We start from the raw sequence: 72089 nt of genomic DNA, 5'->3' as shown, positions 1-72089 counted from the left end.
GGATCGGTGTGAATGGTTGTCTGTGTGTTAGCCCTGCCACGGGCTGGCGACCTGTCCAGGGTGGACCCCGCCTCTCGCCCTATGACAGCTGTGATAGGCTCCAGCCCCCCACGACCCTGAAAAGGAAAAGCGGAAGCAAATGGATGGATGGAGATGTTTTTCTTTTTTCTAATTCTCCATGTAACTTTGCAGTTTCCACCGCTGTAACAAAACAAATTTCCCGCGCGTGGGACTAATGAAGGTTATCTTATCTTATCTTATGTAATTTGACATATTTTGTTGTTTTGTGTGTGTGTTTGTCTGTGTGAAGCTTTGATGTGTATCTGAAAAACACAATTTTGAAAACACTGGAAAAAGACCTCAAGACATTTTTTCCTTTACTTTCTATGCAAACAAAAATTCCCACCAAGGCTTTTTAGTGTGAAATTTAGTGCGTATAGAAAATACCTGTGGCAGGTTGTCACCACTATAGTGGTGAACATGGCCTTACCACTACATCAGGTGAGTTTTTCACTGTGCACAGTAACACAAAACTCATTTAACAACACAAACTATTTTTAAAAAATGCATTTTAAAATGATGTAGGCAGATCAAGGCAATGTTATAGATTCAGTAAGAACTGAAGTTTATCGTAATCCTTCAAATATGCAGGGCGTCACACTAACACAGTTGCTTATGTCCAGCATAGCTCTGTTATTATCAATTGGATTCAAAGCGCGACCAGTTTAATGTCTTAAACTAAACTGGCATTGAAGTTTCAGTGAACTAAAGTGGTCAATAAAGAGATGCTGAAGAGCATGTTCATGCAAACATCGTCGGGTCTGCCGTGGTAAGTTTAATATGGGACTTCTGCTCAAATCAGGGCGTCATGAAGTCACTTTCATCTACGCAGGACTGTAAGCTGTCGTCTGTGAGGTGTGAGTTGTGTTTGTTTGTAACACAGTTCATGGTGGAGAATAGCTGCTCACATACGTATGTGGATCTGAAGATCGACAGGACTCCAAATGCATATTTCTTCATGTTTATGTGTCGGGGATGGCATTCAATGTTTCAAACAAGGTTCTCAGTATCACTCCATTTGTGATTCTGAACAAGAGTGGCCTTCTGATGGGCAACATCTTCAAGATCCTCTGTCAAGCATTTGAATTTGGACACCCTCATATCTTTGTCAGCTATGTCAGCCAGCTCCAGCTCCAGATCAGGTTGACTTATACCTGAAAATCCAGTCACATTTAACAGGGATGGATCGATGGTCAGGGCAGTGACGGGGAAGGATAATGTGGGTTTTTCCTCTCTGAACTCGTGGAATTATTTCCCAAATAATTATGGTGTTTGCAGACTGCAAATGCTCTGAATTTATCACCTTGTGAGCTTGTTTGAACTCCCTTAAAGAGGGGAAGTGAAACAGTGTGCCTCTCTGTGAATCTCTGGCTAAAACTGTCAGTTTGCACTCAAACGCTAACACCTCCTCCAGCATGTGTAACGCTGTGCCTCCTCTCCCCTGCAGAGTTGTATTCAGCTTCTTCAGGTTCGCTGTAATGTCCACGAAGTGCAGCTTTTTCAGCCACTCTGGCTGTTCCAGCTCAGAAAAGGTGAGCCCTTTGCTGCTCATGAAAGTTTTCACCTCTCCCAGACATGCAGCAAAGCGTTTCAGCACCTCTCCTCTGGACACTCTGTTATACAGCAGGAGATCAGGGTAAATGATCTCCACCTCATCCAGTATTGAACAGAACTGACTGGGATTTAAACCTTTTGCCATTATTTTATTGATGATCTGAATAACAACATTTATGACCTCTGTGCATTCTGGAGGAAAGGTTTGCGCACACAATGCCTCTTGGTGCAGGATGCAGTGAAACGTCAGCAGCTTTCTATCCAGTGACTTCTGCAGCCAGGCCACAAAGCCCCTGTGCCCTCCAGTCATACTTGGTGCCCCATCAGTAGCTACTGACACTAGGTGGCTTGTTTTTATTTCTTTGACTCTTAAACAATCATCACAGCCTCACAGATGTCCTCCCCCGTGTCTGGCATTTTAGTGCTATCAGCTCAATCATTTCTTGCTGTGGTCAGCAGAGTTCACATATTGCTAAAACAGCGCTATTTGTTCACTGTCACTTTTGTCTTTGGACTCATCACAGGCAATTGAGTACGCTGCAGCTGAACTGACGTCTTTAATTTGCTGTCTTGTGATATTTTCTGCCATTTTGATGGTTCTGTCTTTGATAGTCTTCGCAGAGAGAGGCATCGCTCTGATTTTCTGCACGGAGATTGTGCACTCTGGTTTTTAAAGTCAGCGAATAGGTGTTCTGAAATCTTAATGAATGATTCCTTCATATATTCTCTGTCCGTCAACGGCTTCCCACGCCTGACTATTTCCTGAGCGGCCACAAAACTTGCATATGCAGACTTCATCCACTTCTTGAATTGATGTTTCCACAGATCAGCCTTCCAAATCACTTCCAAAAAGGCTTTTTTCCTCTCTTCTCCCTCTGGATATTTTTCAGCAAAGGCTGTGTTTTTATTTCGACATTTGACCTTTTATTGTTAGCCAGTATCTCTCCACAATTTAGGCATACTGGTAGGCCACTCTCGTCAGAAGTAAATGCAAATGAATCTGCCCAGGCATCATTAAATGTTCTATTTTCTTCTGATATTTTTCTTTTCTTACATTTCTCCATACTTGGCCTACCCGAGGTTGAAAGTCTCGATAAATGCATGGCGTTTTGGCGGGTACACCGGCTTCCAAGTTATGCGATGCTTATTTTGAGCAACAAAAATAATAAAATATAATTTTATTATATTTATTATATAACTTAATACTTATCATTAAATACTTATCAATTTAATGATAAGTATTAAATGGAAGTGTATTGTCCCAAGCCACGCGGAGCCGCAGTATAAGGATGAAAGAGCCACATGCGACCCCTGGTCTATACAGACAATAATCCCCTCACATATGCGATGAGTACTGCAAAGCTGAATGCAGTAGGCCACCGCTGGGTAGGTGAGCTGGCAGATTTCAGGTTTGATGTCAAATACAGGCCGGGGAAGGTGAACATTGATGCAGACTCATTCTCTCGGAATCGCGCACTGCTGGCACGGTCTCTGCGCACAAAAACAAAATCTAACCTGAATTGAAATTAAAATCAAAACTTTAACAATTCTGTTTTGCAGTGTTAGTCAGTAAGTGACTGGCTGCTCCCGTATGGGATTAGAACGATGCCGCCTTATCCCATAGTCCAGCCAATAATGCGATTCACATTCGTATATATGCTGCTAATCAACGTCGTCGACAGGCTATGACAGCGTCCTTATGTGCACCGGTGTTTTAGCTAGCAAAGTGGCGTGGCTGATGTGAAGTGAAGCCACGTTAATGACAACGTGTACAACCACTGGAGATGTGAGCAGGACAGACGGAACAATTGATGGAAAAAGTGTGGACTTTATACCAGTTTTTAAATTGTGTTGATAGGCCACGAAAACCAGAGTTATGATAAAAATATCTGCAATGTTCGGTTTTCTTCCTGAATACTAGCGTTGTTTATATTTACTGCGGGAAGAAACGGTAGAAACGGCGTTTTATAAGGAAAACACTCGAAAGCACTCTCCGCCTGTGAGCAAAACCAAAACCAAAAAACCCCTTTCCTATTGGTCGAAAAATGTACCATGTCGACCAATCAAATAATGATATGGAGCAGGCACGTATAGTGCATCTGCAGGTAAATGAACATCAAATCTCTCAGACTAAAATCTGTATTATACTTTTAGTCTTAAAAACATATGTTGTATATTTATCACCCTTATGATAAAACCCATGTCAGCCATTGGTTTATGGACTTTGTATTTTGAAGCCTCAACATTTGCTTTATTGCTATTGCTATGTGGGTATTTGTTAGCCTTTTGGGACCATATTAGGTGGAGGGATCAGAATCTGGAGTTGTGCAAACTTCTGTTTCATTTAGCGTGTATCCATAAGATTTGTACAGCAGATCCAAGTTGTGCCTTGAAAACAGGAACGTTGTCTGCATAGAGGAGAACTTTAATAGCAGGCTTGTACAAAGTGAGGCTTTGTGCTCACATTTGCTGCAAACACTCATTTTAATTCTGTTACCCTGTTTTGATGCAGAATTCACTTGAAATCAGGCAAGAACTGGACTTGTTTTTCATAATGTGTTCTTGTGAATTGATTGTGTATCACATACATTTGATTTGACTTTCTGCGAGGCAACAGTCGTCCGCTGGCCAAAAAAGTTTTCCAAATACCTTCACGTTATCAAGCCTGGATTTAGAAAAGAATAGCAAAAAAATCTGCACCTCCTGCTTCACATGCAATTTGTGTTCGTGTGTTCAGAGGCGGCGGTGAGAGGGGAAACCTCGGCTCACCCAGCTGGAGAGACTGACCAGGAAGATTCGAACATTAACTCTGCTCTTCCAGGGCACCCTGCAGACTCGGCTGCTGGCATTGGTGAGGGAGTGCGGCCGCCGCTGTGATGACGCCAAACTGGAGTCCATCATAGGTCGACTGCAGGTATGCGAGTCAGACCTTCTGAGGATGGTTTCACTTTTCTCTCTTCTTTATAATTGACCCTTGTTTTCTCTCTCTCAGCTCCTTGTCTAAGAGTGGGAGGGATTTGAAGCACAAAGGGAGGAGCTTGTCGTTTGGTTGGCTGATATGGATGTCCACCTGAGTGCGGTTGACCAGCTGACAGGAAACACATGTGAAAAACTGAAACAACTGCAGGTGTGGGCTTGTTTTGATATGACATATATTTGATATGATACATACGTCAGAGACATTGTCCTAAACTGGACTAACAAAGAACCATGAGTCCAACATGAAACTTACCTTACATAACGTAAGGCTGAAGTTCATTGATAATTTTAATCAAAAACTTGTTGAAATATTTTTACAGATTATGCAAACATCTGCTGATGAAAATGTGTTGATTTATTCGTCTGTTATGAAGCAATTGCTATTTCTAATGTGTCTTTATCACTTTCTGATGTTTTATTAATTAAATAATACATGTATTAATTGTTGTGTTATCTATAGATATAGTATTCATATATATATTTATTTAAAGTATAGTAAAAATGTTTAATTATTACTGTTTAAATGACTAATATGTAACATGTATTAGTAGTGATGTGGTGCTGAGGGTTAAAATGCCTTTTTGTCTTTTGGTATATTATGAAATGACAATAAACCATTAATATATGTCTATGCTGTGCTCGTATTTATTTTATCCTACCTAAATTCAATTTATGATACATTTTATTTTGAAAGATTTAAAATGGTTCTTTAAAATGTTTTTTTTAAAGAACCATTTGAAGGAGCTTTTAAAAATGGTTCTCTAAAGAACCATTTTAAAAAAGGTTCTTTGAAAAACCATTAAAGGTTCTTCAATGAACGACTGAAAGAAATGGTTCTTCAAAGAACCATTGTTTGAAAGGTTCTTTGTGGCACCAAAAAAGGTTCTTCTATGGCATCAGTCTAAAGAACCCCTTTTGGTTTCAGTTGGCACCTTTATTTTTCTGAGTGTATATATATATAAATAATTCCCCACTCGCCCCTGTGGGCGGTTAATCCTTCAAGCTCGGGTCCTCTACCAGAGGCCTGGGAGCTTGAGGGTCCTGCGCAGTATCTTCGCTGTTCCTAGGACTGCGATCTTCTGGACAGAGATCTCCGATGTTGTTCCCGGGATCTGCTGGAGCCACTCGCCTACCTTGGGAGTCACCGCACCTAGTGCTCCGATTACCACGGGGACCACCGTCACCTTCACCCTCCACATCTTCTCGAGCTCTTCTCTGAGCCCTTGGTATTTCTCCAGCTTTTCGTGTTCCTTCTTCCTGATGTTGCTTCCTGACCGCTACCATTTTGTCTGTCTGTATCTGGAAGTCCCACAGGATCTTAGCTCGGTCATTCTCCATCACCCTTGGGGGCATCTCCCATTTTGACCTCGGGACTACCAGGTTATACTCGGCACAGATGTTCCTGTACACTATGCCGGCCACTTGGTTATGGCGTTCCATGTATGCCTTGCCTGCTAGCATCTTGCACCCTGCTGTTATGTGCTGGATTGTCTCAGGGGCATCTTTACACAGCCTGGGGTCTTGCGTGGTGTGATAGACCCCAGCCTCTATGGATCTTGTGCTCAGTGCTTGTTCCTGTGCTGCCATGATTAGTGCCTCCGTGCTGTCTTTCAGACCAGCTTTGTCCAGCCACTGGTAGGATTTCTGGATATCAGCCACCTCCGCTATCTGCCGGTGGTACATACCGTGCAGGGGCCTGTCCTTCCATGATGGTTCCTCGCCTTCCTCCTCTTTCTTGGGTTTCTGCTGCCTGAGGTATTCATATTATTATTGTGCAATCTACTGTATAATATAAAGCGCCTTGACGCGACTTTTGTTGTGATTTGGCGCTATATAAATAAAATTGAATTGAATTGAATTGAATTGAACTGAGCACGCTGTCAGTTGGGGCCATCTTCGTGATGTATTTGTGGATGTTCCTTGTCTCATCCTGGACTGTGGTGCTGACACTCACCAGTCCCCGGCCTCCTTCCTTCCACTTAGCGTACAGCCTCAGGATGCTGGACTTGGGGTGAAACCCTCCATGCATGGTAAGGGGCTTTCTTGTCTTTATGTCAGTGGCTTCTATCTCCTCCTTTGGCCAGCCTATTACCCCAGCAGGGTACCTGATCACGGGCAGGGCGTATGTATATATGTATATGTGTGTATATAAAAAACACCCAGCACGCCCCTGCGGGCGGTTTATCCTTCAAGCTCGGGTCCTCTACCAGAGGCCTGGGAGCTTGAGGGTCCTGCGCAGTATCTTCGCTGTTCCTAGGACTGCGATCTTCTGGACAGAGATCTCCGATGTTGTTCCCGGGATCTGCTGGAGCCACTCGCCTAGCTTGGGAGTCACCGCACCTAGTGCTCCGATTACCACGGGGACCACCGTTACCTTCACCCTCCACATCCTCTCGAGCTCTTCTCTGAGCCCTTGGTATTTCTCCAGCTTCTCGTGTTCCTTCTTCCTGATATTGCTGTCATTCGGAACCGCTACATCGATCACTACAGCCGTCTTCTTCTGTTTGTCTACCACCACTATGTCCGGTTGGTTAGCCACCACCATTTTGTCCGTCTGTATCTGGAAGTCCCACAGGATCTTAGCTCGGTCATTCTCCATCACCCTTGGGGGCATCTCCCATTTTGACCTCGGGACTTCCAGGTTATACTCGGCACAGATGTTCCTGTACACTATGCCGGCCACTTGGTTATGGCGTTCCATGTATGCCTTGCCTGCTAGCATCTTGCACCCTGCTGTTATGTGCTGGATTGTCTCTGGGGCATCTTTACACACCCTGCACCTGGGGTCTTGCCTGGTGTGATAGACCCCAGCCTCTATGGATCTTGTACTCAGAGCTTGTTCTTGTGCTGCCATGATTAGTGCCTCTGTGCTGTCTTTCAGTCCAGCTTTGTCCAGCCACTGGTAGGATTTCTGGATATCAGCCACCTCCTCTATCTGCCGGTGGTACATACCGTGCAGGGGCCTGTCCTTCCATGATGGTTCCTCGTCTCCCTCCTCTTTCTTGGGTTTCTGCTGCCTGAGGTATTCACTGAGCACTCGGTCAGTTGGGGCCAGCAGCCTATCACTGGAGGGAAAACAGGTTAGTGTTGTCAGGGTGGCCTGTATGGGGTGGGAGCTGTTATCTGACAGAGATAACTACCTCCACTGGGTCAAGAGGGCATCCAAGAACAGAGCTAGTTTTCTTGATCAACCTGTTCAGTTTCTTCCTATCCCCAGCAGACCACACCATAAAACATGGACAATACCACCACAGAGTCCTAGAAGGTCTTCAGGAGCTCTCCCTGCTCCCTTCCAAAAGACTTCTCTGTTGCAAATACAACCGTCTCTATCCTTTTGTGTAGATGGACTCTCTGTTGTTACTCCAGATCAGTTTATTGGTTAGATCACTTATATGAGTCAGCTATCTTAATGCCCATTCTCTGGATGTTCACTGGTGTAGGTGGAGTCCACTACCTGCTCGCTGGTTTTCGGAGTGTTGATCTGGAAGTGGTTCTGCTGGCACCAGTTGACAAAGTCCTCAGTCAGTTCTCTGTATTCCCTGTTGTCCTGTTGTCAGTAAAGTACACCGTGAGGAGATGCTCTCATTGCCCAGTCATTATTTTAAAATAGAGATAGCCTACATAGTTCATACATATGCAAGACTATTATGAGCCAATTAGGAGAAAGCATTAAATGAGCTGTGGGCCACTGCTGGCACTGTCATCACATTGGAGGGTCACTTTAGTGTTTAAGTAGTATAAAAACAAACGAGAAAAACCCACAAATATTTCAGAAAATGTACGGTTTTGTTTGTTTGCCACTGAATAGTGTTGGAATAAAGTGTGAAAATTATGAAGGATTAAAATATTCCAAGAGCTCAAATTACTTCACCAAAACATGTTTCAATCATATTTTATCAACACAAATTGCACAGGTTTATTGAATATGAATAACTTGTGTTAATTCAACTCAGTTGTTTAAGCTCCTGCCAAAGTAAAACATCTGTGTGCATTTAGTGTAATAAACTATTAAACCAGAATTACATATTAGGATTTAGCCAAGTGTTAGGATGTAATACAGAGTAGTATTTCTAGTAGGCTTGTTTTGATATGCCTGTTTTCATTTTATTTTCTAAATTTTAAAGAAGGCTTTAGAAAGGTCAAAATAAATCTTCTGTGAGGGCGTATCAGCTATTCTAACAGAATTCATTTTACCAATGCAAGGGTGCATTAGTACCTTGTAATACAACATATCTATTTCATAAAGGGCGAACACAAATTTCCAAAGAGACTTCCTGACAGCTGCCATTTTAAGTATAACCTCTGGTATGGGCACATTCAGTTTGCAGCAGCGGTGGCACCAAGATGGCAGCTTGAACGGTCGTGTTTTTTCAGGAGCTCCGAAAGACCGCAAAATTTGCTAAGGAACTTTATTCTCTTTCCACTCGAATTACAACTATGGATGCCCAAAAGGTTATTAAGAATGCAAAGCTGCAATTTGTGCCGTCAAACCCCAATGTTAAGACGTCTTCGCATGCTAAAGTCAGTGACCATGGCTATGCTAGCACTGAAGCTGCCAACGTGAGCCTAAACAAGCGAGAACGGGGAGCAGACTCTGCGCCGCCAACTCCATCAAAACAACCGCCGGAGGAGAAAAGAACAAAATCTTCAGAGAAGGAAGATGATATCTCCAATAAAACTATTTTTGAAGCCATTCTGGGACTTGAGAAGAAATTTGAAGTACAACTGGAAGATATCAAGGAACAAAACAGACAAAGTGCAGCTATGGTTGCCAGCTTGGCTAAGGCTGTGGAGTTTAATGCTGCAGAGATAGTTGATTGCAAACTGAAAGTTGTTAAACTGGCAAATGCGAATGAACAGCTGCTTAAAGAAAACGAAGACTTGAAAAGAAGAGTGAGAGAACAAGAGCGCTACCGAATGAGGTGGTGCTTAAAGCTGAAAGGGGTGAAGGAAGACAAAGACGAAAACATTAGAGTGAAGGTTTTGCAAACGCTTCAGAAGATTGCCCCTGACTTGAACTTAGAAGAGGCCGTTGATATTGTTCATCGCTTAGGGAAACGAGTTGATGGCAGAAACAGAAACATCATTATTTTATTCACACAAAGGCGAATCAAAGAAGAATTGTGGAGGCGCACCAAAGATTCTTCAATCTGCAAACAAGAAGGCATCAGCTTTGCAGAGATGTTGCCGCAGGAGGACATACAAGATCGACAGCGCCTATGGCCTCTGGTGGAGGAGGCAAGACGTGCGGGTAAACGAGCTTACTTTCGTGGTCCACATGCCTTCATTGATGGACGCAAAGTTGAAGAAACACAGGAGAACTAAAAATGACAAAAACTGAAATAGTGGAAACTTGTTCGCGGTCTGAGGAGCTCAGCATTTAGTACTTTTTTTTCTTTTTCGTTTTTTTCACGTGGTGAGTGATATTCTGTCTATAGTTCATGTTGAATGTTAACATTTGTTTTGGTTCTTTAAATGTTAGGGGTTTAAGAGAATCTGTTAAAAGAAAAGCCTTATTTTTGTACTGCAAAGGTAAAAAATCAAACTGTATTTTTCTACAAGAGACTCATTCATCTGATAGTGATGTATCTTTTTGGTCAAACCAATGGGGTAGCAAAATTCTGTTTAGCCATGGCTCAACGAGGTCGGGGGGTGTAGCAATTTTATTCAATAACTTTCCTGGGGATCTTGTAATACAACGGACTGACTTGAATGGTCATTGGTTGATTGCTGTAATGAGAGTTGAAAGTTTGTTTTTCATTTTAGTCAACGTTTATGGATATAATAATGAAAGTCAGAATAAAAATATGTTAGAAGATATAACTTTAAATATTTTTGAACTTAAAGATCGATACCCTACGGAATATATTTTAATGGGTGGTGATTGGAATATGACTCCTGATGAATGGACTGATAGATGGCCCTCAAGGACAGGTAGACCACAAAAAAATAACCTAATTATAGATTTTTTGATAAACAACAATTTGACAGATATTTGGAGAGTAAGAAATCCAGGAATTAAAAGCTTTTCCTGGTTTAAACCAAATGGAGCTTGTAAATCTAGAATAGACTATTGGCTAGGAAGTGACAACATTCTTAACCACACTGTAAAAGTTGTGATGTCAAATGCACCTCTTTCTGATCATTGCTTTATTGAACTATGCTTAGAATCGGAAATTAGACAATCAAATAAAAGAACTTATTGGAAGTTCAATGCCAAACTTTTACAAAATGAAGATTACTGCAACATAGTCAAAAAAATTATAAAAGATATTATGGCTGACCATTTAATTGTAGGATATATCAGTAAATGGGAATTCATTAAATTCAAAATTAGAGAATTTAGTATTCAATTCAGTAAAAACATAAGTCGAAAGCAAAGAGAATATGAATGTAAATTATTCCAAGAAATTACTTATTGCTGTAGTAAAGATGATCTAAATAGTCAAGAAAGGAGTAAACTTATGGAGTTGCAAACTAAATTAGATCAGCTCTACCTAAATAAAGCAGAAGGAGCTTTTGTGCGTTCACGCGCCAAGTGGATTGAGGAGGGGGAAAGAAATTCCTCATATTTTTTTAATTTAGAAAAGAACAGACAGAAAAGAAATTTTATATCTTCCCTGTTAATTGATGGCATTGAATGTGACGACCCTAAAATTTTGGAGAATGAAACTTATACATTCTATTCCAATTTATACTCCTCACAGTTCTCCCAAGCAGATTGTGATGTCTTTTTTGATCAAATAGATAATCTGATCCCTAAAATTGATGAATCGTTTAAGGAATTTTGTGAATCTGACTTTAGAATTGAAGAGTTAGATGCATCTGTTAAGAAAATGGCGCTTAATAAATCCCCTGGTCCAGATGGGCTTACAGTTAATTTCTTCCAATTTCTTTGGGAAGACTTAAGGGAAATTTTATTCAAAGCTATACTGGCCAGTATTGAAAAGGGAGAATTGATGTCTAGCATGAAACAAGGATTAATTACATTAATTCCTAAACCAAACAAAGATAAACGACAATTGGATAACTTAAGGCCCATAACTTTATTAAATACAGATTATAAAATTTTCTCTAGCTCAATTGCGACAAGGCTCAAACAAGGGGTTTCAAGTATAATTAGTGAGACACAATCAGGGTTTTTGAAAGACAGGAACATTCATAATAATATCAGATTGGCTTTAGACTTACTGGACTACAATGATCTAATTAGTGATGACAGTTTTATTCTTTTCTTGGACTTTTATAAAGCTTTCGATTCAGTAGAACATCCTTTTATTTTAGAAACACTAACTCGATTTGGATTTGGGGATAAATTTAGGAAGATAATAGATATACTGTATAATGATATAAATAGCTCTGTGTCGTTAGGCTATGGCACTGGTAAAAGATTTAGCGTCAAAAGAGGAATTAGGCAAGGGTGTGGAAGCTCTCCGCTGTTATTCATAATGGTTGTGGAGATGCTCGCAATTTTAATTAAAAACAGCAGCGTTGCCGGAATTGAGATTATGGATAATTTTTTAATAATTAGTCAACTTGCGGATGACACTACTCTTTTCTTAAAAAATGAACATCAGATTCCCCTGGTAAAACAAATAATCACTACATTCTCAAAAGCTTCAGGCTTAAAGTTAAATTTAAATAAATGTGAACTATTGGCGTTAAAGGAGTGTCATTCACAATTACTGTACGATATAAAGGTGAAGAAGGAGGTAAAATATTTGGGCATCACAATTTCAAAAGATCACAAAGTCTTAGAAAAAGTAAATATTTCAGATAATGTTGACAAATGTAAGACAATCTTAAATAAGTGGTTACAAAGAGACATCACAATTTTTGGAAGAATATTATTAACCAAAATGGATAGTTTATCTAGATTTATATAGCCAGCTTACTCTTTATCAATATCAAATAAAGTTATTAAAACAATTAATAGCTTGAATTTTAATTTTATTTGGAGGAATAAGTGCCATTATATATCTAAAGATGATTTGGTTAAACCATACATTGAAGGTGGTGGAAACGCAATTGACTTCGATATAATGAATGGTGTTTTGAAACTTAAATGGTTAAAATCCTTCCTAAATAATCCACACTCCATTTGGTTTTTTATACCAAGTAAGGTCTTTAACACATTGGGGGGTATCGATTTTCTCCTAAAGTGTGACTTTGAAATTACTAAGCTACCTGTTAAACTCTCTGAATTCCATAAACAGGTCCTTCTTTATTGGAAAATGTTATTTAAACATAATTTCACTCCACATAATAGCCCAATTTGGAACAATAGATATATACTAATGAACAGAAAATCTATTTTTATTCAAGATTGGTTATCAAAAGGTGTTTGGGCAATTGCCCATTTTGTAGATGAGGAAGGACATGTTCTAGAACATCAAGATTTTTGCCAAAAGTTTAATATCCAATGTTCTAAAAGTAAATTTAATCGGGTTATAAAATCCATTCCATTGTCACTTAAAAACATAGTTGTAAATGATATAATATATTCTGACATATCCCCCAAGTTAAGGCATTTATATATAGATGATATTCGATTTTGTGATGTTAAATGCAATAATAAGTTTCTAAGATCTTCATTAAGGAGTCTTTATTCTCCAAATTTACTTAGACGTAATTACATATTAAAAGATTTCCAAAGGGAAGAAATTGAAAAAATAAGAACTGATTATATCACCTTCCCTATCCCTCCTAAAGGGAAAGAAGTCCAATTTAAAATTTTGAATAAAATTTACCTGACAAATAGACTCCTTGGTGATAGATTCAAAATAGAAACTGGTAATTGTGTATTTTGTGAAACAGAAGAGGAGGATTTGGACCATCTATTCTTTTTGTGCAATTTTATACAAATATTTTGGTTGGATTTTCATACCTGGCTTTTTTCCAGTGGGATTCAAATTACCCCACTTACCTTAAATATGATCATGTTTGGAGTGTTTTTGAAAGAAAAGAAAGCTAATTATGGTGTTAATGTGTTATTAATCTTGTGCAAGCAATTTATACATAAATGTCGTTTTTTTAAGACCAAACTAACACTAGCTTACTGGAAAAACGACTTAAACCTGTTGGTTAAATCTTTGACTTTAGTTAAAAAGAAAAAGGCTGCTTTTTTTGTCTCCTTTGTGGAAGATTTTGATTTAGTGAGTTAATAATCTGTTAAATTATGTGACCCCATCTTTATATATATATTTTTTCCTATGTATGAAAGTTGTTAATATGTAAGGAATGTTTATTCTCTGAATGTATAATATATGGTGCATTTTATTTGTATGTTATCTTTACTAATAATAAAAAAAAACACACTATGACCAAATCAGACAATGCAACACAACACGCAGGTCGCCTCAATGAATTGATTCAGCTTGTAGCAGTGACTTGTTAACTTCTCATTTGTCAAGCATATCTCCCATGAATGATATGAAATCATTTAGAGACATAACATTGACATCACAAAGCAGAAGCTGCAATCAGTTTTTAGGAAAGTGAGTTTAATAGGAGTAGGTAAAATAATGCAGTAATTTCTTAGTTTTATAATCCCTTTATAAATCATGTTGGCTACAGCCTATTTAGCAGTGCAAAAGGAGCATCGGACAAACAAACAAACAAATAAATAAACAGTCAACAACAACAAAAAAGTTAGTACCCAGGGATAAAAATGTTGTGTATTAAAGGGAAACCTAAAGGACACATGTGATGCCTGAACAGTGGTGGCTTTAAGTGATGTATCAACTCAAACATGCATCCATGGTCTGTGTTACATAAGTACGATGATCGGTGGTGACGGTTGGCGCCGCTTTGGAAGCAGAAACTGTTGGTTTGAAAGCCTTCAGTGTCTCCTTGTGGCGGGACTCTTATACTGCACTGTAAGATGTCGAGCAGTGTCAGCCGTATGCTAGAAAGTGATACATTAAAATTCCTGGGGTCACCATGAAGAGCTTACTTCCTTTCTTGCTCAGTGTGTAAAATGTGGTACTTAATGGATTGAAAAGAAAAATGATGGCACCCTTGTAGTTCACACAAGTGGTGATGATTCAGGGTTTTAATTTGTAAGGTTTGAATTTTGAGCCATCATAAATTTTAAAAGAGGAAAGTATACTATTTAACATATGTTAAGTCAAAGCTAATATAGCTGCTCATATATAGCTACTTATAATTTGAAGAGCTGCCTACACCAATGAGTAGACTTCCCAGAATGGAAACAGCACTCTTTGTGTGGTTTGAGAAAACAGTCAACTTGTTAAGAACTATGACTGAGAAGGATGTGCCTGTGTACAGCAGCAGGCTGCCTTCCTAGAATTTGGATATCCCCCGTGCGCTCGTCTCTGCATTATGTGCATTACCTCTCTTGGAAAATTAAAACCACAGCAGCTTTTTATAGTTTTTTTCATTCACTATCAGCTTACACCAAAAGTCTACTCTGAAGAAGATTATTCAAAACATGCAACACAGAATAAAACAAGTTTAAATTAAAATTAAAGAAATCAAAATCTTGTGGACGTATGCCTTTTACATGTTGGCAAAATATTTAGGATGAGATGGAGATATAACACTCATGCACCCTGAAAATTATGAAGGTCTAAATATGTATCAAAGGGGCTCACTGAACATCAGTGGCTTTCTATGGGGCAAACGTACTTAAACCAGCCACTGTGACCATTGCGGCAGAGCAGAATGAATGATACTGATGGGGACTAAGAGGGTTTGTAGTTAAATTCCTGCTCTTACAGGATCAGTGAGTGTCTGTTATTAAAGTACTTTTCAAGCACTTTAATAAACAAGCAAGCAATTCCACCTCTGGCATTATTGCGTAAAGTTGACAGCGCGTCAGGCAGGCTCAACGACTGTGGAAGTCGCTACACTCCTCTTCTTTTCTCTTTTTTTTTAAACTTTAAAAACGGGTTGTGTATGAGACTTTAAATCAACAAAATATAAAATATACATTTTAAATTGTTATTGATCCCTTTACCCCAAGTCCTAAAGTGTATATTTATTTGTGAAACTCTTAAATATTTATTGTTCGTTTACTTGCACTGCTGTAACTGGAGCCTCGTCGTCTCGTCTCTCTATATACTGGACTGTATGTAGCGGAGATGACAATAAAGTTTACTTTGACTTCAGCAGCGAGCAGACGCACCGGGGGCTCTCACGCTCACTTTTCGCGTATAGAATTTTGAAAAAACATCGGTGCAAATTATAAGTCTGTATCATAATGTCTGGTGTTTTCGTGTTGTTGGTTTGTTTTTATTTAGTTTTATTTTGCGAGTTGGTTATTAGATGCTGCTCCAGCCAGCCAGAGAATCCCCCGCCGCCCCGCCCTCTCCTCCCTGTGCCGCAAGCAGCAGGCGCACCTCGCAAACTGAGGGCGCCGTTACTCCCAGCTAATGGGCGATAGAAAACCGATCGGTGCCTATGCCATTCCCAATATGCGCTGGCATGATGTCGGGGCAGCATGAGTACAAGCATGTTTTGGGTTTTTTTTGCCGATGCCCGTGATGCCGCCCCCCACCACGATGCCGCCCCGGGCAACCGCCCGTGTCGCCCGTATCTAAAACCGCTACTGTTTATGTCATACAGCCTTGTCTCATGTATGCACTCAGCTTGAAGTCCTGGAACGAGACAGCTTGATATCGTATATGCATACAGATTGATGTCATATAGGCATACAGTATGATGTCATATAGGCATACAGTATGATGTCATATTTCACCACAAGCTCAGCATCAAACAGTGAATCTGAGAGCAACATATCAGCTGCAGAGGAATCCAGAGAGAGTCCAGAAAATAAATACACATTTTATATGTCAGAGCAACCCAGAGTTACCTCACCTGAAAGGGAAACTGAACAAGAACAAATTTCCTCTGTTCATTATCTCTCCTGTTTTACAGGATTGTAATCTGTGGTCACGCCCACTACAGCAAGGCCTGTAACATGAACAAATAAATACCACCAACAAGTGTCCCTAGGGGACTGGCGAGACTTTTAAGGCAAGTGATTACTTGCCAGGTTACCACATAGAATACCTAAGCTATTAACTAGCATCAATAAGTCAGTCACTAATATTCCTTGGCAGGTGATTAGCATCCCCTGGCCTAGTTACTGTCTAGTAACTAGTAACTATTTAACACCAATTCATATTATTTGTTAGATTCACTTTTCTTCTTACTTTAGTCAAAAGTCTGTTGACCTAAATATGTTCAAAGTTGCATCATCTTGATATTTACACCAGTGTTGTACAACTCTGAGTGCATTCTGCAACTGATGGGAGGGAAAGGACTCCTTAGCACGACCATTAGAAAAGCCCCTACAGCACACAAGTAGTTTGGTGTTTAAGTGGCTCAGAGGATCAAGGACAGGAGCAGTGACAAAAGTTATCCTCTCATCACGGTGAATTGTGTGCGCCTTATACAACAGGACAGCAGGAGAGAGCTGGACCATTTTTGGTGCCTAGGTATTTTGTGCAGGCGAAGCAATGAAAAACTCACAACTGCATTTCTTAGTCTGACAGGACAGGATGATCACCCTGAGGCGCTTAAGAGAAGAAATCCAGACCCTTTAACGTTCAAGGAAATTGTGACACATTAGTACAAACAAATAATCGTTAATAAATCAATATCAGTGACTTAAAATCACAGGAGATGCAGGATGAGTTATCCAGATTCATTTAATAATTAACCAACAAATTTAGATTGTCCAGTTAATGTTGCTACTAATTCCCTGATTGATACATTTCTTTACATTTGCCCATTTTTTTGTTGATTCAGAAATAATTCATTGATCAAATTAAACTCCAATTCCTGCAAACTTTGGCAAAGCTGAGCATGTTCGGTCTGTTGTGTATACAGTTGTGGCTCTAAATACAAACTGAAGTGGCAAAGTGCACAAAAGCAAACTTTGTACCACTGACAAAACATTAGACCACAACTGTATTCATAACTCAGGCTGACTCAGGCTCTGTTAGAGCTTCTGCTCTGTGACCCTGTTTTGCTTGGCATCAATAAGTCATTTGAGCCAGGGATGATTCTGAAGTTCCTCTAGGGTGAGGCGGTCTTCATGGTTCTGACAGTAACAACCCAACAGAAAACACTTGAAGTCTGTTCAGAAACACAACAGAGGGGTTTGAGTTTATCACGTTGGTGTTTATATAAGTCTGCATGTGCATTAGTGATACAGATAAAGACAGATAACACCGAAAACAGAATTTTCAAGCCTTGTAATGCGACAGGTTAAAGAATTAACATTCAGCTTACCCTCTGAAATGTCAGAGTGCATCTCAGATGTGTTGTTGTCATCAGGGATGATGTGACGTACCAGCCAATCCATCACCGCACCCAGCTGCAAAACTGTGACGCAATCTGCTGTGGTGGCATTAAAGTCCTGCCAGTTTACAGCGGCTGATTTGGTCCCTAAAATCCAGAGAGTAATTATTCACGGTAAGGAATTCATGTGGACACTAAGCGTGTGGGCAGGCAAGGACATTTAAACAGTGAGGCTGACGACCTACCATTTCTTCGTGTGTCTGCTTCTGCTCTAAAAGGGACTCCAATGCCAAAATCGATGAATTTGACACATAGAAATGCTGGATGATCAGGCGATGTGTCAAACACAATATTGTCTGGCTTAATGTCTCGATGGAAGACACCCTTGGATTGCATTTCAGCGGCTGCATGTACCAGCTGTCTCATTATGACCCGACAGACAAATGAAAAATACGTTCAAATAATCAGATTTACATTATCCATTAAAGATTGCCACTAGAAGAATTGTAAAGTGCACACATAAGAAGCCATACTGGGAAATTGTCTTCTCTGCGTTTTCCAAAGAAGACAGTCCCACAGCCTCCTTCACCCAGCTTATCCTGCTCTTCGTATTTTTCTTCAAAGTCCTCTACAGAGAGACAAAACTAACACAGGGGTTGTGATTAGTTGTATGTAGGAAAGCTGACTTTGCCTCAATGTACACATTCATACAGTCTTTGTTAGAAGCTTCCTAGTGATTAGCAGATGGATAGCAGCTAAACTCTGAGAGCTTGGGAAAGAGGCTCTATCACTGCAGGTGTGGTGTGAACTTACCTATGTACTTCTTACCTTTAGTGTGACTTTTGTATGTGCTGTGTGTATCTGACTCGTAGACGGAGCAGCTGGCCTCCTCCTGTGAGCTTGATGTCTTGCTCTTTTTACTGCGTGGTTGTTTTGTTCCATCGCTGCTTGACTTTCCTTTGCTGCTCTTCTTTCTGAAAGCAGCTGCAAAAACCAAAACCAATTAGACCTCTGAACTCCACACAGGCCTACAGATGATCAATAACTGTAAAACAAAAAATCTCTGAATGTCTCACTTACACTTCTCCAAGACAAGATGGCTGAGGCCTGGGGTTGGACTTTTGCTGTCCTTGCTTCTTTTGGAAGCTTTTTCCAGTCTTTCTGTGGCACAATCTTTGCGTTTGGAGCTCTTGATTCGCCCATCTGACGTCCTGTCCTCTATCCTGAGGAACCAGGGATCAGTGTGGCGGTCTGCAGTTTGTACAAAGATCACTTGGTTACTACTGAATCAAAACACCTGAAGTAAAAGCCCCAAATTATGATGAATTTAACAGGTAAAGGAGACTTTACTCACCTAGATATTTACGCACACCCACAGCACGTGGTGTGGTAAAAGTCGGCCAAGATTTTGACCACATGTCAGAAACTGGTTCAAAATTGTACTAAACTCACTTGAACTCTGACTTTGTTTGCACTTAGAACTATCACAAGACATTAAAACAAAACATCGGGCATTGATGACATCACAGCAATCTAACATTCTAATCTATGCAAACCGTCTCCAAGGCTACATAATATCAAATGAAATCATAGCAAAGGAGTAAAAAGCAGGATCAGTCTTAGGGTGTATGTTACATGTTTGCCAGTTTGGATGAGTGAGTGCAATACTTCATCGGCCTGTGTTGTAGCAACCTGTTGAACCTGCTGAGAAACTTTTCTTTGTCCACTCTGCCCCAAACTTCACATGCTCCATAAAGGTCGAGGCCTAGAGACCTCTGCATAGTTATTGCAATTAGCATTAGGTTATCAGTATCATCTGATATACAGTGGCTTGCAAAAGTATTCGGCCCCCTTGAACTTTTCCACATTTTGTCACATTACAGCCACAAACATGAATCAGTTTTATTGGAATTCCACGTGAAAGACCAATACAAAGTGGTGTACACTTGAGAAGTGGAACGAAAATCATACATGATACCAAACATTTTTTACAAATAAATAACTGCAAAGTGGGGACACCTGGCTGGAGATGCTCACTCAAGGACAACACCATACCATCCAAATGGCAACCCATTTCCAGCTGAGCCATTTAATTGGATATTTCTTCAAATGCTAAGGACACTGGAGGAGAAGGCAAAGAGCAGCTGGAAAGAGCATCTGCCTCAGATAGTACATGCATACAACTGCACCAGGCATGAGGCAACAGGCTTTTCACCCCACTACCTCTTGTATGGTCGACACCCCCGTCTCCTAGTAGACTTAATTTTTGGCCTGTTAGCCAGAGATGGGACTGAAAGACCTCAGAGCTATGCCAGATTTGCGTCTCTACTGTGATGTCAAATATCAATACCAGAATGTGTGTCGATGTATGTGCATTCATTTGTGCATGCGTGGAGATCTGAGGTTGGCTGGTAGGATGGACCTCTGTGCATAATCACAAGTGTGTGCAAACATTTCCATGATTGGATTTCTTGGAATTTGGTTTCTTTGGGGGATTTTTTCAAGTTTTTGTAATGTGACAGGTTAAAGAATTAACATTCAGCTTACCCTCTGAAATGTCAGAGTGCATCTCAGATGTGTTGTTGTCATCAGGGATGATGTGACGTACCAGCCAATCCATCACCGCACCCAGCTGCAAAACTGTGACGCAATCTGCTGTGGTGGCATTAAAGTCCTGCCAGTTTACAGCGGCTGATTTGGTCCCTAAAATCCAGAGAGTAATTATTCATGGTAAGGAATTCATGTGGACACTAAGCGTGTGGGCAGGCAAGGACATTTAAACAGTGAGGCTGACGACCTACCATTTCTTCGTGTGACTGCTTCTGCTCTAAAAGGGACTCCAATGCCAAAATCGATGAATTTGACACATAGAAATGCTGGATGATCAGGCGATGTGTCAAACACAATATTGTCTGGCTTAATGTCTCGATGGAAGACACCCTTGGATTGCATTTCAGCGGCTGCATGTACCAGCTGTCTCATTATGACCTGACAGACAAATGAAAAATACGTTCAAATAATCAGATTTACATTATCCATTAAAGATTGCCACTAGAAGAATTGTAAAGTGCACACATAAGAAGCCATACTGGGAAATTGTCTTCTCTGCGTTTTCCAAAGAAGACAGTCCCAAAGCCTCCTTCACCCAGCTTATCCTGCTCTTCGTATTTTTCTTCAAAGTCCTCTACAGAGAGACAAAACAAACACAGGGGTTGTGATTAGTTGTATGTAGGAAAGCTGACTTTGCCTCAATGTACACATTCATACAGTCTTTGTTAGAAGCTTCCTAGTGATTAGCAGATGGATACCAGCTAAACTCTGAGAGCTTGGGAAAGAGGCTCTATCACTGCAGGTGTGGTGTGAACTTACCTATGTACTTCTTACCTTTAGTGTGACTTTTGTATGTGCTGTGTGTATCTGACTCGTAGACGGAGCAGCTGGCCTCCTCCTGTGAGCTTGATGTCTTGCTCTTTTTACTGCGTGGTTGTTTTGTTCCATCGCTGCTTGACTTTCCTTTGCTGCTCTTCTTTCTGAAAGCAGCTGCAAAAACCAAAACCAATTAGACCTCTGAACTCCACACAGGCCTACAGATGATCAATAACTGTAAAACAAAAAATCTCTGAATGTCTCACTTACACTTCTCCAAGACAAGATGGCTGAGGCCTGGGGTTGGACTTTTGCTGTCCTTGCTTCTTTTGGAAGCTTTTTCCAGTCTTTCTGTGGCACAATCTTTGCGTTTGGAGCTCTTGATTCGCCCATCTGACGTCCTGTCCTCTATCCTGAGGAACCAGGGATCAGTGTGGCGGTCTGCAGTTTGTACAAAGATCACTTGGTTACTACTGAATCAAAACACCTGAAGTAAAAGCCCCAAATTAAGATGAATTTAACAGGTAAAGGAGACTTTACTCACCTAGATATTTACGCACACCCACAGCACGTGGTGTGGTAAAGGTCGGCCAAGATTTTGACCACATGTCAGAAACTGGTTCAAAATTGTACTAAACTCACTTGAACTCTGACTTTGTCTGCACTTCCACTTCACTATCACAAGACATTAAAACAAAACATCGGGCATTGATGACATCACAGCAATCTAACATTCTAATCTATGCAAACCGTCTCCAAGGCTACATAATATCAAATTAAATCATAGCAAAGGAGTAAAAAGCAGGATCAGTCTTAGGGTGTATGTTACATGTTTGCCAGTTTGGATGAGTGAGTGCAATACTTCATCGGCCTGTGTTGTAGCAACCTGTTGAACCTGCTGAGAAACTTTTCTTTGTCCACTCTGCCCCAAACTTCACATGCTCCATAAAAGTGGAGGCCTAGAGACCTCTGCATAGTTATTGCAATTAGCATTAGGTTATCAGTATCATCTGATATATATGACATTTACAGTACAGTACTCACACATGACATAGGAGGGAAGAAATATGAACTTTTTGACATAAATTTGATCATATGAAATTGGATTTTTTTAAAATATGAAATAATGTAACTTTTTCCTTCCGTCATACTTCAGAAATATAATATCTTAAGTTTTGAACATTTTTAAACATTTAAGTTTGCTCCTACATGGATGTGCTCCACAATCATTGGTCAGTCATGTTAAAATCCATTATCAGTGGAAAACAAACCTGATCCTCTACTAGAGGCGATTGTGTAATACCTTTTAGACATAACACTCAGCAAACAGTTATTATCAGTTAAAGGTAGTGAGATTTGGAGTGATACATGACACATGATGGAATAAGACACGCAGGCTTAATGCACATATGTCTGCACACATCCAGACATTAACAGATACACACACATGGCCACCCTTTATATCGGTGGACCTCCGCCAGGCCACACTGCCCTCCCCTTCTCAGAGAAATCCTCAACAGAAGAGTTGAGAAACACAACAACTTGTGAAATCTGAATGTTCTGGTGAGTCTCCACCTGTCACAGGTGGGTGCTTCCTGGACTGTCTCAAGACAGACCAGACCAGGTGCACCACAGACACTTCAAACCTCATCTCAGGACAAAAACCAAAAGAACAACATAAAAAATGAGAAAACTTGCCTTAGAAACATGCAGGGTTAGAGGAGACGGCAGCCGTGTAGAGGTGAGCCTGTGTGAGTCTCTTTTCTTTTAGTGAACAACAGAAAAACAGAAAAAAGAAAGAAAACTTACCTTAAAAATCTGTAGGGTTGTTTTCTCTGAGACATGTTGGAATCTGTAAACACACTGTAACAAAAGTCAGTAAAATATACAGCAAAACACCGTCAAATTCCAACGGTAATGGAGCGTAAAACCAAAAACTTCCTTTTACTGTATTAAATAGATTGAATAACCGTTAATTGTGAGACTGGATAAAACTTTGTTTTTTACTGTAATAAAATGTTGAAATTATAAATATTGTCTGTGAAAACAAATAAATATGCATACATTTTACAATTAAATATTGTAATGTTGAAAATGTCTGAAAAACTTAGATTTTACGGTATTATTTGAGTAAAACTACATGTTTTGGGGTTGTGCACATTGGAATTCACAGTATAAAGCTGTGGATTTTTAAGCAAACAAAACCATTCATTTTTACAGAAGCAAGATATTAAAAAATAGGGTCCACCGTAATAATACAACCAGTAAATACCTTAAAAAAAAAAAAAAAAAGCAAATATCAGCAGTGAAAGACAATAAAATTGATAGTATTTTTTTTTTTAATTCAGATACTGATATACTGATTAAAAGTTAGGCCTGCAGTATATCATTGTTAACCTTCTGATAAAAAAAATCAACAGCAAAAGAAGATGTTAAAAATAAAGTTCATGGTTGTGAATAAAACTGATTTCAATAATCTTTTTTAATTATTATTTTAAAACAACTTTATGTTGTTGTGTTTCACGCCATATTATCAGACCACCTTAAGTGGGTCCGCCTTAAATTTCGAATTTGTTTGATCGCTGTTGATTGGTAGCTAAACTGCTGGTAAACTGTGTACAGACGTTTTACGTTCGAATTGCAGAGAAAAAAAAATTCTGGTAGCAACATTGTGCAGTATAAGCGAACCATTTCACCAAAAAAAGGGGAAGCAAGGCAAGACGTGGCTGCAGCGGTCTGCAGACGTGACTTCTGATCAAATTCGAACCTCCTCCTAAAGAAACAAAGAGCGACGTTACATTGCGGGATGACGTCACCTGAAAATGACCAATAGCGCGGCGCGCTGCTGAAAACCGCTCTTTTTTTCATGCAAGAGACTCAAGTTGGCTTCGCTAACGGACACAGTTTTGAACTTTTATATTAGCGCCATTTATTGCGGCTTGGACCACAGCATCCTGGCAGCTTACTAGCTTATTAGTTCGAGGTGAGGTGAGTACATGCAACTTCAGGTTATCTCTGTTATAAAAATCCACCAACCCAGCGTTTATAGATAATTTTAGCAGTTCGTTTTTTTTATGAGTGAGGTTGTGAATTTAGTTAGCATTTGTGAGTTGAGTTAGCATTACTGTCGCGAGGGAAACATTGCTCTGGATTAGTTTCTGTGTTTGGCGTGCTTAATTCGCTAGGGAGGAATTACCAAAGTACATGAAGTTATGTTAACCTGTAATTTCTGTGGTAAGGTAGTTCAGTCATCAAGGGGCTACGTGCTTCATTGTAAACTGCATCGGAATGAGCCACGTTGTTTCTTTCGGTGTATTGAAGCAGGCTGCAAGCAGACATACACCAGGTATGGCTCGTTTAAGGCTCATTTTTACCGAAGACACTCTGCCCCCACCCATGTCACTGGTGTGGCGGTGGTTTCTTCGTTTGCATGTGCAATGGCGATGTGTCAACGTCAGTGTCAGAACTCCAAAGAGTTAATAGCTCATCTGAAGAGCCATATTGTGGAAGGACACGTGGTCACTTGTCCAGTAAGAGGATGCACAAATACCTTTAGAGTTAAATCATCTTTTACTGCTCACATGTCACGTAAACACAGAGAGTTTTCAGACAGCAGCATTGGTAATTTATATAGAGAGTCTGCATGTCAATCATCATCTGTTCCAACCACATCAGATGACTTTGTACCCTTGATTTCCGAGCCTGCTGCACAGTCTATTACAGATGAAGATAACATGGAAATGCCCCCTGAATTCTGTGATCTTTTTCTGAGAAACGTTTTACTATTCTACTTAAAATTGCAGGGTCAGTTTCTACTGCCTGCTTCAACCATACAGAACATTGTGGAGGAAATGCAGAACATACATGAGTTGGGACAGACATACAGTTTGGGTAAACTTGCATCACTGTTAAAAGATGACACATCATTATCAGAGGAGGACATCAACAAAGTCTGCGAGTCTGTCAAAAGCTATGATCTTTTTTCTGCATGTCATACCGGGCCATTGAGGACAGTGCACTCCAGAGCTCAGACCTTTAAAAAAGCCTTCAACTATGTGGAACCAAAGAAAATATTTTTAGGGAGAGATGAAAACAGAAAAGATAGGTTTGCCTATTATGTGCCTTTAAGAGAGACTTTGAGATGTCTGCTAGAGTCTGATCTGTGGCAGAAATCAGAAGAGCCCTCTACTGAGCCTCCTGCTGATGTTCTGTGTGACATAAGTGATAGTAAGCTGTTTAAATCAAATGATTTTTTTGGTCAAAACCCATCATGTCTCAAGCTAGTACTCTACCAGGATGCCTTTGAAGTTGTTAACCCTTTAGGCTCTGCAAGGACAAAACACAAGGTATTAGCTGTATATGCATCAGTGGCAAACTTGCCACTTCATGTACGCTCAGACACAGATCACATGTCTCTTGTCTTACTGTGCAGGGAGAAAGATTTTAAAGAGTTTGGTCATGCTAATGTGTTCTCTGAATTACTGGCAGACTTGAAAGAATTGGAGGACAGTGGGATTGTTGCATCAGATGAAACTAGAGTCAAAGGAACTTTGTTTTGCATTGCTGGTGATAATCTGGGCTCTCACTGTATTGGTGGCTTCACTGAAAACTTTAGTTCTTCAAAGTACTTCTGCAGGTACTGCCTGATAACGAAATCTGAATTTCAGGGTGCTGACCCAAATCTGTGTGGACCAGAACGTACCAAAGAGAACTACAACTCTGCTGTTGATCGCCTCCAGATTGACAACACACCAGACGTCGAAGGAGTGAAGTTCAGGTCAGTGTTCAATTCACTGAAATACTTCAACGTTTGTATGCCAGGCTTGCCACCATGTCTAGGTCATGATATCTTTGAGGGAGTTTTGGCTTATGATGTGGCACTGTATCTGAAATACTTCATAAAGACAAAAGCATGGTTCACTTACTCCACTCTGAACCGACGCATCAAACAGTTTAGTTACCATGCCTCTGATGCTTCTACAAAGCCATCTGAGGTCAGTCCTCAAGCAGCTAAACTCTCAGGACAGGCTATACAGAACTGGAACTTCCTCCAATTGCTGCCTCTCATAGTTGGTGACATAGTGACAGACCCCACAGATGATGTGTGGAACTTAACTCTGCAGCTGAAAGATATTGTAGACATGGTGTGTGCTCAGAAAATTTCAGTGGCTCAGGTAGCATATCTTGATATTCTTATTCAAGAATATTTAGAGTCAAGAAAAGCTCTGTTCCCAGAATGCAACCTGAGACCAAAACACCATTTTCTACGCCATTACCCAGCACTGATTCTGAAATTTGGCCCACTGATAAGATTATGGACAATGCGCTTTGAAAGTAAGCACAGTTATTTCAAGAGGTGTGCCAGAAATCTGAAAAACTTCAAAAACCTCTGCCATACACTCTCTGAAAGACATCAGATGTTTCAAGCCTATCTTGCAGCAGGGTCATTGTGTCAGTCTGTCTTGAAAGTCAAAGATGGTTCTCCATTTTACTCAGTGCTGTACAGTAAAGCCATTCAAGAAGCAGTTCAAATGTTTGACTTAAATGAAACCAATACAAAGGTCACAGTAGAAATGATGTACAAGGGAACACAGTACAAGAAAGGACACTTCCTTGTCACAGGGGGCTCTGACTCTGTTGAGTTTGGTGAAGTAGTTCTCATTTTGATTAAGAATGACAGTGTTTATTTTCTGGTGTCGGTGCACGTGACAGAATACCATTCTCAGTATCATCTGCACTCAGTGAGAAAGGAAAAAGAAAAGATGCAGTGTGTGAACATCATTGACTTAATTGATTTCTATCCATTAACATCTTACATGAAGTATGGGTACCAAATGGTTCCATTGAAACACAGTGTGCTGTCACAATAATGGTGCTGTTAGTTTGGTACTTACGAAACACTGTATAAAAGTGTAGTATCAAGCAAGATCAGCTTCATATTTTAAGACCAAAGGTACCACTTGGTGTATATTGACCTTTATTTACATTCTTTTATCAGACATCTCGGAAATGGGGGACAGCATAAGAAGTTCCATTACTAAGGTGCTGCCGGACCTGTCTGTCTCAATCCTTGAAATTGTACTGGAGGCACTACAATCATTAGGAGTGGAGACATCTGAGGACTTGCAGTTCATCAGTGAGACTGATCTGAACTCTGTCCTGAGACCAGTTCAGGCAAGAAAATTGCTGGCTGCCTGGAAACAAACCAGTAAGTATTATGATTTCATTGCACAATAGCCATGAAGGGCTTTCTGTTTTTTCTATTATGCTTTGGCCAAGGTCCAAAAAGTACAATTAATCTATTGTTTGTGATATTGTTTTACAGCACCAAATATGGAAATTTCAAGCCAGGCCAGCATATCGTCTCCATCTTCTTGCTCCTCATTTTCTGCCTCCCCCTCACCCAGTCCAATATATTCTCTAGACTGGGTAGATAACTTTAGAATTCCAAGTGAAGATTTTCCAGAAGACTTGATCCAGTGTCTTCAGAGAGAGAAAAGACCAAAGCCTCGTCTGCGGAGGGAGATGATCCGCATCATTGTGAAGGAGATGATGAAAGCCTGTGCCTCTCCAAGTAGAAGAGCCTCGACTGAAATTGCAAAAAAACTGGTTGCGATGTATCCCAAGTCACTGCAGGATGTCATAGAGGGGGATGTGGTAGGACAGGGGTACCACTCTTTGGTAAAACAGATTCAGGCACGAATTGAAAATGTGAAGAGGTCTACTTTACCAGTGTTACAGAAGCGCAAACAGGGAGGATCAGATGACACCGATGAAGTGACACCTGAAAAGCGAGCATCTGTTCAAGACACATATGGCTGCATAAAGTGGGACATGAAGTTTTTGCCAGTCAGTGAGACACTGGAAACCCAGCAGGAGAAGAAGGAACGTATGAAGATTCTCATTGAACAGACAAGCTTCAGTCATGAAGAAGTAAAAACTCTAATGAAATGCACCTACTACTCTCAGCGCAAAGCAATAAACAGCGGAGCAGACATGCAAACCCTCAAAGAAGAGTGGCCTTTTTTGTTTCAGGCGATTGGAATGACAGTGCATTTTGAAGAACTTACTGGGGTACCGCTGAAAGAGACTTTCCTCACCAGTCTGGAAAAGAAGGGAAAACGGCTTCTGGACTTTCTGAAAACCACTTGTGCAGACAAGAGCAAGCGTGTCTTGGAGGCTGTCATAAAGCTTCGAATGCAGAGGGGACAGCTGAAGGGCTGCTCAGAAGACGTGAAAGATATGATGCTCCTCCTCCTCTCCTATTTTGATGAAAAAGAGGAGACCCTCTTCCACTATGTTCATGAAACATGTCTGGCAAAAGAAGTCCAAGTGGAAAGCCTGCCTGTGACACCATGTATCATTGTTTGTGGTGAGTTGAAAATCAGTACAGTGTGCACAGAACCTAAGCTAATGCAAGGATATGCTATATTAAATGTCTGCACTTTCACTATTTTAAGACACATTTGAATGGTAAAGGGGGTTTTACAGTTAATTCTTTTACACTTGTATTTCATTCCAAGGATCCTCCTGCTTTGCATCGAGACTGTTCATGCTCAGCATTGACCACAAAGTTGTAAATGACCAAATAACTGACTTCATCTCTGCAATCTGTCTGATGCTTGGTAGCTACTACTGCCTGAACATCCACTATCCCCTGGAACTTGGCTCCACACTTGAATTTCTTCAGAGGTAATTCTTTTACTTTTCCCTTGCCTTTCCCTTTCTTTTTTTTTTCATTGTATAGTGTTTTATTATGGATTATTGTGTTTATCAAGGTGTTTCTTCAACATTAACCCAGAGAAGGGAACAAAAGTTGAAAAAACTAAGAAGAAGACACTGCATGTGAACCCAAGAGTACTCACCCTCATCGCCGATCTCTCTGATCACGAGTGGCGAGAGACCGTTTAAAGACATTTTGAACAGATCGGTACAGTCAGTTTAACTGTACCTTGACTGGGAACTACTGTGTTGTTTATGTTTTCAGTTATCCCAGCTGATATTGAGTACTGTGCTCTTACCTGATTTCTGTTATCACAGGCATGCTTTTCAGAGGTTTTGACCATATATCTTTAAACAATCCCTCTAACTAGGGATTGTTACTGAGAACTGTACTTTTGATGTTTCAGAGATGTTCTATATTCTATACAACAGAGTTTAAACTATTTGAATTTTGTATTGCCCTAATTAGCAAACAAGTTAAGTGTTGCACTGAACTGTTAACATTGAACTTTAAACAGCACTGTCTGTTGCAAACATTACTTGACTTTAACTGTTATTATAGCATTTTGTAACTGTACGTTTCTGCAAAAGTGATGTCGCAAGCTTATGTGCTTGTTCAAATTCATGTTTTCCTGAAAATGGTTAATATACATTTGTTAGTTGACTATAAGTGTAGACCTTAAGCAGTTTTGGCTTTCTTTTTTCATAATGCCAGGAGAAGCTTTAGATGCTTGTTTTGCCTTTATTTGTTTAAAGCAATATATTTGACTAGCAGCAAGTGTGTGGAGGTCAAAATATGTTCAAGACAATAAAAATGTCAGTGAAGGACATCTGAAATTCTGTTGCAGTGGTTTTCTGATGCATGTGTTTTAAGGTTTAAGGGTGGTGGCACAGCTAAGACCCAAGAGTCTCTTTCAAGGTTAGTAAAGTAAACAGATTCAAGAAGATATTATACACATTTCTTTGTTGTCTGTCTCTAAATCTTATTTTGTCTTTATTATGTTTAAAAAGGTTTGTTTTGTTCCTGCCCTTTTCAGACACTGAATTTGAGCAGAAACCATAAGGATACTCAAAGGACCTGTGACTCTCAGGAAATGGTGAGATTTCAGGTCATAATCTTTTTTCCTTTTTTTTTTTTCCATTAAATTCATTTTCCTTTTTCCCTTTACAATATTGCTGTTTTGTTTTTGTAAACAGCATCAAATGAGAGGGACAGATGAAACAGTTTCAAGACAATGGCAGGAAAAACATGCTGAAGATTGAAACAAACCTTGGCTGGAAATATTTGGTATGTGTTTTACCGTAAATCAAATTGTTGAAAAACATTCAGCTACACTGCAACACAGGGAAACTTGATTTGCACTTATTTTGTTACTTTAATTTCTTGTCTCATTATTTTTGTCAGTTATTATTGTTTATGGTGTATGCCCTTCTTGTTTTCTTTCTGAATGCAGAAGGTATCTAGCCAGTCCACAATGAAAGCTTCGGTGCACCCCATGAGACTTCTGGCAGAAATGATGGCGCCTGTATTCTTTGGTTTCCCTAAACATCACACCCTGCCTGTTTATACGAGGCTCTTCAATTAAGTCTGCACCCAAAGATTCAATAAGAGGTAAGCAGTGGTATTATTCAAGTTTTGCTAAAGAAAGATGGACAGGAGACACTAATCTTAATCAGCCGAGCTCAGGTTCATGTCCAGGTGAGCAGTTTCATACGCTATAAAATGTAGATTGAATGATAGGTCTCATCACCATGCATTCAGCCATTAACTTCAAGTTCTATGATAAATCAATAGGAAACTTAAATACGTTTTCCAACAAATTATGATTGTGATTAGGGCTGCGTTGTCTATGTATCACTTTTACATAAGTAGATTCAAAGGATAACTATTGCCAAAACGCAACCTGGGCTGTTTTTTTTTTTTTTTTTTTTTACTGTATCGATTTTGATGCGCTCAAATTTATGCCCCGGCCCCCTAGTATTCCCATTCACTGGCTATTGACCACAAAACAAAATCACGGTCAATCTCAAAAACGGCTTGTTTGTCGTAATTATGCTTTTAGATATATGTTTGTCTCGTTTACAGTAAAAAAAAAAACAGCCCAGGTTGCATTTTGACAATAGCTATCCTTTAAGAACTGTATATTTTACACTTAAGAAATCATTTATCATTAGATCTGTTTTTGGCAGCACGTTTTGTTCATTTCTGTGCATTTTGCTCAAGCACTGATCAAACTTTGTCCATTTTTTGCTGCAGAGGGGATCCTGCCAGTCCAAAGTGAACTCCTGATGGACATTGAAGTACTCCTGCAGAGCTTGTATCTTCGACACCATGCGCATTAGAAACTCCACTGAGTCCTTTCCTTCACCAAGGCAGGACCCAGTGACTCATTACTGTTGATAGGTCAGGGGCAGGTAATATTTTGTTTTATGTTTATTCATTCCTCCATGGATTACCAACCATATATATGGACACATGCTGTATTCTCAAGATCTATGCTGTTTTGTAGGAATAGAGAAAATGATATGTTTAGTCTGTTTTCAAATAGTATGTCAAATTTTCTCATTGTTTATCAGTAATATTCACTACCTTGGTTATATATGAGCATCTTTAGGTTTTTCTATATTTAGCAGTTGCAAATGTAAAATGTACGGTAAACCATTTATGTTCCTCATATTGTACTGTATTTTTAGCGGTAAAATACCGGCAGCTGTGGTTGCCAGGAATTTACCGTAAAATGTATCTGGTCAAAATAAAATGCTGTAATTTGTTATACAATTTCACTGTGTTTTTTACTGTCAAAGGTTTTAATAAGGTTTAACATATTTCTGTTATTTTTACAGTTATTTACAATAATAGGGTCTATCCTATTACTGTTAAATTAACAACAAATTACTGTAAATATTATTATATCATAACCTTTTTTTTACTGCAAATATCCGTAAAAAGCTATGGAAAGTTGCATTTTTTACATTAAATTGCTGTATAATTGACAAATATATTTGTTTTTTTCTATCATGATTTTGGTAAAATAATACGTTGTCTACCTTAAAATTTAGGGTTACAAAACCAGTATACCGTATTGTCTTTTACAGATTCCACATTTTTTTCACGGTATATTCCTGGCTACCACAGCTGCCGGTATTTTACCGTAAATTTGACAGTTTTTTTTTTACAGTGCAGTTACTCCGAAAAGGATCCAGATGTTTCAAAATACTTCTCTGGCGAACGTTTCAATTCTGCGAACATAAATGCTGTGATTAATGGACTAAAAGTCATCGCTTCTTACCCATATTTATGGATTTAAGGATCAAAGGATCAAATTGGTGGTAAGATTCTAAATATATGTGATGTCATGATCCTGTTAAATAGTCCCAATTTCAAACCTCATGTGAGGGCAAAAACCACAAGAACAGCATAAAAAAGGAGAAAACGTACCTTAGAAACATGCCGGGATACAGGAGACGGCAGCACTGCAGAGGTGAGGACACGCATCAGCTTGAAATAAACAAAACAATAAGCACAGTTGTACAGACACACACTCCCAAAAACTAGCCAGCCCTCATGAGGAGGTTGCGACGCCCTCCAGGTGCGGGAAAGAAAGCAGGAAAAAACGGGAGCGGGCCGCCTCACCGCTCTTTACATTGGTGGACCGCCCCAAAGAAATCCAAACATGGAAATGCTTGCACACACATTTGATTATGAATATAGGTCCATCCTACCAGCCAACATCAGATCTCCACGCATGCACACATGAATGCACATACATCTGAACACATCTAGAGATAAACTCCCCCAAAGAAACCAAATTCCCAGAAATTAAAACATGGAAATGTTTGCACACACTTGTGATTATGCACAGAGGTCCACCCTACCAGCAAACCTCAGGACTCCACGCAGGCACACATGAATGCACATACATTTACACACATCCAGAGATAAACTCCCCCAAAGAAATCCGAACATGGAAATTTTGCGCACACTGCACACACATTCAGAGTTCTGAATGTACTGGTGAGTCTCCACCTGTTACAGGTGGGTGCAACCTGGACTGTCTCAAGACAGACGAGACCAGATCCACCAAAGAAACTGCAGATGTGCATCTTTTTGAAATATATAACACAATAAACACAGTCGTGCAGACACATACACTCACACAGGCTGCGAAAGCCTAGCCAGCCCTCGTGATGGTGTGGCACCACCCCTCAGGCGTGTGAAAGAAAGCAGAAAAAACCCAGACTGGGCCGCCTGGCCACCCATTATAAAGGTGGACCTCCTCCGGAGAGAAACCCTTTATAGAAGAGTTGAGAAAGACAAAATTTGTGAGGTCTGAATGTTCTGGTGAGTCTCCACCTGCTGCAGGTGAGTGCAGCCTGGACTGTCTCGAGACAGACCAGATCAGCTGCACCACAGACACTTCATACCTCATCTCAGGAGAAAAACTGAAAGAGCAACATAAAAAAGGAGAAAACCGACCTCAGAAACATGACCAACATCTGTTTGATTAGACTAACAAATAATGGTTGGCCATTTTCAGGTCCTCGCCTAACCTTCAGTCGATGTTCGAGGTCATCGAAACGCTTAGGTTTATATATCGACTTTCCTTGGACTGATAATCTGTCTCGTATTGAAATTGTTCTTTGGTCAGTTTTGCCTGTTGCAGAATTTCAGGGTCGCTCTTGTTGACTTTAATAGCCACGATCTGTCTGTTTGCTCTGTGAATTGGTTAGAAACAAAACTGAACTTGTTTTGGTTTCTGTCCTAAAATGTTCTCAAAACGTCTCGAAAGGGTTTGGGTTGGTGTCAGGTCAACGTCCGTTATGCCATAAAGTATAATAGGTGAGCGCTGGTATTTATGGGTTTTGGGATCAAAGCAAAGCTACCAGTCATACAGGATCAAAGCAAAGTTACCGCATCACAAGGGATCAAAGTGATTCTAATGTATGCGCAGGCGCACACACACATGTTTGTTTGTGTAATATTGTTCACACTGAATTTGACCGTAGGAAATTTAATATGAGTCAATCAAAGAAAATGTTAGTTTTGAAGAATTTTGAAATTACGAAACTGACAATTACGAGAATTGTTTTTTTTTCTTTTGCATAACATGTCGAGCTTTTCTGTATATAGTCATTTCGTACAAGAAATTGATGAAAATGTTCTATTTTATTTTAACAATCATCAACTTCATATGCAGGTTTCGTACGGGTGCTTGAAATCCTTGAACAATCTTGGATTTTAATATTGTAGTGCTTCTATTTGGGATTTTGTGCTTAAAACGTCTTGAAACTGTATTTCATTCACCACAAATAACTATCTGATTGAATAGTTTTCTTATCAGATAGAGAAATAAAAAGTCTAAAAGCAACATTTCTCTGCCTGGGCTGCCTTGTAGCTCTGCACGTCAGTCTGTTTCAATTTGTGACCCCCCACCCCCTCCCCGAACAGTCGGGGGTGAGTGCACTAACGTGCCTGGAGGCCGTTTTAATGAGTGTTTGCTGGAAAACCAAAAATACAAGAAGGATTTGTACGTTTTCACAATGGGGGAGTTTGCGTAAGTCCTAGTAAATCATTTTCTCGAGTGTGTACGTTACACATGCTAATTTTTAAAATCGTTTTTATTATTTTGCTAGCTAGCAAACTCGCGGGATAAATGATTGAAATGCACTCAGTGTGATGCAATACGGTGCCGCTATTATAACAGTTAGTTATTGCAGGGTAATTTATGGAATATGCTGTGAATTTAACCAAGATTACACAGCAGTAGCAGTAATGCGAGTTACTTCTCCAAAGTGAAAGCTTTAAACGTTAGCCCGATGCTTAACTAGCCAACTTAAGGCTTTCTGATTGAAGGCTAAAAGCGGCGTTGTCACCAAGTAAACAGAATATTGATTATATTTTTGTGTATTGCTGCAGTTTTTTCAAGTATTAACTTGGTGCTTTTGGCAACCTTAGGGGGAAATAATGGTAATATGACTGATCCATATGGACACAAAGAATATAGACTTTTTTGTGCTACCGAAGTTTCGTGGCTTTCATTCAAAATCTGTTTATCGTTAAACAACTTAAACATTATAATGGCTTCAAACTCACATTGAGGCCTGTGGGGCACTATCAGCCACTGAAACAGTAGACAAATGAATATTTCATACCTGAAGGCTGCCTGTTTATTTAAGGGAGATAAACAATACATTATAATTGTATATAATAATATCACAGATGATAGATTAAATAGGTTTTTGATAGATGCTTGAGCATTTTTAAAGTCTTATATGTTGAATTGAACTGAGTATGTCATCTGTTCAAAGCCTCTCCCAGTCAGTGCTGTTCTCTATGCCTGTCTTACTCTACATGATATTTTTTAACATCAGCATGCTAAAGGACTTGTTTGGAAGAGACTGCTATTTTATATGCTAAAATATGTTTTTCTTCTGGGCCAAGTTGGTGAAAACACTTTATTATCCTCTAATAGATTTTGTAAATGCTTGGTGATGGTAGTACCCAAAACTAGCTGCATCAGGTACTTCCCTGTGTATTTGGAGAGGATCAGAAGTCCCAGGAATAAAAAAAGCCCCCAAAACAAAAACGGCAACTAATTATTTATCTGCACAGCCGTACAAGTGGCTGACTGCTAGTTTGGTCCTCTGAGGCCGTTTCCTAGTCAGTGTCTCGCTAGATTTCTCTCTCTTCTGTTAATTGAGCGTTTTTTGTCTGTTTGTTTTGTTGCAGTTCTGGGTAATAAGTTAAATTAATAAAATAAATATTGTAATTGCATTTCTGTTTGTTCTGTACTTGCTAACTGTCAATTCAGAAGAAAATGTAGCTGCTGTCTTCCTGTTGCTGTTTGCCAACAAACTCAGTTCCTTTGCCCGATAATTTACTTTAAAAAAATGCCTACATGTATATTTATAAGCTGAGTTATTATATAGCTGAATAATTATATCTTTCAATTCATAATTAATAATGTTTTATTTTAAATTTGTGTCTGTGTCTTTTAGCTTCTTCTGCTTATTATTGTTATCCATCCATTTTCTTCTGCTTATCAAGGACTGGTTTACCCGGGCAGCAGCCTAAGCAGAGAAGCCCACATCTCCCTCTCCCCAGCCACCTCCTCCACTTCTTCTGGGATAACACCAAGACATCCTCAGGCCAGCTGAGAGATATAGCCTCTCCAGAGTGTCCTGGGTCTGCCCTGGGGCCTCTTTCTCCTTTTCTCATCAGCCTCTCTTCAACGTGAAGGAATAGCAGTTCTACTCTGAGCCCCTTTTGAGTAGCTGAACTCCTCAGCCTGTCTTTAAGGGAGAGGCAACACCCTTAGAGAAAGCTCATTTTTTTCATGTGTCAGTCCTCTGCTCAGCTGTCCCCAAACTTGTAAACAAGACCCAGAGAAGATTAAAGTCCTCCGCTTGATGCTGCAAGTCATTGTTTTTTATTGTCTTTTTCTTAATATATTCAGATAATTCTAAAAATATATGTACAACAGTTTGTTTATGCAGTCAGCATTTGTATATATACAGCAGTATTCTCAAACAAGCAATAGTGAACGCACCTGTGTGAGGCAAATTCCACAATCACAGTTCAATCAGTCCCCCCACCCTGACACTTTTTTCCACTTTAAGTGAGGAAATGGAATTAAATCTGGACACATCTTTATCTTTTTTGGACATATCAACATATCTTTTTAAGGTTAAGAGAATATGGTCATCAGTAGGGATGGGTACCGGTGTCTGACATAAACGGTAGTAACCAGACCGAAAAGCAGCGCACATTTCGGTGCTTTATTTCGGTGCTTTTTTTTTTTCCTGAGCCAATTCTAGCCAATCGTTTTACGTTTCCGAGGATAGTAGGCGGGCCCAGGTACGTACGTTCTTTTAGAGCAGAGCTACAGATTAAAAATGCCCAAGGCGAAGCGGTCAAAAGTCTGGCTGTACTTCGCAGCAAAAGATGCAAACTCAGCAGCCTGCAACAAGTGCTTTAAGCTGATACTGTGATACTGTCAAAGGAGGTAACACCTCAAATCTGATGAAACACCTGGCGACGCATAGCGGTTTTTTTTTAAAGCCGAGAAATGCACCGTATTTGATAGCTTGCTGCGAGACCTCACACCGAGCACATCTACTGCGGGTGTGGTGCCTGTTATCGGACCCGGAGTTAGCAACATCCCCCAAAAACTCGAAGAGTAGAGTCCTGGCCCCTAGCCCTGCCAGTGTAGCAGAAATGATGAGGATGACGATGGCAGCAGCAGCCGTTCTTCTCTGCGTGAGTAGCTTAATGTTGTTCATGTGTAATTTACGCTGAGTAGGCTAACCACGTTATTAAATTAATGCACGTAAGGTGAACTAGCAAACACCGTCGTAGTTACATGCGGCTGTCTTCTTGTTTGATGGCAGATACTCCCTTCACCCTGGCCAAAAAGGCCAAAATGACCACAAAGAAAAAGTGGAAAACAGTTAAACATGAGAGGTTTTTGGACCAATTTTGTGTTTTTTCCATTGATTAAGCACTGCTTCCAGCCAAGAGTGATACCATATATGCCCTATAGCTGCAGAAAAGGCTAACATTGTTATCTTTTTACAAAAAACAGCTGAACATGAGAGGTTTTTGGACCAATTTTGTGTTCTCCATTCTTTAAGCACCGGTTCGAGCACCGTTTAAGCACCGGCACCGTTTCAAAAGTACCGGTTTGGCACCGGTATCGGATAAAACCTAAACGATACCCATCCCTAGTCATCAGATTGGAGAAGCTGAACAATCAGAGCTGTGATAATGATATTTAAGGTGTGTTGACTGGTTCATAATGTCAGCTCATGTCAGAAAACATCCCATGCTAAAAGTTGCCGCTAGCTGCTGGTTGATGGTGAATTTATTGTGTATTTTCCACAGTCTGTACAGATGAAGAGTAGCAGAGCTGGAGATGAGGCAGGAGGAAGTGTTGACTCAATTCCACTGCAAGGTGGAGGCCCTATTGTAATACAGAGAAAACTAAATGATCAAAACAAGCCCTTTTGAGCGAGCACTTGGTGACTGTGGGAAGGAAAACCACCATTTTAACTGGAAGAAACTTCCAGCAGAACCAGGTATAGGGAGGGGCAGCCTCTGAGGACTGGCTGGGGTTGAGGGGAGGGAGAAAGGACAAAGGACACGCTGTGGAAGAGAGCCACTCTATGAGCTGTTCATTCAGTTTGTGGTTTAGCTTGACTCCATGACGTTTCTGAACTAATGCTTTGCTCAATTAACGTTGCAATGAATTATGGGTGGATTTTACTGATATTCTATCTTTATGTTGTCACCAAACAGATCTACAGATTTGGGATTAGCTACAGGCTCCTCCACCCCTGCTGGCTCTTCTGTCCTGCCCAGGATGGCACCCCCGGTGCCCCCTCATCAGGTCCAGCAGTCCTACCGTCCATCCAACAGCTCCTTCTCCCCTCTTACAGCCTCTATGGGAGCTCCATCTGTGGTGGCTACAGCCTGGGAGGATACAGACACACACCACACCTTGAAGACGTCCCCCCCAGCAGGTTTGTGCAGCAGGTGGAAGAGATGGAACAGCAAGCACTCACATATTCACATGAGTACATTTTGTTGTTTTGAGAGGTGTACTCAACACAGGACAGTGGCTGCAGGTGCTAATTGTTTTGAATTAAAAGTAATTAAGGCTGCTGTTGTAAAGTTTGATAATAGAATCTGAACCTGGTAATGTTCAGGGCTGCAGTACACGTGTAAAGATGAGTCTGCTTGTATGACATCATATGTGCCTTTGTGTAACTCTGTGGCAAATAAATTGGGTACCATAGCTCCATATGCCATTAGTTACTTTACAAGTGTAAGGAAAAGCAGAAGGACTTGTTTTTGGTTAAGACCAGTTAAAATTATGAATGTCTTTCATTCAGTTTCCTTGCTTGGTTTAGACACTAACTGGGCGAGCGAGGAGGACGACCACGTGGTGGCCAGAGGAGAATATGACTTGACAGCTGCTTCTCAGGAGGAGCTTTCTATGCGAGCTGGAGAGATGCTCAACCTCGCTCCTAAAGGTGATGAGCTTTTTACTGGCTGCGGGACATTTGATTCTGAGTGCTTTGACCCAAAACCTTCTATTTTTGTTTTCCTTATCTTACAACTAACAGATGAGGGCTCTTCTTTTGTGTGAGCGTGCCCCATGTTTACATCTATCACAGTGTTTTCCTCTCCCTCGTGTTTAGAGCTACAGCCCCGTGTGCGTGGCTGGCTCCTGGCCAGTGTAGACGGTGAGACCACATGCTCGTCCCAGCCAACTACGTTAAGATCCTCAGCAAGAGAAGAGACCGCCGGGCCACAGATATGAGAGGCTCGCTCAGGCCCAGCAGGCAAACACGCAGGCACCCCAAACAACCTCGTCTGCACAAATACCCTAATCTGTGCCTCTCCTGCAGCCCATAAACGTACAGCATCTACCCACATCATGTACAGTACTTGAATGATCCATCTCGTCTTTCAGCTCAGTCTCGTCAGATTCATTAGGCTCAGCTGTGTCCCCCTCCTGTGTGCAGTTTCCTCGTTTCCCTCTGTGTGTATTTATAGTAGTGATGGCCAAACAAAGCTTTCTGAAGCATTGAAGCTTGTGTTGAAAAACGATTCATTACTGGAAGCTTTTTAACACAGTCCTCTCTGGTGACATCTGGTGGTCAAAAATATGAAGAGCAGCTTGAATCTACAAAAAAACTGAACTGCGTCATTATGATTGCCCACTCTACACAGTGGAATTCACAATTGGACATCACTGATCACGTGACTGTGGCCAAACGAATCAAGCATCGACAGAGTGCTTCTGAAGCGGTGTGTTGGTGTTTTTTGACACACGCGCCGGAGCGTCAGCTTCAAGCGGGCCCTCACTAATTTATAGCATTTGTCCTCTTGTGTGTGTTACTGGTCCGTCTGTGCTCCTCCATGCTGTTTTTCCTGCTTGTCATCCTTTGTGTTTTAACTCCATTCCCTCGTGTCCAGGTTTGTTATTTGGTTCTCAGCTTTCCCAGTTTAGGTTTTCTTAGTTTTGTTTCTCGCCTCCCTCGCCTTTGTTTGTATGTCACTCTCCATGAATAAAGCTCACTCACATCAGCAGTGCCTGCATCTTGGGTCCTCCATTCATATCTCAACACGCAAACCCTGACATTTATGGTGTAGTTACATACTACTAGGAAGTGCTGACAAAATATGAAATTATGATGCTATTTATATAGAGGCACAATACCAACACAGAACAGCGGGGACACAGAACCAAAACCTAAGAACTAACAAAGACACATCAAGAAATCAAAGATTAATAAAACAAAACAGAAAACACTGGGCCATCGACCCAGGACCGTGACATTCAGTTTCTCAAGGAATAATCAAAGCAAACATTTTGTTCTTTTTATGAATAAGAGATTTCCTTTTTTGGGTTACATGATGGTGTAAGTTCCAGCACAGCTCATTGTGTTTGCAGAAGTGCTCCGAGGCCCCTATGAAACACATAATTGAAAGAATCTAATAAATTAGAGGGTGCAGTAGCTGTAGTATGACTTTTTGTCCTCATGCTGCATGACGACTTTACTTTTTTCTTTTTTTTGGTGGGAGGAAGTTGACATCTCAGTCCATTGTGACGTGCAGATCTTTGACTGGCTTATGAACTCCGTCAGGAGGAACTCTGCAGGAGAGGGAAACAAGGACAAACAAACCCAGCTTGGTAAAAAGGAACAAGAACAGAAAAAAATCAACATTATTACACATCCCTGATCTGTCATTTACACCACCTGTGGCGCTTGATTTATTGGTCACTAAACGTGGTGTGTGTTTGGTGCGTCACTGGCTGCGTGTTCTGTGTTATTTGTCGGTGGTGGGGTTTGGGCATTGATATTTGAAATCACAGCAGAGAGACTGGATGTGATGTCAGAACCCTCTAAATCTTGTAATTTACAGATATTTAATTCCAAATGATTTGACTGCATCGTTGTGTCTTTCAGTTATGACCCAAACTATCTATCAACTTTGTGAATAAATTCACGTCCCCCTGTGACCTCATAATTACACCACAATTTAGATGGCATGAATGAGTCATGTGGTCACACCAACAGTGACAACATCAGCAGTGACATCACTAAAGTTGCCAGGTGAGTCCATAAATAGAACCCGTGACGTGGAGCAGGTACCGCCGTTTGGACAATGCCACGACGCAGGTATAGACGCAAACACGCGAGGTCTTCTCGCCCCGTTCGCAGACGCAGGAGACCCCACAAGGCCTCCGGTGTCCGCAGACGTGGGAGAAGATACCGTCGCAGACATTAGACAATCTCAATAAACATGTAGGATGAACATCAAAACTGTGGTCCAATCAAGTTTTTTTTAGATAAGATATGTTGTTGTTGTTGTTTTGTGTGTGTTTGTTATCAATGTTGTGAAAAAAGTTAAGCTTAGTAAGCCATGAAGCACTGATTACTCGTAGGAAAAGCACCAATAGGAGACAGAACAGGCTGCATACTAATTAGAAGGTGTTATTATTCAGTCTGTACATCGAATAGAAGGCACTAACCACAAGGTGATCTTCAATGCATCTCTGTGTGAATGCGAACGGCGCGAGAAGAACCCCACTAACTGCATGTCTTTAGACTGTGGGAGGAAGCTGGAGAGAACATGCAGACTCCACACAAAGACCCCGGCCTGATGAGGTTAGGGTCCTGAGTTCGATACCCTAAACTGAACGCAGGACAGAGGAAGGGATGGGTGATGTTCATGTGTGCCCAGGTGTATGATGTGGCTCTTTGTCTCTGACTGGTTGGCTGCCCCAGCCCTTGCCCTTCATGTATTTCAGTAAAGTCTTTTTCTCCCGTCTCCTCCTCTCGTTTACATGTTTTGTAAACATGTTTTGTGACCCATTCCTTCTGTCACGTGTGTTTCCCCCCCCCCCAGCCTTCATGTTCTATTTATGCCCTAGTCTAACAGCTGTTTGTTCGGAAAAGATGAAGGTCAAGATGGCGCCTGTGTTTGGCTGTGCCGCTGCCTTCGTCCGAGTGTTTGTTTATTTTATATGCTATGCAAGTGTTTTTGTTACTGTTCTTTCTGGTGTAACCTCCCTTCGGATTTATGATCGTCATGCGTTGCTAGCGATCAAATCTGCAATGGATAACTTTCAGAGTCAACGAAACGAGGCTGTTTTCCTACCGCCGTTAGAACACGACGCAACACCCGGTCTACCTCCACTCTTGCCGGTTAGCTCATTTTTGCTTCAGAGGCCTCGTCGGAGAAAGCGGGGGAAGCGAGCCGGCCTTCACGTCCTGCTCCGTCGTCTCCGGAAAGAGATCCCAGATAGCAAGGAAACATTGAAACAATGTTGAGTCAATATCAGGCGACGTCACTGAAGCAACGTTGAAGTGTGACGTTGACCCAACATCACTCTTGCACCCATTTTTAACGTTGAAACAACGTCAGGTTTTGATGTTGAATCAATGTTGAAACCTGACATTGATTCGACGTTATATTTTCTAACACTGTTGACATTGAAACACTGTTGAGATATGGTATTGATTTTCCACCTCTTTCGCACAGTTGCTTTTTATTGAAAAAAACCAAAAAAGGTCAATAGACATGTATCATTTGCAAAATACTTTATTAAAAGACAAAGTTTCCTATTTACATTTCTATGTTTCACGTCACTTTTTATTATTTACTCCGGGATGGGGATGGATGATGTGTGTCCTGCGCGCCACCCGTACGATCTGGAGCATATCTGAGCCATTTCTGGACTGCTTGAGCAAAGACCAACTCAGACATAGAGTTCGCCCCTACCTGCTGCGCCAGGCCATCTAGGACAAAAAATAGACACACACACAAAAAAAGGGAATTAGAGCACATGAATAAGCTCTTGTTAATTGTCTTCAGCAGGGAGAAAGTATGTAAACTCCTAGGCTGATAAACATGAAAGTCACCAGGCAGAAATCAGCAAACTGCCGCATATGATTCCCAAAGAGCTATAAGCTGAAAATGTGATATGTCTTAGCATGGTGTGCCGTGTATCCTTTAAAAAAAAAAAAAGAAAACATGGGGTCGTCGGGCTGTACAAAGTGTACAACCCGAGGACAAAACAAGCCGAAGACCAAAGACTCCATCTCCAGATTAACCGGACATGAAAGTCTTGTTATTAAGAAAGACAAAGTAATATAGCAAAAAACAGACATAGGAAATGTGAAATGCACCCAGCACATCAATTGATCCCTTTATTGTTCACTTTAGGCTCATAAAACTACAATAAATGTTAAAACTTACCAAATATGCATCTACACAGCGCTGTCTCTTTAAATGCCCTTTTTTGCTTTGTCTGGTCCTTGGTATTTTTTCCCCTGCCCAGTTGAGTACAGAGGCCAGCTCCTTTGTAATGGCATAAACCATTACACAGCGGACTCGCACCTCCAGTGTGGTCCAGCAGCACCAATCAACGCAAAGCGTCTCACCTATAGACATATTTTATGAGATGGAATTAGCGTGTCTCATGTCTTAAATGTGTATGCAAGTGCTTGTGTGTTTACTTCATGTAATTGATGATAGAAACATGTCATTTGGTTTTCCCTAAAGCCTGATTTTCAAGTCATACAAAGAATAAACCAAAGTATTGGCAGTGCAATGTATTTCTATTCACTTTTGTTGGATATTCATTTGTTAGTTCTTGTAACTGCTAAAAGTGTTTACTAGTTTTTGCCTGTCACATATATTTGTTATACCATGTAAACTGTGAAATTCCAAGATTTTCAAACTTGCCTTGTAATAGTGGCCTCACAGAGTCTCTGGAATCTACAGAAAAAAAAATCACAACAAGATGACATTCAGGAGTATAAATTGGGTTTTCTTTTTAGATAAGAGTACAATGACATTGTGATGCAGCTTTAAAGCTTTTTTAAAAGCATACCATCTATAGGGAAGACATCAGACTCTGCATGCTGGCGAGATCGCAAAGCTGTGTCGGTTTGTGCCGGAGTGGCGAAAGGTGCCGGAAGCTGGGTGGGGCATTATGATGGTTGCTATCAGTGGGCTGGGGGGCAGACTGCGGAGTGATGAGGGCTGTTTAGAAAAAGATAATTTTTTAAGTATTTAAGAATACAGACAACTTGTCAAAAAAGTTTCCTTGTGTCAGACACAGATATGTACACAGACACTAGACAGTATTTTATTACCTGGTATTTTCACTCGAGGGGCCTGGGGAAACCGTTTTTTTGTAGGCTGCTCATCCTCTGAGTCCGTATATGTGTACAGGGGATTTGGTCTAAAGAAAAGAAATTAAAAACGGTCTTAAGTAATTGTAAATATGCTTTTGGCATATTGTTTCCTAAAGTTAGTTTGATTTCTAACAACACACACAGGAAACAGAGACGTGCAAGAAGGTACAGTATACAATGAATTTTTGAAGTGCACAAGTGTACACGGCTTTGCATTTTTAAAAAGTTTACAAACTTCCACTTTTTGGACTATATTATGTGGCAATATTGCAGTATGCAAGCACCACAGATATGTATAAAAGACAAGATCATAAATTCTTAACAATCAAAGATATTATTGTGAATAAAAAGGTTTTACTTGTGCTTTCTTTTAAGACTGGTCTGAGTTTCTTCTTCGGACTGAAGGTCAGACGTATCACAGCGTTCACGTGGATATCTCTGAAGACTGCGTTCTGCTTCGTGAAATGTGCCTGGAAATACAAACACAATGTATGGCCAGACATACATTACGTGTGGACAAAAGGTGCAAACGCATAGAAAAATCAGCGGTTTCAAAAATACGCTGGTACGTGTGGACGTAGCCTTATTCATTATTCAAGGCACAAACGGAAAGTCATGTACGCGTGCAACGTAAAGTTAGTTGAGCGTGCAACGTACAGTCACGCATGCTGCGTGAGCTTTCAAACTGAGTCTAAAGTTTTCGTGTGCGAATTGAAGCGAGTGCTCTCCAATCATCAAAAGTAACAAAGTCATTGAACACGTTTAGACAGTTAACTTTACGTTTATCAATCATATATCACAGATTTAGAATTTTTTGTAGTACTAAGCAACTACGAAAGTCTGGGTCAAGCGCCGAGGCGACGGCAAGAACAAAGGAAACCTCGAAGCGTTAAAGCTAGCTTTGTAAGGGAATATAACGAAGAAATTATGAAACGAAAATGTTTTCTTTGTTGATATACTTTGTCCGCAGTGCAATTTATTTGTTGCCAGATTGTAAGAAGTAGACACAATTTAAAAAACTCGTTAATGTACAACATTAACAAGTTTTTTTTTTACTGTTATTCAAATGCAAACATGGAAATAACGAGTAGGAAAAAAAAATCATTCATTCTTACCTTATACTAATCGTGGTGCAGGCCAGTGCAGTGCATGAACTGATGCCTTCTCCGGTCAATTCCGCTGAGAGTAAATCAAATGTCCCGCTCTACTGTAGAAGACAATGAATACCGGGGGAGGGGGGGGGGTGTACCAATGTGAGAGGGGTGCTGTGGAATAGTCCAAGTGATCGCTGCTTTAATTTCCCGGTCAACTATACATAAATTGCACGTAGACACGATTTTTTAAAGCTGGTGAACCACACCAAGGCATTGATAACAAATGAACAATAAATCTACTTTCTCTGGTACTTTATACCCGATCAGTTGCAATGCAATTTAATGCTCAACTACAAATCGATGGTTTTTGATGGTGACCGGAGCCGAATGATCGTCAACTATAAATAGACGTTTTCTCGACGTTGTTGTTGTCACCTGGTCGACTATAAATAGATCAAATATCAATGACAAAAAAACAACGGTGAATCAACATCGTTACAACGTCTCTATAGTAAGACCGTCGGTTTACCACAGTATTTCAATGTTGTTACAACATTGGCATTTCAACCCCGACCATATACGACGGTTCGATGAAAAATCAACATAGATTCAATGTCGTCTTGCTATCTGGGATGGACCTTCGGGGGCTCTATTCCTGGGTTGCTACCGGTGAGATTCGGCTGAAACTTGTCGGAACCGGATTAATCCCCACAACCCACCATGAGTACCACCCAGGCTGTCATCTGAAAGCATGGAAACCCAAGCCTCAACGCGGCAGGAACCCTGTTTTGCTGCGCGGTTTAGCGCATAGCGCGGACCCTTTCCTTGGAAACTCTACCCCTGTCCTGGTGAGTCGCAGCCTTAAATGGATGTTAATTAATGCCCGCTCAATCGCCAATAAGTCTTATATTTTAAATGACTTGTTCTGCTCCGAGAAGCTTGACTTCATGTTTATCTCTGAGACGTGGCAACGTGAGAATGAAGTCTCACATCTTTTAGAGCTTTGTCCCGCTGACTGCTCATTTCTCTGTGCACCTCGGATATCTGGACGAGGAGGTGGAACAGCTGTAATTTTTAAAAAGACTTTCTTATGCCAGATGATTTCTTCAAGCTGCTACAACTCTTTTGAGATGCTTATGATAAAAATTGGAAGAGAACAGCCCATATACGGCATTTTAATTTATCGTCCACCTGGGTCTGCTGCTTCTTTTCTGTCAGACCTACAAGACCTTTTAACTTCTACCATTAAAATGGGCAAGGTTATCATTGTTGGCGATTTCAACATTCATGTGGATGACTCAACAAACAACACCACTAAGGAGTTCCTGAGCATTATGGACTCTTTCAACTTTGTTCAGCATGTAGCAGGGCCTACTCATAGGGCTGGGCACACTTTGGACTTGGTCTTCACCTGTGGTGTTTCCCTTGACCACATGAACTTAAATGAAGTTGTTTTTAGCGACCATAAGTCAGTTTCTTTTACTGTATCTGTTAATTCAGAGTCCCACCCTCAAGGTTCTATTAGGCGCAGGCGCTTTATTGAGGACTCTACAATTTCTGAGTTTTCCTCTCTTTTTAACTTTAAAAGTTCTTCTAATGAGGTTGAGCTTTTAACTAATTCTTTTAATGAACACTGTCTTGCCATTCTAAATCAGGTTGCTCCTTTCAAAAGCAGTTATTGCTCTCTTAATTCACGCACACCATGGTTAAATAATCAGACTCGTGGTCTTCGACGATCCTATCGAAAAGCAGAGCGTCTGTGGAAGTCCACTGGTCTGACTGTCCATCGTGAGCACTTTAAAGAACTACTTTACCTATATAATGAGTCAGTCAAAGAGGCCAGATCCTCTTACTTCAATAATCTTATAAATCGCCATAAAAATAATTCAAGAATTCTATTTGATACCATCAACAGTATTGTTTCTCCTCCAACCCAGCATGCTCTGTTGCTCTCTGATGAAGATTGTAATACTTTCCTAAATTACTTTGTAAATAAGGTGATGGACTTGAAATCTAAAATTTCCTCAAGTGCCTCCCCTTATGAAGACACCCCTTGCTGTCTTGGATCATTTACCTCCTTTTCTCCAATCACACTAAATGACTTAATTATAGTTTTAGGTAAAATGAAATCCTCTTCATGCTCTGTGGATATATTACCTCACTCTGTTCTCTCTGGGTCTATCACCAGCATTGGCCCCACTTTACTATCCATCATCAACAGTTCACTGAGGCAAGGCTGTGTTCCATCTCATTTTAAACATGCTGAGGTAACTCCTCTGTTAAAAAAACAGAACCTTGATCCTAGCTCTGCTAGTAATTACCGACCTATCTCAAAATTGCCATTTTTAAGTAAATTACTTGAAAAAATTGTTGAAAACCAGTTCAGGTCTCTATTATGTAAACTAAACATCCTTGACCCTTTTCAGTCTGGCTTTCAAAAGCAGCACTCTACAGAGACCGCTCTCCTAAGAGTCTATAATGATCTGTTAATGGCATCTGACGCAGGGAATTGTTCTGTGATCATCTTGCTTGATCTTAGTGCTGCCTTTGACACACAAAATCCTACTTAACAGGCTCAAGATTCTGGCTGGTATATCTGGCTCTGCCCTAGACTGGTTTTCTTCCTACTTATCAGACAGGACCTTTTCTGTTAGGACTGACAGGTTCACCTCTGACATTGCTGCCCTGACCTGTGGGGTCCCACAGGGTTCAGTTTTAGGTCCATTACTATTTTCTTTTTATATGCTTCCTTTAGCTGGTATCATTCAATCTTTTAGCGACCTGTCTTATCATTTTTATGCTGATGACATTCAGCTCCATATGTCTTTTAAGCCTCACCAGCTGGATAGGCTGTCCACCCTAGTCCAGTGCTTAACCCAGGTTTCTGATTGGCTTTCAAGCAACTACCTCGTTCTAAATACTAACAAGACCGAGACCATGATCATAGCTCCTCCTGAGCTACATTCTAAAATTAGTCAGGTTCTTGCCTCTTTCTGTCCATCTGTCAAGTCAAATATTCGAAATCTCGGAGTAATGTTTGACTCTTCTCTGGGCCTCGACTCTCATGTAAAATCTTTGTCTCGTTCCTGTTTCTATCATTTAAGAAACATCTCTAAACTGCGACATATGGTTTCCTCAGCTGAACTGCAAAAACTAATTCATGCATTTGTGTCATCACGCTTAGATTACTGTAATTCCCTGTTTACTAGCTTGGATAAATCATCTCTCTCTCGCCTCCAGGCAATACAAAACGCAGCAGCCAGACTATTAACTCGTTCTACCAAGCGTGTTCACATCACTCCCATCTTATATTCTTTACATTGGCTCCCAATTGAGTTTAGAATTCGCTTTAAAATTCTTGTTTTAACATACAGAGCACTAAATGGCCAGGCCCCAGATTATTTATCCAAGCTTCTTATAAAATACACTTCTGCTCGTCATCTCCGCTCACAGACTCAGAGTCTCTTAGTTGTTCCCCGTACACGACTGAAGACAAAAGGGGACAGAGCCTTCCAGTCTGTTGCACCAAGGCTGTGGAACAATTTACCTCTACAGTTACGTTTGCTTGACTCTGTGGATTGTTTTAAAAAACAGTTAAAAACCTTTCTGTTTAAACAAGCCTTTTGTTGATCTCTTCATATTTTATATTTTTACATTATTTACATGTGATCTTTTATATTGTGTACATTGTCTATTGATTTTATTGTTTATTTTAATATTTATGTACAGCGCTTTGTGATGGTCTATCTGTGAAAAGCGCTTAATAAATAAAGTTTACTTACTTACTTACTTATGCTTAGTTATGTCCATGTCTCATCTCCAGTCCCCTTTTCCCTCTGTATGTATTCACAGTGTACGTGTTCCTCGTCGGTTCGTCATGTTCAGTCATGTTAAGTCTGCGTGTCTTATTCCTAGCACGGGGCGCCCACAGAAACGCAAAGCAGGAGATGAAGCATAGCTGAATATGTTTCCAAACCAACTTCATTGTAAGCCAAAGACTAGAAAATATGGTGAAGCATATCTTCCCTTTGGCTTCACCTGCACAAGTGCCAAGGTAGGTCTCCCCTGCAGAATTGGTTTTCCCTTTGTCGGGAGCACGCGCTGGGCTCTCCAAATCACGGACAAACAGTATCCCACATTTTTGATTTTTAGTTCACAAACACTTGTTGTAATGACTAACTACTCCTGACATTTTGGAGATGTTAGCTCTTTATACAGTAAAGTTACAGCGGGATAAAAATAATATCAGGCTGATCCTGCCACGATTTGTTCCCCTGGTTCAAATCACAGACAAACAGTATCCCACAGCTGTTTATGTTTTTAAACCCATTTTGCACAGAGAGGCATTTTTTGAAAAATGTATTGATCGCAATGTTGAATATTATTACACAGGAAAAAAAACAATTACATGTAAAATAATCACACCGTGACACCTCTGCCTTTGTAAATGGAGGGACAGTAACTGCGTGTAAAAACTGCAGATAGTCAGATTAACAGTATTTCGTCTCTATCTGCCATTCTGCAATTCATCTCATGTAAACAATAACATGGCGCACAGCGTGACGTGAAAAAAGGCACAAACCTTTGACGTTGCGTGACGAACTCTGTATTCCTCGTCCACACGTAAACGCAAAAAAGGAGTTTTAAAAAATCTCTGTTTTCGGTGATTCGAAACGCTGTTTACGTGTGGACGTAGCATAAAAGAGTTAATAGTTTATTTTATTACTGCCTGTAATTTATTGCAGATTACTTGTATTTGCTTAATTGTTTACTAAATGTTTGAGGTGTGAAGTAAACCGCAATGGAGCAAAATATGGGTGTGTGTGGTTGGAGGACGTGTTAGTGCGTGTGCGTCACGCACGGGGGGGGGGGGCCTTTGTTTTACAAGGGCCCCCCTTGTAAAACAAAGGGGGGCCCAGGAAAAAAAGTTTGGGAACCACTGCCCTAGAGGAACTTCAGAATCATCCCTGGCTCAAATGACTTATTGATGCCAAACAAAACAGGGTCACAGAGCAGAAGCTCTAACAGAGCCTGAGTCAGCCTGAGTTATGAATACAGTTGTGGTCTAATGTTTTGTCAGTGGTACAAAGTTTGCTTTTGTGCACTTTGCCACTTCAGTTTGTATTTAGAGCCACAACTGTATACACAACAGACCGAACATGCTCAGCTTTGCCAAAGCTTGCAGGAATTGGAGTTTAATTTGATCAATGAATTATTTCCGAATCAACAAAAAAATGGGCAAATGTAAAGAAATGTATCAATCAGGGAATTAGTAGCAACATTAATTGGACAATCTAAATTTGTTGGTTAATTATTAAATGAATCTGGATAACTCATCCTGCATCTCCTGTGATTTTAAGTCACTGATATTGATTTATTAACGATTATTTGTTTGTACTAATGCGTCACAATTTCCTTGAACGTTAAAGGGTCTGGATTTCTTCTCTTAAGCGCCTCAGGGTGATCATCCTGTCCTGTCAGACTAAGAAATGCAGTTGTGAGTTTTTCATTGCTTCGCCTGCACAAAATACCTAGGCACCAAAAATGGTCCAGCTCTCTCCTGCTGTCCTGTTGTATAAGGCGCACACAATTCACCGTGATGAGAGGATAACTTTTGTCACTGCTCCTGTCCTTGATCCTCTGAGCCACTTAAACACCAAACTACTTGTGCGCTGTAGGGGCTTTTCTAATGGTCGTGCTAAGGAGTCCTTTCCCTCCCATCAGTTGCAGAATGCACTCAGAGTTGTACAACACTGGTGTAAATATCAAGATGATGCAACTTTGAACATATTTAGGTCAACAGACTTTTGACTAAAGTAAGAAGAAAAGTGAATCTAACAAATAATATGAATTGGTGTTAAATAGTTACTAGTTACTAGACAGTAACTAGGCCAGGGGATGCTAATCACCTGCCAAGGGATATTAGTGACTGACTTATTGATGCTAGTTAATAGCTTAGGTATTCTATGTGGTAACCTGGCAAGTAATCACTTGCCTTAAAAGTCTCGCCAGTCCCCTAGGGACACTTGTTGGTGGTATTTATTTGTTCATGTTACAGGCCTTGCTGTAGTGGGCGTGACCACAGATTACAATCCTGTAAAACAGGAGAGATAATGAACAGAGGAAATTTGTTCTTGTTCAGTTTCCCTTTCAGGTGAGGTAACTCTGGGTTGCTCTGACATATAATATGTGTATTTGTTTTCTGACTCTCTCTGGATTCCTCTGCAGCTGATATGTTGCTCTCAGATTCACTGTTTGATGCTGAGCTTGTGGTGACATATGACATCAATCTGCATGCATATATGACATCATACTGTATGCATATATGACATCATACTGTATGCATATATGACATCAATCTGCATGCATATATGACATCACACTGTATGCCTGACCTGACATCAATCTGCATGCATATATGACATCACACTGTATGCCTGACCTGACATCAATCTGTATGCCTATATGACATCTTACTGTATGCATATATGACATCATACCGTATGCATATATGACATCATACTGTATGCATATATGACATCATACCGTATGCATATATGACATCATACTGTATGCCTATATGACATCACACTGTATGCCAGACCTGACATCAATCTGTATGCCTATATGACATCTTACTGTATGCATATATGACATCATACTGTATGCATATATGACATCATACCGTATGCATATATGACATCATACTGTATGCCTATATGACATCAAACCGAGAGAATGAGTCTGCATCGATGTTCACCTTCCCCGGCCTGTATTTGACATCAAACCTGAAATCTGCCAGCTCACCTACCCAGCGGTGGCCTACTGCATTCAGCTTTGCAGTACTCATCACATATGTGAGGGGATTATTGTCTGTATAGACCAGGGGTGAGCCAGCATTTTTCCAAATACAGCAGCGCTAACCAACATCATTTTTTCAAGCAATATAGAAACTATTTTATATATTACCTTTTTTAAACATCCCATTTTTCTTTCTAATGTCATTAAAACAAGTTTGCACATTTGTATAACAACAGTCAGACCTCCAGATCTTTTAAGCGTTCAGTTTTTTTCTCAGTGTCACACATAGATTAGTTTTCGTCTCTTTTAATAAGAAAGTCAAATCTTCAAACCCTAAAGCAATCTTTGTTTCTTTCAATCATTCCAATATTTTTCATCTCCTGTAATATAATTGCTGTTAACCAGGGCTTAGCTACTCTGATCCACAGTGATTTTGGGGGTGTGGATACTTGTTTTTTTTCACAGGTGCAGAGCCTTTTTCTACAAAATTACGAATAAACTGCACTTTTTAAAAGTACCATTAACATTAATGTAGACTGACAAGTAACTCAACATTTAACACAGTGATCAGTAGAGAAGAAGGAAAATAACCCATTTTACAATTTCTAGTTCAGATCAAAATTATTGTTCTGATTAAGGAAACAGTAAATCTGGCCACATTATTGTCCCGATCCTCCAATTTTCCCTTTCCAATGTGACGAAATAAAATTCAACCTTTTTAAATAAAAGCAGATGCACACCCAGATATTTCTTACAGTAAGAATCCTCCAACAACCTTTCAAAAGAAACATTTTTTGTCTTTCCTTAATTTTTAGACCAACTGAATCCACAAACCTGAAGCTGCAGACCCCAAACTAACCAAATTTAATGTTTCCTTAATCAGCACAGTAATTTTTAACTCTTTGTGTGTTATGTTTACTCACAGTTTTGATGCTTGCTTCTTCGACTTGATCCATGATTGGCTCTGCACCATCGCTCTGCTGTTTTCTCTCTCCTCATGCTTCTCCTTTATGCATCCTGTCCTCAGATATAATCCAACCAGCTGCCTCCTTGTTTCCTTCTTGACTTGTATTCGCAAAATTTCCAGTTAAATTAAGAGAAATCCAGAAAAGTTTTCCTGCTTCAAAAGCTCTTCCAATTGCCTGTCTTCTTGTCCTCCTTTAAATGTGCATTTTTGTATATTTGTATTTATTTGACTTCATATTGCCATGACAACATAACACAGAGCATCTTGGTAGATTAAAGCAGGGAGTTCTGTCCTCTGCAGAAATGCTGGTGTTCCATAGTGATGTAAAAGTATGTTAATAATCTTTAAACAGACACTCACTGATCCTGTAAGAGCAGGAATTTAACTACAAACCCTCTTAGTCCCCATCAGTATCATTCATTCTGCTCTGCCGCAATGGTCACAGTGGCTGGTTTAAGTACGTTTGCCCCATAGAAAGCCACTGATGTTCAGTGAGCCCCTTTGATACATATTTAGACCTTCATAATTTTCAGGGTGCATGAGTGTTATATCTCCATCTCATCCTAAATATTTTGCCAACATGTAAAAGGCATACGTCCACAAGATTTTGATTTCTTTAATTTTAATTTAAACTTGTTTTATTCTGTGTTGCATGTTTTGAATAATCTTCTTCAGAGTAGACTTTTGGTGTAAGCTGATAGTGAATGAAAAAAACTATAAAAAGCTGCTGTGGTTTTAATTTTCCAAGAGAGGTAATGCACATAATGCAGAGACGAGCACACGGGGGATATCCAAATTCTAGGAAGGCAGCCTGCTGCTGTACACAGGCACATCCTTCTCAGTCATAGTTCTTAACAAGTTGACTGTTTTCTCAAACCACACAAAGAGTGCTGTTTCCATTCTGGGAAGTCTACTCATTGGTGTAGGCAGCTCTTCAAATTATAAGTAGCTATATATGAGCAGCTATATTAGCTTTGACTTAACATATGTTAAATAGTATACTTTCCTCTTTTAAAATTTATGATGGCTCAAAATTCAAACCTTACAAATTAAAACCCTGAATCATCACCACTTGTGTGAACTACAAGGGTGCCATCATTTTTCTTTTCAATCCATTAAGTACCACATTTTACACACTGAGCAAGAAAGGAAGTAAGCTCTTCATGGTGACCCCAGGAATTTTAATGTATCACTTTCTAGCATACGGCTGACACTGCTCGACATCTTACAGTGCAGTATAAGAGTCCCGCCACAAGGAGACACTGAAGGCTTTCAAACCAACAGTTTCTGCTTCCAAAGCGGCGCCAACCGTCACCACCGATCATCGTACTTATGTAACACAGACCATGGATGCATGTTTGAGTTGATACATCACTTAAAGCCACCACTGTTCAGGCATCACATCTGTCCATTAGGTTTCCCTTTAATACACAACATTTTTATCCCTGGGTACTAACTTTTTTGTTGTTGTTGACTGTTTATTTATTTGTTTGTTTGTTTGTCCGATGCTCCTTTTGCACTGCTAAATAGGCTGTAGCCAACATGATTTATAAAGGGATTATAAAACTAAGAAATTACTGCATTATTTTACCTACTCCTATTAAACTCACTTTCCTAAAAACTGATTGCAGCTTCTGCTTTGTGATGTCAATGTTATGTCTCTAAATGATTTCATATCATTCACGGGAGATATGCTTGACAAATGAGAAGTTAACAAGTCACTGCTACAAGCTGAATCAATTCATTGGGGCGACCTGCGTGTTGTGTTGCATTGTCTGATTTGGTCATAGTGTGTAAACACGTCTAGAGGCCACTGTTGTATAGCTGCTGCAAACTGAATGTGCCCGTACCAGAGGTTATACTTAAAATGGCAGCTGTCAGGAAGTCTCTTTGGACATTTGTGTTCGCCCTTTATGAAATAGATATGTTGTATTACAAGGTACTAATGCACCCTTGCATTGGTAAAATGAATTCTGTTAGAATAGCTGATACGCCCTCACAGAAGATTTATTTTGACCTTTCTAAAGCCTTCTTTAAAATTTAGAAAATAAAATGAAAACAGGCATATCAAAACAAGCCTACTAGAAATACTACTCTGTATTACATCCTAACACTTGGCTAAATCCTAATATGTAATTCTGGTTTAATAGTTTATTACACTAAATGCACACAGATGTTTTACTTTGGCAGGAGCTTAAACAACTGAGTTGAATTAACACAAGTTATTCATATTCAATAAACCTGTGCAATTTGTGTTGATAAAATATGATTGAAACATGTTTTGGTGAAGTAATTTGAGCTCTTGGAATATTTTAATCCTTCATAATTTTCACACTTTATTCCAACACTATTCAGTGGCAAACAAACAAAACCGTACATTTTCTGAAATATTTGTGGGTTTTTCTCGTTTGTTTTTATACTACTTAAACACTAAAGTGACCCTCCAATGTGATGACAGTGCCAGCAGTGGCCCACAGCTCATTTAATGCTTTCTCCTAATTGGCTCATAATAGTCTCGCATATGTATGAACTATGTAGGCTATCTCTATTTTAAAATAATGACTGGGCAATGAGAGCATCTCCTCACGGTGTACTTTACTGACAACAGGACAACAGGGAATAGAGAGAACTGACTGAGGACTTTGTCAACTGGTGCCAGCAGAACCACTTCCAGATCAACACTCCGAAAACCAGCGAGCAGGTAGTGGACTCCACCTACACCAGTGAACATCCAGAGAATGGGCATTAAGATAGCTGACTCATATAAGTGATCTAACCAATAAACTGATCTGGAGTAACAACAGAGAGTCCATCTACACAAAAGGATAGAGACGGTTGTATTTGCAACAGAGAAGTCTTTTGGAAGGGAGCAGGGAGAGCTCCTGAAGACCTTCTAGGACTCTGTGGTGGTATTGTCCATGTTTTATGGTGTGGTCTGCTGGGGATAGGAAGAAACTGAACAGGTTGATCAAGAAAACTAGCTCTGTTCTTGGATGCCCTCTTGACCCAGTGGAGGTAGTTATCTCTGTCAGATAACAGCTCCCACCCCATACAGGCCACCCTGACAACACTAACCTGTTTTCCCTCCAGTGATAGGCTGCTGGCCCCAACTGACCGAGTGCTCAGTGAATACCTCAGGCAGCAGAAACCCAAGAAAGAGGAGGGAGACGAGGAACCATCATGGAAGGACAGGCCCCTGCACGGTATGTACCACCGGCAGATAGAGGAGGTGGCTGATATCCAGAAATCCTACCAGTGGCTGGACAAAGCTGGACTGAAAGACAGCACAGAGGCACTAATCATGGCAGCACAAGAACAAGCTCTGAGTACAAGATCCATAGAGGCTGGGGTCTATCACACCAGGCAAGACCCCAGGTGCAGGCTGTGTAAAGATGCCCCAGAGACAATCCAGCACATAACAGCAGGGTGCAAGATGCTAGCAGGCAAGGCATACATGGAACGCCATAACCAAGTGGCCGGCATAGTGTACAGGAACATCTGTGCCGAGTATAACCTGGAAGTCCCGAGGTCAAAATGGGAGATGCCCCCAAGGGTGATGGAGAATGACCGAGCTAAGATCCTGTGGGACTTCCAGATACAGACGGACAAAATGGTGGTGGCTAACCAACCGGACATAGTGGTGGTAGACAAACAGAAGACGACGGCTGTAGTGATCGATGTAGCGGTTCCGAATGACAGCAATATCAGGAAGAAGGAACACAAGAAGCTGGAGAAATACCAAGGGCTCAGAGAAGAGCTCGAGAGGATGTGGAGGGTGAAGGTAACGGTGGTCCCCGTGGTAATCGGAGCACTAGGTGCGGTGACTCCCAAGCTAGGCGAGTGGCTCCAGCAGATCCCGGGAACAACATCGGAGATCTCTGTCCAGAAGATCGCAGTCATAGGAACAGCGAAGACACTGCGCAGGACCCTCAAGCTCCCAGGCCTCTGGTAGAGGACCCGAGCTTGAAGGATAAACCGCCCGCAGGGGCGTGCTGGGTGTTTTTTATATACACACATATACATATATACATACGCCCTGCCCGTGATCAGGTACCCTGCTGGGGTAATAGGCTGGCCAAAGGAGGAGATAGAAGCCACTGACATAAAGACAAGAAAGCCCCTTACCATGCATGGAGGGTTTCACCCCAAGTCCAGCATCCTGAGGCTGTACGCTAAGTGGAAGGAAGGAGGCCGGGGACTGGTGAGTGTCAGCACCACAGTCCAGGATGAGGCCTCCTCCTGTTTCACTGACATATATCCATCACCAGAGGGCTCCACCGACCTGCCTGCTGACATCAGAGCACACCCCTGTGTCATGTGACCTGGCTGGAGTTGCAAAGCTGGACTCAGACCTCAGGAAGAGAGATTTTTATCAGTCAGCTGGCAGATGACACAGTGCTCTTCCTTAAAGATGTTTCTCAGGTTTCAGTTGCAATCAGCACCCTTGAGTCTTTCTCCAGAGCATCGGGCCTCTTCCTAAACCGCAATAAGTGTGAACTGCTACCAGTGAACAAGTGTACCGTGTCCTATGTTTCCGGTATCCCAGTGAAAAGTTGTGTAATATATTTGGGAATCGTTATTACCAAGGATATGAATTCTAGGAACGCTCTAAACGTTAACGCTATCATCAACAAAACTCAAAATGTCCTCAACTTTTAAAAAACATGAATCCAAACCCGACAATTAAAATATCTGACATTTATTTTTACACTACATGTTGTTTAGATGAGTTTTTCATATGTGTTTGGTAATATTTGACCTTTCTTCATTATGAAACAATAATCAGAGAAAGGTCTACACAGATTAGTCTTAATATGAAACATTAGAAAGCACAGCAGTGTTATTGCAGCCCCGCCCTCACATTGTGAGCAATGCTGTGACGTTTCTCAGTTACAATAATGTGACATAACTTCTGCCAAGCAGCTTCTGTGTTTGGTAGCGTTGGTGTCACTGTGTCTGTAAACATGATAACTGGAAACAGGCATGTAGAGCGGCCCAGTGTTAACAATCCAGTCAAAGTTTGCCTGACATCCACTGAGGTCATCAAAGTCCGTCCACCGTCTTTCACTTATCAGGGTCGTGGGGGGCTGGAGCCTATCACAGCTGTCATAGGGCGAGAGGCGGGGTCCACCCTGGTTCCACAGGTCGCCAGCCCGTGGCAGGGCTAACACACAGACACCCATTCACACCGATCCCCACTAACTGCATGTCTTTAGACTGTGGGAGGAAGCAGGAGAGAACATGCAAACTGCACGCAAAGACCCCGGCCTGATGAGGTTAGGGTTCTGAGTTCGATACCCTAACCTGGAACTGAACTCAGGACAGAGGAAGGGATGGGTGATGTTCATGTGTGCCCAGGTGTATGATGTGGCTCTTTGCGGTGACACAGTAAAAAATGTGGCTCTTTGTCTCTGACTGGTTGGCTGCCCCAGCCCTGGCCCTTCATGTATTTCAGTAATGTCTTTTTCTCCCGTCTCCTCCTCTTGTTTACATGTTTTCCCCTTGTGACCCATTCCTTCTGTCACGTGTGTTTTCCCCCCAGCCATCATGTTCTGTTTGTGCTTAGTTATGTCCATGTAAATGAAACTTAAAGAATCTTTGGCTCACGTCTTCATCTGGATGGTACAGCATAACCAGGTTAAGTCATCTCTAAAAAAAAAAGATATTTTTGAGTGTTTTTCAGTGTTTTTAATTATTTGTTTTAATTTTGTTTATTTTTCATTGTTCAATGTGGCCTGGTAAGCATTTTGTCAATATATATTTCATAAGGTCATCGTTAAATATTTACAAGAAATCAGGCATTATACAGTGTGTAAACTTCAGTGCAGTGTGATTTGGATGCTCAGCAGAAAATGTAGCCAGACATCAGCTGGGTTTAGATACATTTCAGATAAGATAACCCTTGTTAGTCCCAGAGTTGGGAAATTCAAATTGTTACTGCAGCAGAGGACACAAGGCAGGAACAAATGAACACATGCAGCATACCTAACAGCAATAATGCTATGCAAAAATAGAAGAAATATAGACCAAGAAATAGATATGTACTTATATATGTAAGTTTATATATCTATATCTATCTATCTATATATAGATCTATATACATATATATATATATGATGCAATAATACAGATTACTAGTAGGAGAAGAATGAAACATTTCATAGTGCAGTGTTTGGGTGTTAATAGGTATTAACAGGTATTGCACACTGATTTATGTAAAGACCCCAGTGTGTGCATATGTGGTGTACATTCACTGCTGTTGTGCAGTGTACAGTCTGACAGCAGCTGGAGGGAAAAGCCTCCAAAATCTCCCCTTTGCACACTGTGGGTGCAGCAGCCTATCACTGGAGGGAAAACAGGTTAGTGTTGTCAGGGTGGCCTGTATGGGGTGGGAGCTGTTATCTGACAGAGATAACTACCTCCACTGGGTCAAGAGGGCATCCAAGAACAGAGCTAGTTTTCTTGATCAACCTGTTCAGTTTCTTCCTATCCCCAGCAGACCACACCATAAAACATGGACAATACCACCACAGAGTCCTAGAAGGTCTTCAGGAGCTCTCCCTGCTCCCTTCCAAAAGACTTCTCTGTTGCAAATACAACCGTCTCTATCCTTTTGTGTAGATGGACTCTCTGTTGTTACTCCAGATCAGTTTATTGGTTAGATCACTTATATGAGTCAGCTATCTTAATGCCCATTCTCTGGATGTTCACTGGTGTAGGTGGAGTCCACTACCTGCTCGCTGGTTTTCGGAGTGTTGATCTGGAAGTGGTTCTGCTGGCACCAGTTGACAAAGTCCTCAGTCAGTTCTCTGTATTCCCTGTTGTCCTGTTGTCAGTAAAGTACACCGTGAGGAGATGCTCTCATTGCCCACTCATTATTTTAAAATAGAGATAGCCTACATAGTTCATACATATGCAAGACTATTATGAGCCAATTAGGAGAAAGCATTAAATGAGCTGTGGGCCACTGCTGGCACTGTCATCACATTGGAGGGTCACTTTAGTGTTTAAGTAGTATAAAAACAAACGAGAAAAACCCACAAATATTTCAGAAAATGTACGGTTTTGTTTGTTTGCCACTGAATAGTGTTGGAATAAAGTGTGAAAATTATGAAGGATTAAAATATTCCAAGAGCTCAAATTACTTCACCAAAACATGTTTCAATCATATTTTATCAACACAAATTGCACAGGTTTATTGAATATGAATAACTTGTGTTAATTCAACTCAGTTGTTTAAGCTCCTGCCAAAGTAAAACATCTGTGTGCATTTAGTGTAATAAACTATTAAACCAGAATTACATATTAGGATTTAGCCAAGTGTTAGGATGTAATACAGAGTAGTATTTCTAGTAGGCTTGTTTTGATATGCCTGTTTTCATTTTATTTTCTAAATTTTAAAGAAGGCTTTAGAAAGGTCAAAATAAATCTTCTGTGAGGGCGTATCAGCTATTCTAACAGAATTTATTTTACCAATGCAAGGGTGCATTAGTACCTTGTAATACAACATATCTATTTCATAAAGGGCGAACACAAATTTCCAAAGAGACTTCCTGACAGCTGCCATTTTAAGTATAACCTCTGGTACGGGCACATTCAGTTTGCAGCAGCTATGCAACAGTGGCCTCTAGAGGTGTTTACACACTATGACCAAATCAGACAATGCAACACAACACACAGGTCGCCCCAATGAATTGATTCAGCTTGTAGCAGTGACTTGTTAACTTCTCATTTGTCAAGCATATCTCCCATGAATGATATGAAATCATTTAGAGACATAACATTGACATCACAAAGCAGAAGCTGCAATCAGTTTTTAGGAAAGTGAGTTTAATAGGAGTAGGTAAAATAATGCAGTAATTTCTTAGTTTTATAATCCCTTTATAAATCATGTTGGCTACAGCCTATTTAGCAGTGCAAAAGGAGCATCGGACAAACAAACAAACGAATAAATAAACAGTCAACAACAACAAAAAAGTTAGTACCCAGGGATAAAAATGTTGTGTATGAAAGGGAAACCTAATGGACAGATGTGATGCCTGAACAGTGGTGGCTTTAAGTGATGTATCAACTCAAACATGCATCCATGGTCTGTGTTACATAAGTACGATGATCGGTGGTGACGGTTGGCGCCGCTTTGGAAGCAGAAACTGTTGGTTTGAAAGCCTTCAGTGTCTCCTTGTGGCGGGACTCTTATACTGCACTGTAAGATGTCGAGCAGTGTCAGCCGTATGCTAGAAAGTGATACATTAAAATTCCTGGGGTCACCATGAAGAGCTTACTTCCTTTCTTGCTCAGTGTGTAAAATGTGGTACTTAATGGATTGAAAAGAAAAATGATGGCACCCTTGTAGTTCACACAAGTGGTGATGATTCAGGGTTTTAATTTGTAAGGTTTGAATTTTGAGCCATCATAAATTTTAAAAGAGGAAAGTATACTATTTAACATATGTTAAGTCAAAGCTAATATAGCTGCTCATATATAGCTACTTATAATTTGAAGAGCTGCCTACACCAATGAGTAGACTTCCCAGAATGGAAACAGCACTCTTTGTGTGGTTTGAGAAAACAGTCAACTTGTTAAGAACTATGACTGAGAAGGATGTGCCTGTGTACAGCAGCAGGCTGCCTTCCTAGAATTTGGATATCCCCCGTGTGCTCGTCTCTGCATTATGTGCATTACCTCTCTTGGAAAATTAAAACCACAGCAGCTTTTTATAGTTTTTTTCATTCACTATCAGCTTACACCAAAAGTCTACTCTGAAGAAGATTATTCAAAACATGCAACACAGAATAAAACAAGTTTAAATTAAAATTAAAGAAATCAAAATCTTGTGGACGTATGCCTTTTACATGTTGGCAAAATATTTAGGATGAGATGGAGATATAACACTCATGCACCCTGAAAATTATGAAGGTCTAAATATGTATCAAAGGGGCTCACTGAACATCAGTGGCTTTCTATGGGGCAAACGTACTTAAACCAGCCACTGTGACCATTGCGGCAGAGCAGAATGAATGATACTGATGGGGACTAAGAGGGTTTGTAGTTAAATTCCTGCTCTTACAGGATCAGTGAGTGTCTGTTTAAAGATTATTAACATACTTTTACATCACTATGGAACACCAGCATTTCTGCAGAGGACAGAACTCCCTGCTTTAATCTACCAAGATGCTCTGTGTTATGTTGTCATGGCAATATGAAGTCAAATAAATACAAATATACAAAAATGCACATTTAAAGGAGGACAAGAAGACAGGCAATTGGAAGAGCTTTTGAAGCAGGAAAACTTTTCTGGATTTCTCTTAATTTAACTGGAAATTTTGCGAATACAAGTCAAGAAGGAAACAAGGAGGCAGCTGGTTGGATTATATCTGAGGACAGGATGCATAAAGGAGAAGCATGAGGAGAGAGAAAACAGCAGAGCGATGGTGCAGAGCCAATCATGGATCAAGTCGAAGAAGCAAGCATCAAAACTGTGAGTAAACATAACACACAAAGAGTTAAAAATTACTGTGCTGATTAAGGAAACATTAAATTTGGTTAGTTTGGGGTCTGCAGCTTCAGGTTTGTGGATTCAGTTGGTCTAAAAATTAAGGAAAGACAAAAAATGTTTCTTTTGAAAGGTTGTTGGAGGATTCTTACTGTAAGAAATATCTGGGTGTGCATCTGCTTTTATTTAAAAAGGTTGAATTTTATTTCGTCACATTGGAAAGGGAAAATTGGAGGATCGGGACAATAATGTGGCCAAATTTACTGTTTCCTTAATCAGAACAATAACTTTGATCTGAACTAGAAATTGTAAAATGGGTTATTTTCTTTCTTCTCTACTGATCACTGTGTTAAATGTTGAGTTACTTGTCAGTCTACATTAATGTTAATGGTACTTTTAAAAAGTGCAGTTTATTCGTAATTTTGTAGAAAAAGGCTCTGCACCTGTGAAAAAAAACAAGTATCCACACCCCCAAAATCACTGTGGATCAGAGTAGCTAAGCCCTGGTTAACTGCAATTATATTACAGGAGATGAAAAATATTGGAATGATTGAAAGAAACAAAGATTGCTTTAGGGTTTGAAGATTTGACTTTCTTATTGAAAGAGACGAAAACTAATCTATGTGTGACACTGAGAAAAAAACTGAACGCTTAAAAGATCTGGAGGTCTGACTGTTGTTATACAAATGTGCAAACTTGTTTTAATGACATTAGAAAGAAAAATGGGATGTTTAAAAAGGTAATATATAAAATAGTTTCTATATTACTTGAAAAAATGATGTTGGTTAGCGCTGCTGTATTTGGAAAAATGCTGGGTCACCCCTGGTCTATACAGACAATAATCCCCTCACATATGTGATGAGTACTGCAAAGCTGAATGCAGTAGGCCACCGCTGGGTAGGTGAGCTGGCAGATTTCAGGTTTGATGTCAAATACAGGCCGGGGAAGGTGAACATCGATGCAGACTCATTCTCTCGGTTTCCACTTGACATTGACACCTACCTCACAAAGTGTACTGAAGAGCTGACGAGAGAGGCCATTCAGGCTACATGGGAGGGTTGTGAGTCTGCAAAGAGACAAGATGCTGCATATGTCGCTGCCCTGTGCCTAACATGCCCAGCCAGAGACACCTGTGAACATGTCACCATTGCAGCCTGTCACAGTGACCTGGTAAAATCCCAAAGGAAGGATCCCTCTATCAGTTAACTTATCAAACTGAAAGAAACAAAATCAGTAATAACTAATGATGGCAGAAGGAGAGCCAGTGGCCCTGTGAGAGAGCTTATGCACGAGTGGGGAAAGCTTCATATGGAAAATCAGCTGCAACATCGTACAGCGGCTCAGCGAAGGCAGCTTGTGCTGCCAGCACAATATCATCTCCTAGTGCTTAAACATCTCCATGATGACTTGGGTCACGCAGGGCAGAGAGGGTCATTCACTTGGCACGGGACCGTTTCTACTGGCCTTTTATGAAGAAGGACATTGAGGCGTATGTGACCAGAAAACACCCCTGCATTAAGCAAAAGAAACCAGTCAAACACATCAGTAACCCTACGACACCTGGCTGGAGCTGCTCACTCAAGGACAACACCATGCCATCCAAATGGCAACCCAGCTGAGCGATCTAATTGGACATTTCTTCAAATGCTAAGGACACTGGAGGAGAAGGCAAAGAGCAGCTGGAAAGAGCATCTGCCTCAGATACTACATGCATACAACTGCACCAGGCATGAGGAAACAGACTTTTCACCCCACTACCTCATGTTTGGTCGACACCCCCGTCTCCTAGTAGACTTCATTTTTGGCCTGTTAGCCAGAGATGGGACTGAAACACCTCAGAGCTATGCTAAAAAGTGGGTTTTGTGGATGGAAGAGGCTTATCGTATTGCAGCTGAGAACAGCCAGCACTCTAGTGCAAGGGTTAAGAAGAACTATGATCATCACACACAGAACACAGTCACTCTCCAACCTGGTGAGACAGTGTCCTAGTCTGTAACATGAGTGAGAGGGGAGGACCTGGAAAATTGAGACCTTACTGGGAGCAAACTGTGTATGTCGTCAAACAACAAGTGAGTGACAGTCCCATTTACAAAATGTGTTCAGAGACGTAATGTGTTTACTTCATAGAAATCTCCTACACCTCGTGAAAGACCTACCTGTTGACCACTGGGGGACCACTACCACGTAGAGGGAACCAAAAGAAAAGAAGTCATCGTGTTGGGAGACGTGACTGGTTGGAGACACCTGAAAGCAGTGACTGTGAAAACTCTGAAACAGCCAGAGTACAGTACTGGCTTAGAGTATCACCACAAGCTCAGCATCAAACAGTGAATATGAGAGCAACAATCCGGTTTGGATCTTGCACTTGTGTCCATCCCATTTACCTCGTGCCGCTGGGCCGTGACAGATGTCATATATGGCATACAGCTTGGTGTCATTTATGTCATACAGCCTTGTCTCATGTATGCACTCAGCTTGAAGTCCTGGAACGAGACAGCTTGATATCATATATGCATTCAGATTGATGTCATATAGGCATTCAGATTGATGTCATATAGGCATACAGATTGATGTCATATAGGCATACAGTATGATGTCATATAGGCATACAGTATGATGTCATATAGGCATACAGATTGATGTCAGGACAGGCATACAGTATGATGTCATATATGCATACAGTATGATGTCGTATGATGTCATATATGCATACAGTATGATGTCATATATGCATACAGTATGATGTCATATAGGCATACAGATTGATGTCAGGTCTGGCATACAGTGTGATGTCATATAGGCATACAGTATGATGTCATATATGCATACAGTATGATGTCATATATGCATACAGTATGATGTCGTATGATGTCATATATGCATACAGTATGATGTCATATAGGCATACAGATTGATGTCAGGTCAGGCATACAGTGTGATGTCATATGTGCATGCAGATTGATGTCATATGTCACCACAAGCTCAGCATCAAACAGTGAATCTGAGAGCAACATATCAGCTGCAGAGGAATCCAGAGAGAGTCAGAAAACAAATACACATGTGCGCTGCTTTTCGGTCTGGTTACTACCGTTTATGTCAGACACCGGTACCCATCCCTACTGATGACCATATTCTCTTAACCTTAAAAAGATATGTTGATATGTCCAAAAAAGATAAAGATGTGTCCAGATTTAATTCCATTTCCTCACTTAAAGTGGAAAAAAGTGTCAGGGTGGGGGGACTGATTGAACTGTGATTGTGGAATTTGCCTCACACAGGTGCGTTCACTATTGCTTGTTTGAGAATACTGCTGTATATATACAAATGCTGACTGCATAAACAAACTGTTGTACATATATTTTTAGAATTATCTGAATATATTAAGAAAAAGACAATAAAAAACAATGACTTGCAGCATCAAGCGGAGGACTTTAATCTTCTCTGGGTCTTGTTTACAAGTTTGGGGACAGCTGAGCAGAGGACTGACACATGAAAAAAATGAGCTTTCTCTAAGGGTGTTGCCTCTCCCTTAAAGACAGGCTGAGGAGTTCAGTTACTCAAAAGGGGCTCAGAGTAGAACTGCTATTCCTTCACGTTGAAGAGAGGCTGATGAGAAAAGGAGAAAGAGGCCCCAGGGCAGACCCAGGACACTCTGGAGAGGCTATATCTCTCAGCTGGCCTGAGGATGTCTTGGTGTTATCCCAGAAGAAGTGGAGGAGGTGGCTGGGGAGAGGGAGATGTGGGCTTCTCTGCTTAGGCTGCTGCCCGGGTAAACCAGTCCTTGATAAGCAGAAGAAAATGGATGGATAACAATAATAAGCAGAAGAAGCTAAAAGACACAGACACAAATTTAAAATAAAACATTATTAGTTATGAATTGAAAGATATAATTATTCAGCTATATAATAACTCAGCTTATAAATATACATGTAGGCATTTTTTTAAAGTAAATTATCGGGCAAAGGAACTGAGTTTGTTGGCAAACAGCAACAGGAAGACAGCAGCTACATTTTCTTCTGAATTGACAGTTAGCAAGTACAGAACAAACAGAAATGCAATTACAATATTTATTTTATTAATTTAACTTATTACCCAGAACTGCAACAAAACAAACAAACAAAAAACGCTCAATTAACAGAAGAGAGAGAAATCTAGCGAGACACTCTGACTAGGACACGGCCTCAGAGGACCAAACTAGCAGTCAGCCACTTGTACGGCTGTGCAGATAAATAATTAGTTGCCGTTTTTGTTTTGGGGGCTTTTTTTATTCCTGGGACTTCTGATCCTCTCCAAATACACAGGGAAGTACCTGATGCAGCTAGTTTTGGGTACTACCATCACCAAGCATTTACAAAATCTATTAGAGGATAATAAAGTGTTTTCACCAACTTGGCCCAGAAGAAAAACATATTTTAGCATATAAAATAGCAGTCTCTTCCAAACAAGTCCTTTAGCATGCTGATGTTAAAAAATATCATGTAGAGTAAGACAGGCATAGAGAACAGCACTGACTGGGAGAGGCTTTGAACAGATGACATACTCAGTTCAATTCAACATATAAGACTTTAAGAATGCACAAGCATCTATCAAAAACCTATTTAATCTATCATCTGTGATATTATTATATACAATTAAATAAATATTTAAGAAAAATTGTGTATGTTTCTGTTCTGTGTCCTGTGTACTGTTTGTTTGTATATGTGTCTTTTTGCTGCTGTTACAACCAAATTTCCCCTTGTGGGACAATTAAAGGATTATTCTATTCTAATTATAATGTATTGTTTATCTCCCTTAAATAAACAGGCAGCCTTCAGGTATGAAATATTCATTTGTCTACTGTTTCAGTGGCTGATAGTGCCCCACAGGCCTCAATGTGAGTTTGAAGCCATTATAATGTTTAAGTTGTTTAACGATAAACAGATTTTGAATGAAAGCCACGGAACTTCGGTAGCACAAAAAAGTCTATATTCTTTGTGTCCATATGGATCAGTCATATTACCATTATTTCCCCCTAAGGTTGCCAAAAGCACCAAGTTAATACTTGAAAAAACTGCAGCAATACACAAAAATATAATCAATATTCTGTTTACTTGGTGACAACGCCGCTTTTAGCCTTCAATCAGAAAGCCTTAAGTTGGCTAGTTAAGCATCGGGCTAACGTTTAAAGCTTTCACTTTGGAGAAGTAACTCGCATTACTGCTACTGCTGTGTAATCTTGGTTAAATTCACAGCATATTCCATAAATTACCCTGCAATAACTAACTGTTATAATAGCGGCACCGTATTGCATCACACTGAGTGCATTTCAATCATTTATCCCGCGAGTTTGCTAGCTAGCAAAATAATAAAAACGATTTTAAAAATTAGCATGTGTAACGTACACACTCGAGAAAATGATTTACTAGGACTTACGCAAACTCCCCCATTGTGAAAACGTACAAATCCTTCTTGTATTTTTGGTTTTCCAGCAAACACTCATTAAAACGGCCTCCAGGCACGTTAGTGCACTCACCCCCGACTGTTCGGGGAGGGGGTGGGGGGTCACAAATTGAAACAGACTGACGTGCAGAGGTACAAGGCAGCCCAGGCAGAGAAATGTTGCTTTTAGACTTTTTATTTCTCTATTTGATAAGAAAACTATTCAATCAGATAGTTATTTGTGGTGAATGAAATACAGTTTCAAGACGTTTTAAGCACAAAATCCCAAATAGAAGCACTACAATATTAAAATCCAAGATTGTTCAAGGATTTCAAGCACCCGTACGAAACCTGCATATGAAGTTGATGATTGTTAAAATAAAATAGAACATTTTCATCAATTTCTTGTACGAAATGACTATATACAGAAAAGCTCGACATGTTATGCAAAAGAAAAAAAAACAATTCTCGTAATTGTCAGTTTCGTAATTTCAAAATTCTTCAAAACTAACATTTTCTTTGATTGACTCATATTAAATTTCCTACGGTCAAATTCAGTGTGAACAATATTACACAAACAAACATGTGTGTGTGCGCCTGCGCATACATTAGAATCACTTTGATCCCTTGTGATGCGGTAACTTTGCTTTGATCCTGTATGACTGGTAGCTTTGCTTTGATCCCAAAACCCATAAATACCAGCGCTCACCTATTATACTTTATGGCATAACGGACGTTGACCTGACACCAACCCAAACCCTTTCGAGACGTTTTGAGAACATTTTAGGACAGAAACCAAAACAAGTTCAGTTTTGTTTCTAACCAATTCACAGAGCAAACAGACAGATCGTGGCTATTAAAGTCAACAAGAGCGACCCTGAAATTCTGCAACAGGCAAAACTGACCAAAGAACAATTTCAATACGAGACAGATTATCAGTCCAAGGAAAGTCGATATATAAACCTAAGCGTTTCGATGACCTCGAACATCGACTGAAGGTTAGGCGAGGACCTGAAAATGGCCAACCATTATTTGTTAGTCTAATCAAACAGATGTTGGTCATGTTTCTGAGGTCGGTTTTCTCCTTTTTTATGTTGCTCTTTCAGTTTTTCTCCTGAGATGAGGTATGAAGTGTCTGTGGTGCAGCTGATCTGGTCTGTCTCGAGACAGTCCAGGCTGCACTCACCTGCAGCAGGTGGAGACTCACCAGAACATTCAGACCTCACAAATTTTGTCTTTCTCAACTCTTCTATAAAGGGTTTCTCTCCGGAGGAGGTCCACCTTTATAATGGGTGGCCAGGCGGCCCAGTCTGGGTTTTTTCTGCTTTCTTTCACACGCCTGAGGGGTGGTGCCACACCATCACGAGGGCTGGCTAGGCTTTCGCAGCCTGTGTGAGTGTATGTGTCTGCACGACTGTGTTTATTGTGTTATATATTTCAAAAAGATGCACATCTGCAGTTTCTTTGGTGGATCTGGTCTCGTCTGTCTTGAGACAGTCCAGGTTGCACCCACCTGTAACAGGTGGAGACTCACCAGTACATTCAGAACTCTGAATGTGTGTGCAGTGTGCGCAAAATTTCCATGTTCGGATTTCTTTTGGGGAGTTTATCTCTGGATGTGTGTAAATGTATGTGCATTCATGTGTGCCTGCGTGGAGTCCTGAGGTTTGCTGGTAGGGTGGACGTCTACGCATAATCACAAGTGTGTGCAAACATTTCCATGTTTTAATTTCTGGGAATTTGGTTTCTTTGGGGGAGTTTATCTCTAGATGTGTTCAGATGTATGTGCATTCATGTGTGCATGCGTGGAGATCTGATGTTGGCTGGTAGGATGGACCTATATTCATAATCAAATGTGTGTGCAAGCATTTCCATGTTTGGATTTCTTTGGGCCGGTCCACCAATGTAAAGAGCGGTGAGGCGGCCCGCTCCCGTTTTTTCCTGCTTTCTTTCCCGCACCTGGAGGGCGTCGCAACCTCCTCATGAGGGCTGGCTAGTTTTTGGGAGTGTGTGTGTGTGTGTGTATGTGTCTGTACAACTGTGCTTATTGTTTTGTTTATTTCAAACAGATGCGTGTCCTCACCTCTGCAGTGCTGCCGTCTCCTGTATCCCGGCATGTTTCTAAGGTACGTTTTCTCCTTTTTTATGCTGTTCTTGTGGTTTTTGCCCTCACATGAGGCTTGAAATTGGGACTATTTAACAGGATCATGACATCACATATATTTAGAATCTTACCACCAATTTGATCCTTTGATCCTTAAATCCATAAATAGGGGTGAGAAGTAATGACTTTTAGTCCATTAATCACAGCATTTATGTTCGCAGAATTGAAACGTTTGCCAGAGAAGTATTTTGAAACATCTGGATCCTTTTCGGAGTAACTGTTTACAGATTCCAACATGTCTCAGAGAAAACAACCCTACAGATTTTTAAGGTAAGTTTTCTTTCTTTTTTCTGTTTTTCTGTTGTTCACTAAAAGAAAAGAGACTCACACAGGCTCACCTCTACACGGCTGCCGTCTCCTCTAACCCTGCATGTTTCTAAGGCAAGTTTTCTCATTTTTTATGTTGTTCTTTTGGTTTTTGTCCTGAGATGAGGTTTGAAGTGTCTGTGGTGCACCTGGTCTGGTCTGTCTTGAGACAGTCCAGGCAGCACCCACCTGTAACAGATGGAGACTCACCAGAACATTCAGATTTCACAAGTTTTTGTGTTTCTCAACTCTTCTGTTGAGGATTTCTCTGAGAAGGGGAGGGCAGTGTGGCCTGGCGGAGGTCCGCCAATATAAAGGGTGGCCATGTGTGTGTATCTGTTAATGTCTGGATGTGTGCAGACATATGTGCATTAAGCCTGCGTGTCTTATTCCATCATGTGTCATGTATCACTCCAAATCTCACTACCTTTAACTGATAATAACTGTTTGCTGAGTGTTATGTCTAAAAGGTATTGCACAATCGCCTCTAGTAGAGGATCAGGTTTCCACTGATAATGGATTTTAACATGACTGACCAATGATTGTGGAGCACGTCCATGTAGGAGCAAACTTAAATGTTTAAAAATGTTCAAAACTTAAGATATTATATTTCTGAAGTATGACGGAAGGAAAAAGTTACATTATTTCATATTTTAAAAAAATCCAATTTCATATGATCAAATTTATGTCAAAAAGGTCATATTTCTTCCCTCCTATGTCATGTGTGAGTACTGTACTGTAAATGTCATATATATCAGATGATACTGATAACCTAATGCTAATTGCAATAACTATGCAGAGGTCTCTAGGCCTCGACCTTTATGGAGCATGTGAAGTTTGGGGCAGAGTGGACAAAGAAAAGTTTCTCAGCAGGTTCAACAGGTTGCTACAACACAGGCCGATGAAGTATTGCACTCACTCATCCAAACTGGCAAACATGTAACATACACCCTAAGACTGATCCTGCTTTTTACTCCTTTGCTATGATTTCATTTGATATTATGTAGCCTTGGAGACAGTTTGCATAGATTAGAATGTTAGATTGCTGTGATGTCATCAATGCCCGATGTTTTGTTTTAATGTCTTGTGATAGTTCTAAGTGCAGACAAAGTCAGAGTTCAAGTGAGTTTAGTACAATTTTGAACCAGTTTCTGACATGTGGTCAAAATCTTGGCCGACCTTTACCACACCACGTGCTGTGGGTGTGCGTAAATATCTAGGTGAGTAAAGTCTCCTTTACCTGTTAAATTCATCTTAATTTGGGGCTTTTACTTCAGGTGTTTTGATTCAGTAGTAACCAAGTGATCTTTGTACAAACTGCAGACCGCCACACTGATCCCTGGTTCCTCAGGATAGAGGACAGGACGTCAGATGGGCGAATCAAGAGCTCCAAACGCAAAGATTGTGCCACAGAAAGACTGGAAAAAGCTTCCAAAAGAAGCAAGGACAGCAAAAGTCCAACCCCAGGCCTCAGCCATCTTGTCTTGGAGAAGTGTAAGTGAGACATTCAGAGATTTTTTGTTTTACAGTTATTGATCATCTGTAGGCCTGTGTGGAGTTCAGAGGTCTAATTGGTTTTGGTTTTGCAGCTGCTTTCAGAAAGAAGAGCAGCAAAGGAAAGTCAAGCAGCGATGGAACAAAACAACCACGCAGTAAAAAGAGCAAGACATCAAG

General features: G+C 40.5%; 3 long non-coding RNA genes across 4 annotated transcripts; 2 read left to right on the top strand and 1 right to left on the bottom strand.

Moving 5' to 3' along the window:
- The first annotated feature begins 29977 nt into the window (after positions 1–29977).
- On the top strand, positions 29978–31372 carry LOC134640458 (uncharacterized). Its single transcript, XR_010095467.1, has 4 exons — positions 29978–30050; positions 30151–30241; positions 30408–30565; positions 31211–31372. It is a non-coding gene; the product is annotated as an uncharacterized LOC134640458 (long non-coding RNA).
- Positions 31373–38451: 7079 nt separating this feature from the next.
- On the top strand, positions 38452–39224 carry LOC134640205 (uncharacterized). The gene is made up of 3 exons (XR_010095418.1): positions 38452–38475; positions 38866–38988; positions 39157–39224. It is a non-coding gene; the product is annotated as an uncharacterized LOC134640205 (long non-coding RNA).
- A 3331-nt stretch (positions 39225–42555) lies between these two features.
- On the bottom strand, positions 42556–45396 carry LOC134640233 (uncharacterized). Of its 2 annotated transcripts, XR_010573920.1 has the most exons (7): positions 45288–45396; positions 44531–44642; positions 44131–44219; positions 43866–44017; positions 43718–43750; positions 43229–43413; positions 42556–42768 (listed from the first exon to the last, which is right to left on the bottom strand). It is a non-coding gene; the product is annotated as an uncharacterized LOC134640233 (long non-coding RNA). The 2 variants fall into 2 exon arrangements; XR_010095422.2 differs by lacking the exon at positions 45288–45396 and having other exon boundaries at positions 44531–44893.
- Between the last annotated feature and the right edge of the window lie 26693 nt (positions 45397–72089).

The sequence above is a fragment of the Pelmatolapia mariae genome, linkage group LG13 (genome assembly GCF_036321145.2).
Source record: "Pelmatolapia mariae isolate MD_Pm_ZW linkage group LG13, Pm_UMD_F_2, whole genome shotgun sequence".
Taxonomy (NCBI): Eukaryota; Metazoa; Chordata; class Actinopteri; order Cichliformes; family Cichlidae; genus Pelmatolapia; species Pelmatolapia mariae.
Note: the sequence above shows the minus strand (reverse complement) of the source record. Positions and strands in the feature narration are given on the sequence as shown.